Genomic DNA, 69,122 nt, shown 5'->3' with positions numbered 1-69,122 from the left:
AGAGCCATTTAAATGTCAACATAAGTGATTCCCTCCCAAATAGTGCTGTTTATACATTACTTCCCCTAATAGACCATAATGATTCATAAGGAGGCATTTCGCGCCTCCAAATTGTAGGCCTATTGAAATATAAATTAAGATGATAAATAATTTGACCTTACCTGAGAGTACTAAGTATTTACATGTGTCAAATACGAAATTACCCTGAATATCAGGGTCCCTAAAAAGGCTTCCTCTCCTGGCTGAATTCAATAAATGACACGGGTTTAGAAATTTCCTTTAGTGTGTGCTGGAAAGAGAGGGGCACACACAAAAGAATGGGCCCAGGGACCCGGCCATCCTCGCCCTCCAGACAGATTTCCCATTCGGGCGGGGAGGGAGGGGGGAGGCGGGACCCCCCCCTCCCTGGGAGTGAACGGCGGGGGCCCGTCGCCCCCGCACGCTCCGCGCGTTCTGGCTCCCCCCCTCCTCCCGCAGCGCCGCTGGAGTTTCTAAACAAGGAGTTTGAACAGGAACTTTGCCAGGCCGGGCTCGCAGCCCTCCCGGGTCCCCGCCGCGGGATTCGCCCAGTCTCCGGCGCCGCGCCGCCTCCCCGCCCCCCACGCCCTCGGGGAGCCGCTGACCCGCCGGTCTCCAGCCCCGCAGAACCGCTCCGCCGGGTTCATAACCCGAGAAGGCGCGGAGGCTCCCGGGCTCAGCGCCCCCGCCCGACCCTGCCCGGGTCCCGGAGGGTGGCCGCTGGGCGCCCTCGGCGGGGCCCGAGCCGAAGCTGCCCGCCGGGCCTGTTTGTCGGCCGCCTCCCGCGCTCGGGGCCCGGGGCTCGGCGAGCTCTCCGCCTTCCGGGCGGGGGCCGAGACGCGGGGGTCGCCGAGGCGGCAGGGGGGTGCAGGCCGCGGCGGGCCGAGTCGGCCGCTCGCACTGGGTTTTTGTTTTGTTTTGAAGCCGGGCGTGGGGGAGGGGCGGCACCTTGTCAATGAGAAATTTCCTGTTCGCAAGACTCCGCTTGCAGAGTTTCTGTCCTGCCCTTGAACTGACAAGTGGATCTCGGCAGCGCCAGCCCCCGAGAGTCCATCCAGCCGCGCCGGGCGTGCGCGGGGGGTGGAGGCGGGGGCACCCGCGCCGTGGCGCCGAGGCCCCGGGAGCCCGGCTGAGCGGGGCCGACGCCTGCCCTCCCGGTTCTCGGGCGCACCCGTGAGTGCCGAGCCGAGCGGTGACTAATCTGCGGCTCCGGGCCCCTTGGCGCGCAGCCCGGGCTCGCCTCCCGCCCCCTCGCCCCCCCCCCTCCCCGCCGCCGCCGCCGCCGCCGCCCTCCCGGCCCCGCCGCGCCGAGCTCCGCCAGGAGAATCGCGCGGGCCAGCGCCGCCGCCGCCGTCACTGCGTTCCCGAGAGTGTGGGAAGCGGGTCGAGGCAGGCGGCTCCGAGCCGTCTCTCCAGTCGGCCTTCTTCGACCTAAGCCCGAGTGCGCGTGTGTTTCCTTCCCCGTAAGCACTTTGATCAGCGTTTCCTCAGCGCCGCCAAGGAGCCAGGGCGAATCGGAGCTTTTAACCCCCTGCGTGCCGTCCCACGTTGGGCTCCGTGGGGAGGGCGCCGCAGGGAGGCTGGTCTACACGGGGGCGAGCAGTTTGGTTTGGCAAGCCCGAGTATGGAGGAGCCCAACCGGATCTGAAGAGCTTGCCCAAGCGCGGCAGGCTCTCCTGGGGAGACCAGGCCGCGAGGCCCCGGGCGCCTCGTTAATGTTCAAGCCCGCCCTGGGGCCGCACAGTAACCCGACCTGCCTGGCGAGGCAAGGTGCGGGCTTCAGAGGCCCGGCAGGCGGAGGCTTCTGGAGGGGATCGACAGGCCGCCGGGGGGACCCGTCTTCACGCACCCTGTCCGCTGGCGCGGACGGGTCCCAACCCGGGGTGGGGGCCTTGCGCTCGCCCCGCACACTCGGTTCTGGCCGCTGCTCCCTGTCTCCGCTGGCCAGGCCTCACCGGGGAGTTAATGATTGATTTACTGGCTCCGCGAGGCCGGCGCCCTCCCAGCTATTTGTCCAGGCTGAGGAGTTGCTGGCGAGCAGCGCAAAGGCCGGAGAGCGGGGGTCGCCTGGGAGGGGAAGCCGCGCTGCCGACGGGACCGAGCGGCCACTTGATTAGCCCCAACCGAGCGGCTCTAGCCGTGTCCCGGGCGAGCCCGCTGGAGGCCCGGGCCGGGCGAAGGGAGCATTGGGAAGCGCCACACGTAAACGGGTTGGCAGCTGGTGATTAGGCCGCCCGGTTTTATGAGTCATAATGGGCCGCCCGCCTGGCCCTCAACCTGCTCGCTGTGGACTCGGAGCGCTGGGGTCCAGGCGGTGGACTGTTCTGGGCCGCGCAGAGGGGGATGATGCTCTGGGGGGCCTCGGCCGCCGAAGGCGTTGCGCAGGATTTCCTCTCATTTCTCGCAGAAGGCAACACAAACACCCTAAATCAAACCGCTCCGACAACCGAGGGCTCCACACAGACACATCAATAAGGATTTCGCCTCCCGCGTTCGAACGCACTGAAACACTTGTCCTATTTTTATGCAAATGACACCACACAAATAGATCTCGCAGGCCCGGGAGTGGGGCGAGAGGAGGAGGGGCGCCGCCGCCCCAGCCTGGGGGCTGTGAAGGGGGAGGGAGTCCCAAGCCCGCACCCTGGGGCCCGCGCCGGCTCCGGCGCAGCGGGGCTGGTACTGGCCAGGCGGCCCGCCCCGCGCGCGATGGCTCCCTGCCAGCGCCGCCAAGTCGGCCGCGTCCCCAGGCTGCCTGCAGAGGCGGATTAGGGAAGGAGCGAAGCGAGCCTGTGACTAATCGCGGGGCCTCGGACCGGAGCACCAAGGCCATGTGCGACTGACAGGATCGACACTAGCAGAGGACACGGCGACGCCTCGCTTAATTGCAGGCTTAAAAAATTGCCGCCTGAGCAGCTCCGGTGCGGAGAGCCAAGGCGTGCGCGTTGGTCTGGGGAGCGCGCCAGGGGGGGACCTGCGCTCTCGCCCAGGGGAGGGACGTCTGGCGTTTCCTGGATTCAGGGACCTGGCCCTCCCGTCCCCGACTCTGCAGGGTCGCCCCACCCTTCATTCGGGCGGTGTAGCCGAGCCAGCCAGTAGATTAGGATCCAGCTCCCAGGCCTAGGTTTCTGACCCTTTCTCCCGTGGAGCCCACGTCGTCTCCCCCCCTCCCCCCTTCTCGCCCTAGATCCTATAAAGGATGCTGTGCTGTTGGGGGTGAGAGATTCCAACAAACCCTTAATATAAAAGCCACACACACAAACCACTTTCTTCTCTTCCCTCCCCTTCCTTCTCCATCGGCTGATACAAAGCCCCGAATGACCAAAGGGAGGGAGAGGCTAGTCAGGGCTGCAAAGATCGAGGTTACCGAGTGCCCCCAAACTACTCGGGGCTCACAGGCACGCTCCCTGGGCTCTTCACCCCTGGCCACAGTCCCTCTGGCCCAGACCTCCTTCCTGGAGCGCTGAGGCCTCTCGGGGGAGAAGGGGGAAGCTTCGGCAGGCCGGCTGGCCTGTGTGTGTGAGGGGAGGGGGGGGGGAAGGCGGGGTGGCGGGGAACCCAGCGAGAGAAGTTTCCACCACGCTCTGGTCGGCTGCTGCCAAAATCCCCGGGTCCCTCCCCGCCCGCACCGCCTTCCGTTGCCACCACAAGTTTGGTTTAACGAGAGCTCGGGACAAAAGCAAACGTTTTCTATAGACCCGGAAAACAAAGGGGAAAGAGACGCGCGGGGCCGCCGAGAAGCGGCTGCTAGCGTAATGGTGCCGGGCCGACAGCAGAGCATTAGAACTGCAAAAGCCGCGCGGGCGGGAGGAAGTGCGAGGCGGGAGGCGGGAGCGCGGGGAGGGCGGGCGGGGGAGGGGCGCTGCGCCATGTTTCCGTGTCACCCGCCGAGTCGCCGGCGCTGGGCTCGGCCGCCGGCTCCCGCCTGCCTCCGTAACAGCAGAAAGCGTGCGATTAGCAGCCAGACAGGCGGGGACTCCGGGCCCGCGGGGCCGCCGCACACGCCGCCCGCGGCCCGGGCCTGCGCCCCCCCGCCCGCCGGGTAATCATCCTCCTCGCTGCAGCGCTGTGTGCACTCTCATTAGAGCAGGGAGGCTTTTCTCTGCGCACTCGCTCGGCCCCCGCTGGCAAAACAACGCCTTCCCCGGCCGGGCCCTGGGCCAGGAGCGCTGGGGAGGGCGGGACGGGGGATGGGGGGGGGGAGGTGAGGCAGGGCGAGCAGCGCAGGTCATCTCTGCCGCCCGATCTCCTCGGGGCACGGAGAAGATGCGGAGGGTCCATCGGCCCTCCCCACGCAGAGTGGCAAAGTCCGAACCCCAGAACAGCCCCTTCGTGGAGGGTGGGGGGTAGTTGCCGGTGCCGCCATGACCTACTCTCGTCCCCCGCCGGAGGCTAGAATCGAGGCCGAGGGGAGATGAGTGTGTCTGGTTTGGAGAGCGGGGGTGGTCACCGGGAAGGCTCCCAAAACAGGTTTTGCCCCATCTGTCTTGCGAACGACCTCTTAAGGCCAGAAGTCGGATCCGAGGGGTGGCGGCCCTTCGATCCCTAGGAGACCCGAGTCCCCAGGCTTCGAGCTTGATCGCACAGAAGGGGTGGGAGACGGGGGCGGCCGAGACGCGGCTGCGCCTGGCCCAGAGCTTCGGAGCCCCGTGTTCTCCTCCGCGATCCCTGCACACAACAGTAGGCAGCCTCTCCCGGCATCACGCGCCCAGCTGCAGGGCCCCGGGAGCAGGTGTTCCCGCCCGGCCGGAGTGGCGGCTCCGCGCCCCTCCCGTCCCAGCTGCGGGGCTGGGACTGGGGCCGGGCCGGGGAGGGTGGGTGGGTGGTAGTGGGGCTCTTATGGCGGTCACAGAAGGAGATCTCACTGGACCGCGAGAAGGGTCCTCCGGGCTTAACTGGGGATGTCCCAGGGCGAGGGCGGCCGCCTGGGGCCAGGAGGGATGGAGGGTGACGCGCGGCCAGCTCTCGTCTGGAACAACCCTGGGGGCCGGCAGAGGCCGCTCGGGGCGGCGCGAGGGCTTCCGGTCCCGGTGACTGCGGCGGCGTCGGCGGCGGCAGCGGCGGCGGGGCGGCTGGGAAGTTCCCGGGGCGGCCGCGAGGAGCACCCTCCCCTGGCTGCTGCCTCCGCGCCGCTTTCGGAGCGGCGCCCTAGGAGCCTCTCGGTGTCTGGCAGCGCCGCTCTCGGCTTGCGCGGGGACGGGGGCTGCGGGGTGGTCCCGGCCCAGCCCCCAGCGCGCAGGGGGAGGCGGGGGCTGGAGACCCCGCGGGAGCTGCGGCGCGCCTCCCTGCCCCCTCTCCTCGCCGCCGCCGCGGCCGCTGATATGGCGGGCACGTGAAGCGCAGCTCGGCGCCTCGGCGCCAGCCAGGGAGCGGCCTGCCCCGGCGGCTCAGCTTACCCGCGGGCCCAGGAACGCGGAACCGAGCTCGGCCGGGTCCCGCAGAGCCCGCGCCCCCGCCCCGTTCCCCGCTCGCAGCGGCCCCGCACCCCTCCCCGCCCGCGCCCGGCCTTGGGGCCGCGCCAGACGGCTCGCCCGAGGGGAACTCAGGCTGACTAATGGGACGCGTGTGGGCCTTACGTGAGGCCCGGCTGTCAGCGGATGCCCGCTCGCTCGGCGCCTACGCCGCGGCCAGGCTTTTCGGGGAAGGGCGAGAGGAGGGGTTTCCCCGCTCGGCGGTTTCGGCTCCCCGGGGGACAATCCGGCCGCGGCTGGCCCCGGGCTTTAGGTCGTGCAGCCTGGGCCGGAGGGGGCGGACTCGGTGTGCGCCCAGCGCCGAGGTGCGAACCCGGGATGGGGGCGGGGTGGGGGGGGGAGTGAGGTGGTGGGAACCTCGGAGCTCTAAGCCGGAGGTGGACACAGAGGCTCATCAACTCGGTCTGGGGCGCCCGCCTTGATGTTTGCGATCTGGAGCCAGCGGCCGGGCTGGGGGGAGTTTACCGGCCGCCCTGCGGGCCTGGAGTTCAATACCGAAACCTCCCTAAACAAATACAAAGTCTTCCGGAAACCCCTGCGTGATGTATTTGTGCGGGGGGAGGAGGAGGGTTTTACAAAACTCCCCGAGAGTCCGGTTCGGTCGAGAGTTCTCGGGTTTCTGGGGCGCATGATGCCTTTTCCTTCCTTTACAGGGGCCTGCAAAGCCCAGCAGAGTTTCTTATTATTTCGCATTAACAACCACTTCGTGTTGACATAGTTATATGACCCTCCCAAATATAACTACCTGTTTAGTTTCAACACGCGAGCGCGATGGTGAAACGCAAACACTGGACAGTAACTAAGAGAAGAAAACCCGGCTGCGAGCTTGAGGTTGGATGCAAGATAAATCCTCATAACGCATCCTTGGTTTTATTCAGCCTAATTACCTTAGTAATCCTGCCCCTCCCCGCACCCGCGCGCGCGCGCGCACACACACACACACACACACACACACACACACACACACGAGAAAGACTGAATCCCTGTAGTAGAGGTGCGACTTTTCCTGGGGAGCCCCAAGGATGGGTAAAGGGGTGGTTGCTGGTGTACAGGAGGTGGGTTTTAAATGTCACTTCCAAATGAAAATGCTTTCCTTCGGCCTTTTTCTTTTTTTTGATGCAGTTTTCGAAAGGAGCATTTTTGCGAGATAAGAAGTGACCGATCAAAATCGCTGAGGGGAGGTTGTAAGCGGCCGCTTTGCCCCAGCTTAGCGTTATCTTATCTTTCACACTTGCATGGCGGAAAAAAAAAATTGGCTTATCTTTATCCCCACCCCCTTCTCGCCTTAATTGCTAAAAAACACTGGTGTGTTAAACCGGGAGGAAGGAGGTCTCTGGATTGTCAGTGGAAAAGGAAGATTCAAAAATGGGGGCGCCTGGGGGGAAACAAGGGTGGCCGGATCTAGTCTTCTTCCCGGGCCTTTCTAGTACAACGTAGAGGGTCCAGTCCGGGATGGAAGGCTTCATGGCCAGATTAAAAAAAAAAAAAAAAAAAAAAAAAAAAAAAAAAAAAAAAAAAATCTGGAGATGGCCTTGGATCGTGCACCTTCCCTAGGCCTTGCTTTCTCCGTGCTGCGTTGACCAACCTCTCCTTCCCTTCGTGTCTCAAAGCTGCCGATGGGTCTCGGGTTGGGGCCTCTCACTCTGCCCTGGTTCCTCCTCCCCATACACATCCCCCTTTTGGGGAGGGGGATGCAAGGCTGGGACGCCTGGCCTGCTGGAAATCATTAAAATATATGCGAGTGTCTGCAAACACACACTTTTAAATCATGGCGTTTCCCCTCCACGCTGGTATATTTAAACTCCGGAGCGAGCTGGATCTCCTCCCTCTCTCTCAGTCGTTTGTCTGTGTCACCGACAGGCCGCTAATGGCCGGGCTTCCAGGCGCTGTGCATTATGCATTAGCCTCCTCCCTCCGCCGCACACAGAAGGTTCTGTCAGGCCTCGCAACACAAACCACCCTGCGCCCCCTCCCCCCCCCCCCCCCCCCCCGCACTCGCGGCCAGGGGCTGCGCGGCTGCAAACGCACTGGGGTCGCAGGGATGGGGAGGGGGGCCCTAGGAGTGAAGGCAGAGCAGAGTGGGCCAGAGGGGGAATGGGAGCGGGTGAAAAAGTGCCGTGGATTCGGCCCTATGGAATCCCCAGCCTCGCACTGCCCCCAAGCTTTGCTCCTGGCTGACCTTCCCGAGGCAACCACCTCCCGCCACTCACCTCTGCGCCCGACTTTGCGAGGGCCTCAGAGGTTTTTAGAGAGATCAGCTCCGCATTTCCATCTGCTGGGCCGTAGTCCCCTTCTTCCCTGAGAGAGAGGCTAGTGGAGCCTTCCAGATCCCTCCAGGCCCCGGGTGGTGCCTGCGAAGGGGCTCGGGCTCAGGGTGATGGGTTTCCGCAGGGGTCCCCCGGGGGGGGGAGGAGGGAGGCAGGATACAAAATGGCTGGGGTTGGAAAGCCAGCCTGCTGGTTCCGCAAGCAAGCCGTTGGTGGTTCTCCGTCCCCTTCCCCGGGGCTCCCACTCACTGTAGAATATGAGCCAAAGGCGCCTTGCTAAATAAGCAGCCAGGGTGGGACGTGGCGTCCGGGTTTATCGCCAGGAGCATCCGGCCTTCGCTGTGCTTCGAGGGCTCTTAAGGGGGGGGGGCAGGTGGAGCGCAAGACAGGGCCTCCCTGAAGCCACCCTTATTTATGTTCATCAGGCTGACACCCATCTACCCAGCGAGCCGCTCGGTGTGATCTCCAAGAGGCAGTGGGTACTATCACTTTCTGCCTGCCTCTTGGACCCTGCTCCCCCAAACGCCCAATAACCCCTCAAAGGCTGGGCTGAAAGAACAGCCCTCTTCAACCTAGCGACCTCTCAGTCTAGCAGTCTTCTCCCATGGAAAGCAGCTCCCTTTAGATGTTTCTTCATAACTGAAATCCCTGGAACGGAGGATGCCCTGTGCTTGGAGGGGGCAGGCTAGTGAATCTTTTCAGTGCCACTGGGTAGCCCAGAGTTCTTTGCACAAAGCAACCAGTTAGTATGGGTGTTTGTGTGTTATTTAAAACGTTTAACATTAATAGGCCAGCTCACACCCTGTAAGGTAAAAATACATCGCCCGTGACCACCCAAATCCCACCTATCCCCATAACCAGTGTCATAAATGTGAGGACAGCCTCTGAAGAGTGTCATCAGGGGTCTACAGAGCTTTATGATTTAGATCCTACACGTTTGTTACAAATGAGCCGCACCCACCATGCTGGAACCCCAGGGTCCACGAAATACCAGGTAAGGACCTCACCATGGGAGGAATGGCCTTTCCCCTAGGCCTGGGCGGTGGTTGAAGGTGTGGAAGAGGCTCTGACAGGTCTTGCACAGTCAGTCTGGGCGGAAAAGGGTGGCCGGGCTCCAGGCCTGTTCCCTGAGGCTCCAGCCTGCTTGCCTGATTGCAGAGCTTGGATAGAATGTGCAGGAGAAGAGTGCCTGAGAGCCTGAGGTCTAGGTGGGTGGGAGAGGGGTAGCCTTGCACCTCTCCTGTTTCTTTATTTCTCCACTGCCTGTGCTGCCTCCTCTCCTTTGCACTCACTCACTGGCTCTCTCCGCCGCCTCCTCTGCTTTCATTGAAATCCTCCCCTTGCTGAGTGCTGGGTATAGCGGCCTGACCCCCAGGTCAGCTCCCGGGGGACTCGTGGGAGGGCAGGGGAGGAGGGAGCCCAGAAAGGCCCTAGCTGCCCAAACGCTTCATAGGCTCCGAGGTGTCCCCAGCTCTCAGAGTCCCCTCCTGAATGGGGACTCAGGATGGGACTGCCCCTCATGAGCTTTCTTCTCCTCCTCCCTGGAACAATTCCAACTAACCGGGCCAATAGGTGTAAACTCCCTACCCCTCCCCTGCCTTAGAGCACCTCCGGAAAATCTCACATTTTAATTCCCAGTGAGTCACGAACCACCCTCCCCACACACACACTCATGCCTCTTAGGACTCCCTTAATAAGATATTTTTAAAATCCCACAGAGTTGGAAAATGTATCCCTCAGAGATGGAAACGAAACCCTTTAATCCCACCAGCCCGCACGGGGATACCATGGAGGCCCGGCTCCTTAAAACAGTGTGTGTGTGTGGGGGGGGGGGGGGTTGAACGCTGCAGATTACGTCAAAGGCAAATGTACTGGCCTGTTTGTCTCCAGCATCGAGGCCCCCTCACATTTACAGCACCGCACCTCCCCCCCCCCCCCCCCCCCGCAATTCATTTTAACTCTAGGACTTTTAAAGTTAGACAAACAGGCCCCTTTGTCAGCAGCCCCAGGAGGCCACAGGACTCAGAGGCAGCAGGCTCCGTGTCTCACTTAGTTCCTGGATTTTCCAAAAGTTCTGGACGGTTACATGCGACTCTTAACTCCGGGAAAAGCCTGTGCCTGGGGGGAGAGTTGGGGAGGCATGGGAAGGGGAGAGAAGGTGGCCGGGCACCGTGCCAGGGTCTCGGCGGCGGCCTAACCGAGCCGGAAGGGCCTGGCATGGCTCCACACTCGCCCAGGCCAGCTCTCCTGCGCGGCCCACAGTGGCACAGCGGCCTCCTCGCCTGAAACCACGTTCAGAGAGTTTCCCCACAAATACCCAACTTCAGCCTTCCCGGTTATTTTAGACTTGTTTTGAATAAAAGGAGTCGCTTCAAAAAGAAATGTTGCTACAACACACAACCAGAGGCCTTTTCTCCAGCTGTGTCTGTAACTCGCATGCGTTCAGTCTAATAACTTTTAATGTCTGGCCCTAAAATGTCTTTATAAAAAATAGCTTTACAGCATAATAGTCCAGGTGTCTTTCTGCTTGTTACCGGAGATTAAAAAAATGTGTGGGTTAGCTTTCAGAGACATCCACCTCCAGAAAGACTGGGAAGAAAAAGGCGTGCATTCCATTATGCAGGCGCGAGTCCTGGAAGTGGCGGCGGCCCAGCAGGGCTGGGCACTGTTCTCGGGGGCACTTGCCTGCCTGTCTTTTACATCAGTTGTTATAAGCAGCTCTGGAGCATGAAGATTTAATTCTGCCCGAAGTTTCGGGTTTCAAACGGTAGAGATGTTTCACTTCTGCTTTGAAAAGGGCTCTTTTTATAACTATGTACCGAGAACTAAAACAGCACAAATAACATCGCACCTAACACCAGTCCCGCAGTCAGTATTAAGTCTAATTTGTAAAAGGGATCTGCTAGCTAGAGCTGATTTTGGCCTTGACCTTGACTTCGTAATCAACTTGAGATGCTTTTGATTATTTTTGGCATGGAGACACTCCAGGATATTTTAAAACTTTCCGTGTGGATTTACAAGCTACCTCCATTTCGGATTGATGTTCTCATCGAGCCTGCACCATCTTGTCCTTAGGCAGAAAGAGACTTCCCCCACCCCCAGCATAAAAAGACTCTAGCGAAGGGCCCAGTAGGATCACCTTTTGCCGCGAGGTCCGGGCCCGCGGTCTGGGTGCGGCTAGGCCGGAACACCCCTCCCCCACTCCCACCCCTTCCCGCCAGCTTCACGAACTGGGGCTTCACGGCTCGCCCTAGAGGCTCTGCGCTCCGGGGAGGCCGGAACCTCTCCTCTCCGCCTCCCCCTCCCGCCCGCCGGCCCCCGCCCTCCCCCCCGCGGCCAGCGCCGCGCCGGGTGCGCTGGAGAAGCTCAATACGTGTCAATTGAATTGAACTGCTGCGGGCGCAGGCTGTACGCCGCCGCCGAGCACCGATCAGCACGACGTTACCGAGTGGAAATTTATGGGGCGAACGGTGTAAGCCAAAAGTTGCTCCCTGCCAAGGAAAATAAAACGCGGGAGATAATCTCCCGAGGCTGGGGTGAGGGGCCAGGACGGAGCCTCCAACCATCTGAGGTGCAGACTATGAAATGCCCGCGAACCGAGAGACATTCTGGAGGATCTCCGCTCCCCTACCGCCCCCACCCCCGCTTCCTTGTGCCCCACTGGCTGCCCACCCCCTCGCGTATCCAAACAATTCCCACACAATTGAAACGTCCGGGGAACTCGGGTGCGGAGTTCGGGCGGAACGGCCACTGGGGCCCGGCGTGGGGTTTTCAGGTAGCTCTGGACACCAGAATGGGCAAGGGCTCCTCCCGGAGGAAAGGGCGACCCAGGGCGAGGGTGGGCGCCGACGCGCACTCGCCAGGCTCTGCTGGGTCTCGGAAGGGACGCGCTAGCGGGAGAGCGCAGCGCTGGTGGCGAGAGGAGGCAGCGGCGGCTGCCGCCGGGGTTTGACAGCTTTGGCTGCGCGGAGTGCGAGGCGCTTTATGGTAATTGCGGTCCTCCACTGGCCTTCTGGGTAGCGAGGGGAGTCTCGGAGCGCGGCTGGGAGAGCCGCCCCCGCCGCCCCCCATCCCCTCGGCTCGGGATCAACGGGCCGCCCTCGCCGCCGCCGCCCGAGCCGGTCTCTGGCTCGCCCAGGACGCGCGCCCGGGCCGGGTGTGCGCGGCCAACTCGGTCCGAGCGGGGGAGGGGAGGGCAAGGGGCGAGGGGGGGAGCCACCCAAGTGGTCCGGGATTCGGACCCAGAGAGGCGAAACGCGCCGGGGCAGGAATCGATGACCGCTGGGGAAACTCGGGCAAACCTTTCCCGGGGAATCACCCCTCCACAACCCCACCGCCGAGGCGCCGCAGCGGAGGGTGAGCGGAGGCTGGGGGAGCTCAAACTTGCGAGAGCTGGAGGCGGCGGCGGCGGGCGGGCGGCTGTCGCCCGAGCGCTGCGCCTGCGGGGGGAGGGGAGGCGGCTGCTGGGAGGGAGGGAGGGAGGGAGGGCGGGCGGAGGGAGGGGGAGGAGGAAGAGGAGGGAACCAGGGAGGGGGACGCGTTGGGATCGCGGCGTGCGGCGGCAGACGGAGCCTGGGCTCCCAGCGGCAAGGTGAGGCAGAGCTACGCTCCTCGCTGAACGCGGGCCGAGCTCGGCGGCTGCGGGGGAGACGCGCCGGAGCCCAGACCGCGACCGAGAGCGGGAGCGAGGCGGGCGGCGGCGGCGGAGGGGGAGCCCGCGAGCCGCCGGGCGGGGAGCCCAAGCCGCGCTGTCGCCGCGCAGGGACGACTTGGCCAACACACTCGCACACACACACTCACACACACACACACACACACACTCACACACACACACACACACACACACTCACACACACACACCCAGCCCGAGCGGGCGCTCGCGGCGATCCGTCAACATGGCGCTGGGGCTCCTGCCCGAGCGCGGGCGGCAGCAGCGGCGGCGCGGGAGCTGCTGAGCCCGGCCGAGCCCGGCCCAGCCGCGGGAGCCCGGAGGATCGCGCGGGGCTGTCGCCACCTGCCCGGAGGCTTTGAGCCCGCCCCGCCCCGCCCCCACCCGGCCCAGAGCCCACCCCTCGGCGGGGCCGACCCCGAGGGCAGCCGGCTGGCAGCAGACGGCGAGGGAGACCAGCGAGCGCGGCGCCGCGAGCGGGCTGCGGGCAGCCGGGGACGGCAAACTTTGCTGCTCGCCGCGCTTCCCCGGCCCGGCTCCTTCTCCGCTCGCTAACGTCGCCACCCCACTCTCCTCCAACCCCGCACACCTCTCCCCATCCAGCCATCCGCCCCTCGCTCCTCCTCGCCGCCTCGACTCTGTTCGGGGGGAAAACTTCAAAGCGCCGAATCGCAGGCTCCCAGCTCACTCCCCGGCCGGGGATTTCAGGTCAGTGCTCGGAACACCTTTCCCCGGGGAGGCCGCGCGGGCGGCGGGCGGGCGGGCGCGCCGCGGGCTGCAGTCGGCCCCCTCCCTCGGGGCCCCCGCCCGCAGCGGGTTGCTCCTCCGACTCTCGCGTACCCCGCGGAGCTCGAAGCTTTCGCCTTGCGCTTCCCTTTGGCTGCTTGGCTCGCTTTCGTTTTTATCTCCTAGCTGTAAGTTATTAAAAATGCAGCCAGCCTAAGCGGCCCCGCGTGGGCATCGGGGAGGGAGGGGCGCGGCGGGGGGCCTGCCGCCTCCCGGGGGGCTGGGAGGAGAGCAGGGAGTTCGCCGAGTGGAAGTTTGCAGCCTGTGTGTGTCTGTGCGCGGGAGCGCGGTCGCCGCGGAGCGCCGCGAGTCGGGCGCGGGAGGGGGGGCAGCTGGGCTGGAAGCTGGGAAGCTCGGCTCGGCGTTAGCTCGCGAGCAGGAAGGGGAGGGCGGCGGGTTCCCGTCTGCTTTCTTTTTCGACTCGGGAAAGAACTGTAAAAACCCCCAGCCGCCGCCGCCTCGCCTCGCCTCTCCAGGGGACGGTCGTTCCTCCTAGTGGAACGACGGCGTGTGCGTGCGCGAGGGTGTGTGGCGGGCGCCCCGGGCCGAGCCGAGCTCGACCTGCTGCCGCCGCCGCGCAAGTCGGGAGGGGAGTCCCGGGTTTTTTCTTGGCTTGCCCCAAAGCGCGAATCACGTGGATTTAAAAAAAAAAAAAAAAAAAAGGAGAAGAAGAAACTACTAGGAAATCGAGCTGTGCTAGGGGTTCCGACTCGGCCCGTCGGCCCGCCCGCCCGCCAGGTCAGACGCTTTGTTTTTAAAATGTTCTTCTGAAATTATAATCTGCGGTTCCCTCCCACCCCCACGCCCTCCCCGACGTTGCCTAGTAGGTTTTAAGTTGTGAGCCCCCCGGGGCGGGGGTAGAATGTGCGTGGGCGGCGGCGGGAAGGGAGGGTGCGGGCGGTGAGGGGGGGGGTGAGACCTGGGCCCTCCACCCGGCTGCTGGGAGTCTGGTGGGGAAGCTGGTTGGGCGTGTGCGTGTCTGCGGCCGGAGGAAGTTGGTCCCACTCGGAGGGCGTGCGGCGCAGAGGCTGAGGGCGAAGAGGAACTTGCGCACCCGGGCGCGATCCTCGGCCGAGGTGGGGAGGGCGAGGCGGGCAAGGCGCCGCCGCGCCGCGGGGCCCGCGCTCGGAGCAGGCGGGCCGCTGCGCTGCAGAGCCTCTGCCAACTCGGGGGCTCGGGGCGGCGGCGACGTGCGCCTGCTGTTTACCAAGCAAGCCCTGGGGCGCCGTGAGCGGAGTAGGGCGGCTCAAGGCACGCGTGGTCCCGGCGGGCTTCCCGCCGCTCGCACTTTCGAGTGGGCACTTCCTCGGGTCCCTGAGACGGCGGAGTCTGGCCGCGTGTAGGCCGAGGCCAGGCGAGGCTTAATTTGCTGTTAATGAATCTTTTCCAGAAAGTCCGCGATCTCCAGCTAGAGGCTGTGAGTGCCTGCGCGCGAGGGCGCGCGCCGCCGGCGTCTGAAGGGTGGGGGTTGGGGGAATTGCAGAGCGAAGGAAGGGGGAGGGTTATGTGTATTTAAAAACAAACCTTAAAAAGAAACCAGCGCGCTTCAAATAGGTATTCTCACAGCCTCTCTGTGTCTAGACCAGACAGCTCATGGTTTTAGCTGGTTTTTTTTTCTTTTCTTTTCTTTTTTCTTTTTCTTTCTTTCTTTTTTTTTTTTTAAATTTTTTTGGAGAGAAGGGGAGGGGAGGGGTGGTGGTATTTGGTGCCAGGAGTAGCCTCTTGTCGAAAAATCCTTAAAATTGGCCTGGAAGTGAAAACAGGGAGGAAATGGCCCACCCCAGAAGGTAGTGGGTGGCGAACGCAGACAGAGTTGGGTATTTCTAGCCATCTGACACTTCCTGTGGCCCTGGAAACGGACACCGCGGGCCGAAATCAATCCTTACGAGGTGTTGGATTCGGTTTTGCTAGCGAAATTGCTTGTGTGGAAGGCATTTTAATTGTCGGCCTCGGAGACTTCTGTACGTGGGCACTTGGAGAATACGTTTGCTTCTCGACCCTTCCCACTCCACCCCCGACCTGTTATCTGGTCTGGGCTTTGCAGTGTTGGTTCTCGTGTTTATTTTGGGCATGATTTCACCGCGTGGAGGAAGGGGGGGAGGTGAGATGGCGGTGATTAATATGCCGTCCAGGTTTAATGGGAGGCTAGCCTTCAGTGTGCGGGTATCCGCCGCCACTCACCCAGAACCTGGGGTAGTTAGGGGAACGCGCGGGGTTCGGGCGCCAGGCGCTCGGCGGGCAGGTCGGGGCTGGGGCTCGCACGGCCCCAGCGCTGTCCTTTGAGGCGCTGTCACCAGTAGGTGACTGAGAGTTAATTAGGAAGTGTTCTCCGGATCAATGGGCCGCACAGCTCATTAGCGATTCTCCCCAACCCTTTGCAGGGCCGGCCGGGCCTCTGCCTCCCACACAGGCCAGGGCCCCCGCGGCCCGGGCTTCGGAGAGCGCCGCTGGGAAGTGGGGAGGGACTAGCAGCGAGGGGTGGCGGAGAGGCGAGTGTGTAACTTCGCCGGGCTGCGCTTTGCGTGCAGCGCCGCGAGGCCCGCGCAGCCCGCTCTTTCTTCCTGCTCTCGGTCGCCTCGACTGTGTCTTTAACTCGCTCCTGCTCGCGTCGCTGCCTGGCTGCTCCTCCCCGCCTCCCTCGCCTATCTCTTGTTCTCTAAGCACGACGCCTGTGCTCCCCGCCCAGTTTGGGATTAGACAAGATAAAAATAGGACTGCCCAGCGCGCAGAGCTGTGACTGCCCCGGCAGCCGGGCTGGCGGGAGCGCCGGGGGCCGGGGCCAGGGCCGGCGAGAACCCGCGGTGCGCTCGGGGCGGCCCGCGCGGGTAGGCTCCCACCCCCACCCCGCAGGCGCGGTCACGCTCCTCGGGTTCTGCCCGCCGGGAACCGTGCGAGCAGGGGGACCTGGGCAGGGTCTCCGCGCTCTCGCGGGTGTTGTTGGTGTGCCTGTGATAGATCGGTCTAGACAGGCATGCAGGCTCCCTCCCGGCTGAAGGACGGGAAAGGGGGGGGCGGGCCGCGGAGGCGGCGGCAGACTCCCGTGAGCAGCGAGTGAGCGAGCAAGCCTGCGGGCTCTGCGAGCTGGGTGGAGGGAAGGCTGTGAGGATTTCTCTTAACCCTTTAAAGGCAACGGAGTGTAATGGGGGTGTGGGGGCAAAGATCCTAGTAGAAATTCCTGGAGGCAGAGTAGCACCCCCCGGGGGGGAGAGGGGGCGGGGCGGGAGTCTGGGCCTAGGGTTTTCCTTTCTCTTCTGTGCACGCACGCTCACATCCTGGTGCATTGGACTCGATTCTTGGACGAACCAAACGTAGCTGCTGGATGATCTAATTTGACCCAGGACTTCTCAGTGGGAATGAGGTGTGAACACACATAGCGGGCACCCTCACTTAAGGAACTGAGTTTGGGAAATGCAGATATAGACCTCAGCGTTCCCAGAGAGAATTCATGCAGACATCTAGTAATGGCAAGGTCGGCCCTGAGCTGTAGTGGGGTGGGGCCTCTGACCAAGACTGCTGCAGACCTGAGACCTGAGGCTGAAATGTCAGGCCCCGTGTGTCCAGGTATGCGTTGGACACAGCATAGAGGTCCTTGGGTTGTCTGTATAAATGGACGCACCCTTAACCATGAACTTGTGGGTGGTTAGGATCAGATATGTGCAAGGAGACAGCCTCTAAACAGGAGTTGGATAGCGATGTGTACAAGATCGATCATTCATATACACATACATGGGGTCGATATTGAATCCATCTGAAGATGTAACATAACTTTGCAGACAGTGGTCTAGTTCTTTCTAGAGGTTGCAATTGGTGGGTGGGCTACCCTGTGTATAAATGAATCATTAGTTAGCGCACCTCTGCCTCCTTCCCCACCCTCCTCCTTGTAGGGTTTGTGGTCCAGGGGATCCTCTAGTTCTATTTAAACTGCAAGCCCATATTGGTGTAGCCTGGGAATGGGCCACATTACTGGCAAAGCAAGAATTGTACGTAGTGGGGAGGTGTAGGAGCTAGACAGGAATGCTCAGATTAAGATGTGCGCCTGGATGACAAGTGCTGAGACAAATCAAGACACTTGGGCTCCGATGCCCACATGGAACAAGAGATACAGAAGAGATAAAGAACTGGCCGCGAGGAATGTAAACATGGGTATGCAAATACAGACACCTATAGTGATATCCTAAGAGAAAATCCCAGACTCTGTTGAGCTGGAAACTGGGGCAGAATTTCTGTCAGTGCGTTCCAGAGACAAAAGCCCATTTAAAGGTGTGAAGAGGGTCACTTGGAAACACAAAAAGCATTCATATGCATACATCCGTGCTTAGATACACAGGCTGAATGACAAAAACTCCTCACTGCCTGACTGTGGACTTTCCTGCCGGGCAGGAGCTCCGTGGGCACACAAGTGTGGGCCGCACCACCGCCTTCCCGCACTCATTCACAGGGAAATCGCGAGTCGTTGGCTGGAAGGAAACTGAGGGCAAAGTGGCCTAGCTTAAGGGTGGATGGCCCTCACTTACTACTATCACTTTTGGTTATAGTTTCTTCGCTTCTGGAGCAGGGGAGAGGGCGTGTGTTGAGCAGGTAGGAGGATTTCTAAGAGGTTTTGTGTTCTTGACCTTGAGTGGATGGAAGGTGGAGGAAAAAAGAGGAGTAGCTTTCAGCTCTGGGTCAGGAGGAATGGGTGGTGGCACTGCTCTGAAGTCCTGTCTGCTAATGTGGCTCTCAGCCTGGTGGACTGATAAAGATAGAGCCGAAAGAAGTGTGAAGTTCGGCCTCCGGGAGGAATAAAGGGGAGGTAGGCTTTCATATTGGCATGCTTTAGGTTTTTTGTTTTTTTTTTTCCCCTCTCCTGGAGGAGACCTTGCGGGGACGGCCTGTGTAAGGGTGGATTAGCAGGCGCCTGTGTGACCCCAGACGCGCACGTAAACTAGGCTAGGGTTTGGTTTGCCCGCGGCGTCGATTTGCCGCGGTCCCTCTTTGTCTGAGCCCAGCCGGGAATTCCAGCTTTTATTGGGAAGACCGCACTCGGGTGGAGCCCGCGCCGGGTCGGGCGGGGCAGGGCTGGGCCGCGGGCTGGGCGGGAGGCTTGCAGGCCGCAGTGCCTCCCGAACTCCAGGACGGCCTTCTGGAGCGCCCGGCAGCCCTGACAATGCCACCTAGGCGGTTTCCTCGAGGGCGCGGGGCGCGGCGAGGCGGGGTGGGGGACCTCGAGGGTCCACTTCGGCCGCCGAGCCCCACCCCTTCCCCACTGGCCCCACCCCTCCCCCGCCCGCCCGGGGCCGAAAAGAACTCTGAAGGCCCTTTGTTAGGCCCCAGGGTCACACCCGTGCCCTGGGGGCCGCAGAGGGGCGGGAGAGTGGTGCTCTCGGCGAGAAAGGACCTTATCCTTGCTTGGAGGCCTCGGCCGCCCGCTCACACGGTTCGGGGAGGGGAGGCCGAGGCCGGCCACGGCCCGCCCCAGCTGCTTTGCCAGTGTGTACGGCCCGCGGGATTCCGTCTGTTTGCAAAAGCTGGTTGCGCTGCTGGGGCCTAGGTGGCGGCGGCGCCGTTGAGAGGCTGCCGGGGCAGGAGTAGATGGCCTCCTCGGGCAACCCCGATGGTAGCCAAGCCGCTTTCGTCTGGAGCACTTGGCCCGGGACTTCCCCCGACCACCAGCCCGGCCCGACGGCTTTTGCTGGTTGTCTACAACGTGTTCCTCCGGAAGGGGTATCTGACTTTGTGTTGGATGGGAATTAATGAACGATGCTTTTCCGCGATATTTCTGTAGAAGGCCCCCTTTCCCAGCACAAGCTCGTCTGTGCCGGTCTCCAGCCGAGGGTCTCGGAAATGGGGGTCCCTCACTTGGTTATTTTTTTAGAGCCATGTGTCCCCAAGCCAACCATTGCCCCTCCGCACCCACGGGCTCGGCTCCCTGTGATTAGACTAGCGGGGAAGTCCGCTAGAAGATCCTGACAGCATAAAATATAATTTGTGATCTAAAAGACAGTTTCCAGTATAATCTCATTATGCACCACAGACTCCCGGTGTTATTTTGTGGAAGGCGGACAATGATCAATTTACATTGACCCGGGGCTGGGCGAGCTTTTAGATGGTAATTGCCATATTGATTTGCATGCAAAAAGGAGACCTGCTAAAATTAAAGACCGGAAGCTAAATTAAACTAAATTTATTGTCTAGGTGCAAACCAGAGAAACTACTGGGGGGAGGGGGTGAGTCAGGTTGGGGTGCCGGGAGGGAGCAGGTGAAAGTCGCAAAGAGCTCCCAGAGGTCACAGATTTGGGAGCGATCTTTGCCCTTACGATTTCATAATGTGAGGAGGGGGACTTGTTTAGGGTGTGGGGACCCAGCGGGGAAAAGTTATAAACAGGCACCATTGCATTGAAGGCACTGGGGTCTTTTAATGCCAACAGTAAATGGCAAGGGGAGGAGAGGTTTATAGGGTTATGGGGGGGGTCTTCCTGCACCATTTCCGGCAAGCCCCCATTTCTATTGTTCTACCCTAGCGCTGGCTGTCGTGCCAGGGACACCCAAAACTCTTGCAACTGGAGAGTTTAAAAAAAAAAAAAACAACAAACCCACAGGCCTGCCCGCCCCACTCCCTCCCCTCCCCTCCCCTCCCCTCCCCCCTGCAGAAGTTCTTTCCGAGAGCGCGCGGGTGTGGGGCGCACTGCACGCGCAGCGGCCAGGCCCGGACCGTTGGAGGCTGCGGGAGTTCCTCCCCGGTCGCAGCAGTCGCAGTAGTCCCAGGCTCGGACCGGATGCCGATCGCTTCGGGAAGCCGCCCGCTCCAGGTGGTTCTAGGTGTGGGGGGAGGGCGTCGGCCCGGGCCACTGCCTCGTGGTGCCGGGGCGGGGGTCGCCTTCCCGGGGGTTGGACGGACCTGCACCGAGTTAGGGGCCGGGACAGGGCGGAGGCTGGAAACCCTGTCTTAATCGCCAACGCCGAAAAGTTTAAAAAAGAGAGAGAGAGAGAAAGAGAGAAAGCCACTGGCAGGGAGCCAGGGGCCGCCGGGCGGCGGGGGCGTGTTCGGCTGGCTAGCGGGGTGAGGACCCGGCGCCGCCATTGCCTCGATCCCTCCCGCTGCCGAGGCCCTTGCCCGCCCAGTCGCCCCTGGAGCCATTTCGCACATCCGGAGCCTCGGCCTCTTGGAGGAGAACCCGGTCCGGGGTCGGGAAGCCCGCAGGGGCAGCCGGCTGTCCGGTGCCCCTGTCCTTCCCGGTCGCCCCGAAGCGGAGCAGGAGATGCCCCTGGGCCTTAGAGGCTGTGGAGCCTGTGTCGTCGGGTGTGGGGAGTTGCCGGAGCATCTGAAAGCCTGGAGCAGATCTGGAAATTGGGGGAGGGGTGGGGTGGGGATGTTAGGCTCCCACCCCTGCTTCTGGGATGAGAAGTTGGGAAAATGAAAGGTCAACCAGTCCCCAGCTTGTCCGCGGGCTTGGGCTTTTTGTGGGGACCCGCCCCCCCCCCCCCCCCGGGCGGGGGTGGGGGGGGAAGTCCAGTAGGGCTCCGCCTCTTGCAAGCCACTTCCCTTTTAATTTCCTCCCCCATCCCACTTTGGTCCCTGAGGTTTTACCTTAAAACCCTGGGAAAGGTAGGTGTAGGCACTGTTTCCAAAGGGCTCTTGCTCTATCTAGATAATGTGATTTATTGCTTTATGTGGCAACTATGGTGGCGGGCCCAGTTCTAGTACCAGGAGTCAGCGCTTTTTTTGCAGAGATCTGGGAGGAGCGACCCCCCTACCCCCTGCCTATTCTGGGCTCCTCCAGTGTAGGGAGGTGTGGGGGGAGTCGGGAAATTGGGAAAGACTTCAACTGGGCCAAGAGATTCCTGGGTGTAGGAGAAACTGGGTTCCAGTCTCCTTGTGGCCTGAGTCGCAAAGGTGTTAAACGCTTTCCCCCTGTACTCGAGTACAAGGGCCAAGGAAGCTTTCCGAAGTTCTTGGGGATTTCAAATGGTACAATTAAACCAATAATTGGCTCCTCTCCGCAACTCCAGGACTGAGTTTGACCGTGGCCCATTTTTACTAGCTGTGTGACCTTGGGGGCAAGTTATTTATGGCCTCTGAGCCTCAGTAAGTTTCTTCATTTGTAAGACTGGGAATAATTATCCACCTTTAGGATCAAAGAAGACTGCCTGGCACATAGTAGGCCCCGAGGATTAGGGATTGCTTTGAATGACTGGTCTTGTTCCTATAGGCTGCTACTCTTTTCCCTGCTGCCCCTGCGCGCCCCAGAGACCTGCTCAAGCCAGTGTCCAGGGACCAAGGATGCAGGTTTAAATTCCCCTCCCAAGGATATTCCTCTGGCCTGCCCCCGTGGGTTCCTCTTTTGCTGCCGTTCTTTGCCCCTAAGGGGGATCATTATATGGTTAGGAATTGATTCCGGAACCCGGTATCTAGGTGCTCTTTGGCAAGCCTTCCCGTCCTTCTCTTTCACAGGAGAGAGAACAGCCAGCCAGTGGCTGGAGGGGAGAGACCTGGTTGGAAGAGGTGAGGGGGTGGCCTGCTGCAGAGGCCAGAGGTGCTGTGGTTTGTTTGATAGGGATTAAGTCCGGATGTTACGAGGTCTCAGTGTGGTTTTCAATAAAGTCTGCCAGGGATTGCTTCTTTTTTTCTTTTTTTTTTATATCGATATGTATTTTAAAAAATTACCAGCATGAGAAGAAAACCAGACCTGTATGGATCCAGGCCGGTAGTAAGCTACTGTGATCAGGTTTCCTACTCGACTCCCAGAGGGGAAGTCAGCGTTTGATTGAAGCTACACTTGGTTCTTGACTCTCAGGGGATGCTTGCTCTGAAACAGGAGCCCTCCCTTTCTCTCCTCCTCCCCCCCCTCCTCCCTCTTTTTCCCTTCTTCCCCTAAAAGCCTTTGTGCTGAAAGAGCTTCAGTAGGCACGAATCCCTGGTCCCTCTCTAAAGAATGCCTTCCAGCCTTTGCTGACATTGTTTTGTGAACAGTGGGTTTTACCAGGCCAGCAGTTTCCCCCCGCATCTCAGCTCACTATTTTAGAGGTAGAGTGTGACCAGGGTGCGCGTCACAGCCGTGATTTCCACACTGGGTAGCCAGGGCCATGCCTGTAATCTGAAGACGCCTTAACCTTTGCCCTGGATGCCCCCCAGAAGGGGTGAAGGTGGGGAGAGCAGGGACAGGGGGTTGCTGTTGAGAGTGTTTGTTTTCTCCCGCAGCAGGGGCAGAGGGGCGAGTCAGAGTGTAGGGATGGTCCAGCTTTGGGTCTGATTTAAAACTTGGTCTAATTGGAGAAGCTCTTAGGCACTTAACAGTTCTGTACAAATGCAAACTTGAAATAGCTCTAGGCCTACGTCATTTAGGACAGAATAAATGAAGTACAGAAATGTCCAAACTATGTAAATCCTGGAGTTGTCTGCCCTCCCATAAACACATGACAAGTGCCAAGGCATTTCCAGTCAAAACACCCGTGGAACCAGCAGCCTCCATCCTTTGTATTTATTATTTTATTAACAGCATTTTACACAGCATTTAACAAGCACGGCCTGCCTGCTTTGCACCAAGGCTGAGAGCAGACCAAAGGGTGGAAAGCGGATGGATGGGGGGGGGGGGGGGGAGTGGTCTCTAAGAGAGACGTCCAGCTGGAGAAATCTCTTCAGATGGGTAAGGGAAAGTGGCTTTGGGGGGTTGTTTCCACTGGCCTGAAAGAGAAGACAACGAAAGTAATGCTGTGCAGGGGAAACCCCCCCCCCTCCCCTCCTCAGGAGGAAAGTTGCGCAGATGTGGCTATGTCTGGTCTCTGCTTGGATTCCAGAAGGTGAAACAGTATCATTTCATGATACTCTGCCCATCAGTTACTGGTGATTTTCAAAGAATAAGTATTTGTCTGGTATCGTTAGTCTATATCCTGGTGGAAAGTTTATAACGAAAAGTAATGCCTTTCTTAAGTCATAAAATGAGCCTTGTATGATTATTTAATTAAAATCTATTTAAGGACCGATTAGGCGTGTAATTTGCGCTAATAATGACGATTATGGAAATGTTCGACTTAACCAAAAATCATAAAGGAGACATTTTGATCAGTGGGGCGGCCAGTAAGTATTCAGGGAGTTGGACAATTTTCGAAGCACGGGAGGCAGTGGGGCCGCGCGGGCCGCGGGAAGTGCAGAGGCCCGGAGAGCTCGCAGGCCTCCCTGCCCCGACCCCAAGCCCAGCCCGGGGCAGGCCAGCCCACGCTTTGCTGAGCACAGAAACCGACCCTGGGAGCCTGAACAACCTTTATTCCCAGCTGAGGAAGTGGGGGAGGGGCGCCTCCCCAAGCCACCGGGAGGGAGGAGAAAACTCTGGGAGAGGGCTGATAAACCACACAGAAATCCCTGCGAAATGGCTGTGCTCTTTTGCTTTCACAATCAGCGGCGACAAACGCACGCTGCCTTGGCCAGCCTTGGCTGGAGCCTGGCGGGGTGGGGGAAGAGGGGGGTCCCCTTGTTCCGGAGAAACCTGCCAGCTGCTGGGCTTGGTGCGAAGGCAGCGGAGGCAGACACAATGCTGCTGTTGTTGGTTTGATCTCTAACTGTGGATTGTTAGTCTGGCTTTAACTATGTGGTAAGGGGGGAATGTGAAGGCTGTTTACAGCGAGTGCAAATAATGTGACAGCTGTTGGTGCACGAGCAGCGCTGCGCCTCCTCGGCACTTACACAAAGCGTGCACTATGCAGGCCAGCGGAGAGCCGCAGAGGTGGCCGCCGCTCTCCGGCCGGAGCGTCCTCGGGTGCGAGCAAGACTCAGCAGCACCGTGCGCTGCCCCCCCTCCCCCCCACGGGTCCCCGACACACACCTTTGGGGCTCCCGGAATTGGGATGGAGGTGCGGGATGTGTGTGTGTTGTGATTTAGGGAGCTTGTCACGCAGAGAAGGCCCACAGGGTCCTGAGTGTCACCCAGTCGGGAGGGGTTTGGCCAGGATCTGTGGACCTGGGTCCTCCTCAGGTGCTTTTGCAGGCAGGGTTTTCAAGATTTGGGAAAGGAACTTTGAAACCTTAAGCAAGCTTGTTGGAAACAATGTATTCACAACTGAAGGCTTTCTGGAAGTTGCAGAGGCTCTGATGGTCCTTGTTCCTGCTCTGAAATGGCTCCGGTACTCAGACAAGTTGGAGAGACAGGCATGTAGGTTCAGGACCCAAAAGGGGGGGGTGTATTGGGGGGCAGGGGTACGGTTTGGATTTTGATCGCCCACACCCCTTAGCCTTCCCATTTTCTTTTTGTTTTTTAATTTTTTTAATGTTTATTTTTGAGAGAGAGAGAAACAGAGTGCGGGTGGGATAGGGGGAGAGAGAGAGAGGGAGACCCAGAATCTGAAACAGGCTCCAGGCTCCAAGCCGTCAGCACAGAGCTGGGCGCGGGGCTCGAACCCACGGACCCGTGAGATCATGACCTCAGCCGAAGTCGGTCCCTTAACCTACTGAGCTACCCAGACATCCTAGCCTTCCCATTTTCAAGAGCACGTTCGCCTTCAGCTGCAGGACGCAACCGTGCAGGTCCTGAGGTGTGCCCACAGCGCCGCCCACTCTGTGACTTAATCAACTAGATGTCTACCAGCCACAGGCCTTCTCTGAGTTCCTGGTCGCTGGCCAGACACTGCGGGGAGGCGGGGAGGCGCCGGGGTGGACGGGAGAGCAGTTGGTGGCGGCAGTCATCGCCTTGGCCACTCCTGGAGATGCATGGCTGGCCCAAGCAGGCGGGTTCAGGATGGCCAGAAAGGTGGGCCTGCCTCTGGGCAGTCCTGGGGCAAACTGGGTGTCAGAATCGCTCCCCTCCCCATCCCAAGGTTGGAGCCTTCACAGCCCTGGCCTCTAGGGTTTGGAGGATCATCCAGAGCTGATTTAATTCCATATCTTGTCCTTCGCTGTGACTTTGGTCCCTGAGAGTACAGCCTCCAGGATATCTGCAAATTGAGTTCATTGCCCCCAGCCCCCCAGGGCTACCCTCTCCGAGTTTCAACGTGGACTTCTCTATCCAGTTGGGTTCCCCAGTGGGGAGCTGGGAGATGCTTCTGGAGTGATACATGAACTTCGGTGCCAGTTCTATAAATTGGTCTCTTTTTATGACGTGTGCCATTTTCTGTAGGAATGTTGCTTGCAAAACGAGTTTCGCCTTGGAGGAAAGGCGGAAAGATAAACAAGCCTGTAACGCCAAAACACTGGCAGTCTTTCCCTCCTTCCAGCTCTCTTAAAGCAGCCGGGCTGTATTTCCAGGATTAGACTCGTGCTTGTGAAGAGGGACTCTGGTTGGCTTTTTTTTTTTTTCCCCAAGCAAATGCAAATTAGAGAAAAATAATTTTCTTTCAACGATATGCAATGTATTAGTCACTTGTTATCGTGCTCGGAGGCAGGCCTCATTTGCGCGTCTGCCAGCTCGCTCACATCTGCTCGGTGCTGTTCGGGGCATTTTAACCTTGGCGGTGTCGTGTCTAGTCCCACGGATCAAGGAGGAGTAATTAAGCTCTGAACAGCTACAAAAATTCATGGGCCCCCATCCCACCGTAGTTGTTCCACAGCTTTGTTTGGGGTGTTCCGAGTTCCAGGATCGAGTAGCAGGCATGGGGTTTCTTTTGTTCCTTGTAAAGAAAGTGGGCACCCCTCTCCTCCTCTGACCCTCGTCCCCGGCCCTCCCAGAACTCCCAGGCAGCGCACAATCAGCAAGGAACCCGGGTGCAGATCACAGGACCCTATGTATTATGCATCTTTTATGCGTAAAAAGTTCCTTTGTGCTTCCTGTGTACTCGTGATAGCTGTTGTTAATAGCCTTATGGTATAGCTTTTTCCTTGGGGTGGGGTGGGGAGCATTAAGTGTGTTTCATTCCTACAAAACCCTGGTAGGGATCGCAGTGCAGTGACACCCCCTCTGGAGTTGTGACATGGCTCGTTTATTCTGGATTTGCCCCCAGGTTGTGCACACTCCCAAGGGGGTGTGGGGTTGGGGGGAGGGGGAAGTAAGGGTGATTAATCGCATCCAACCTAGCTTTCCTGTCCCGGGCGCAGTTCTGTCCAGGGACACCAGCTTCCAAATGGGCCCTCTCTTGCCCACGTGGTGGTGTGTGGCATCACCCTGAAAGAAAGTGAAAGGGACGAGGGGGCAGCGGTATCAGGGGAGAAGGGGAGTGTCCCACGTTGGTCCAACTGCAGAGCCCGCCCCCCCCCCCCGCCCCGCCCCAGGGCTGTGCCAGGTGGGGGTGGGGGGGTGCATGGTGGGGGACCCACCCCCGGTTTGGCAGCGCCTCTCCCCGTGGATCCTTTGCAGGGGCCTCCCCCTACCCGAACCCCTTCCCACTTCACAGTTGGCCACATTTGGCTTGCATGGGGTCGGGGGGGGGGCGGGGGGAGCATGTCCACGGAGGATAACACGCCAGTCTGCTCCGGAAGGAGCCCAGGACGACGGCCAGGAGAGGGTGTGCGGTGCGCGTTCCCCGGCCGGGCTCGGAGCATCTCCTGGGTTCTGCGTGCGCCCACCCAAAGTTCTTTTTTGTCAGAGGTTCAGCGGCGGGGGCCTCGGGAGGGGGAAAGCCCAGAGGAGCGCGCGGGGCCGCGGGGCCCGAGGGGTTAACCGGGGTCGGGGGGACTGGGGATTGCGGAGGTCGGGCCGCCTCCCGGAGAGAGCCGGAGTTCCTGGAAGGCGGGGCGGGGGCGCGTCGCGAGGGTGTGGGTGTGTGTGCCGTGGCGCGGCCCCGCGCGGGGACCTCGGCGGAGGAGCGGCGAGGAGGGGCGGGCGAGCCCGGAGCAGCACGGGTGTGTGTGGTGGGAGAGAAAATCCCTTTGTTGCCGACCGATCGCGCTCGGGGCTGAGGCAGGGGAGGGGGCGCCCTTCCCCCGCTCGCCCTAGCCGCCGCCGCCGAGGGCCAAGTTCACCCCCCGACAGACCCGAGTGGCTCTCTGCTCTGACCCAGGCGCCCCGGGAGGAGGCAGGGAAGGTTCTGGTTGCTCGAAAGGTCAGGGCCGCGCGAGTTTCCCATCCTCGTCGCTCCCTCACCCCTCCTGCTCCGCAGCTCAGTCTGTTACTAATGCAAAACTTGGGGCGTGGGTGGGGACGCCCCCGGAGGCAATGGCCGTGGCTTGAAGTGTGCCAAGAGACGGCGCCTGGGCAAGCTGGATCGCTCCTCCCCACCCCCCACCCCTCCAACACCCTCGGAGGGCGGGAGGACAGAGCCAGCCACCAACCTCAGCCACATCTCTGGAAGCCCTGTCCCGACGCGGGGCGGGGGGCGGAGGGGGGGGGAAGGGGGCTGTCTTGGGGTCCCCCTCTCCCCGCTGCTACCCGCCCCGGGAATGGGGCCCAGGAGGACCCGCCCCCAACAGTGCACATCCGGGAGAGCTTTTCCCTCACATCTTCTACCCCCACACAGCCCCCCTCCCCCCATCCTAAAATAGAAACTTCTTCACCCCTCCCTTCCTTGACACCGGGAGAGAAGTGCCGCTGGGCGTGACTCAGTCTGCTCTTGGAGCGGCCCCAGGAAGGGCTCCCGCGGGGTTCGCTTTGGGCTTTGATGAAATCCACACAACTCTGCTGAAGGTCACCCCTCCGTGGCCTGGCCCCCTCTGTGTCCTTGCCTCAGCCTTCCCACTGCCACAGAGAAACTCCACAGCCATTCTGGGCTTGTTCCACAGTGTGCCTCGTGGAGTCAGATGCTGTTTAATGGGGTTAAACGCCGCCTATACTCGCTATTGCCAGGCAAGACTCAAGTCCACAGTGCAGTTTAATCCTCTGGAAAACACGGTGCCAGATATTTACAGATGAGGGGACCAAGGTTGAAGAGGTTCGGCCACCTGCCCAGGGACACCCTGTGGATGAGGGTGGGAGCTGGGAGGCTGTGGTCACCGCGTTCTTGCATGTTTTGCCCAGAGAACCAGCTATGATGTGAGGGAGGCCCTTTGCCCCCAACAGGTCTCCAGCCCACGCTGCACACCGGCTGGTCTCCCTGCTGCCAGCTCAGCCTCCTGAGCCAGAAGCCCCCACAAACCTGCCCAGGCCTTCTTGGCCACTGGCCGGAAAACTGCCTGGTGGAGGAGAGGGGTGCCAGGTGAGAGAGACCCTAGGAAGGGGCACCATTCATGCTTGCGTGCCACGTGAGAGTTGGGGTGGTTTGCTGGCGATGCTTTCCATTTTGTCGGTGAACTTGACACGTGTGACGTGCAGACTTGAACCGATCAGCGCTTCAAGGGTGGAGGCAGTAAAAGTGGCCTGGTGCCAGGAGGAGCCCGGTGGAGAAAAAAGAGGGGTGCCAGGAGCGATCTGGTGCTGCCTTCCCTCCCCTGGCTCCTCCCAGCCTCTCAGGGTCACCGTTCCTTCTCTTTTCAACCTGCTGTTTGCTGTCTGCCAGGGTAAATCGCCTTTAAAGAAAGACCAGCAGCTCTCACGGCACGAATGGGTCAAATGGCGGAGGCGGTGGGTGCCTCTCGGGGGCCTGTGCGCCCCTCCTGTCTGGTCTGAGGCTTGGCAGTGTCCCTTGTCAGGGCCGCCAGCTCTTAATCTTGGTCCCTGTGACCTCTTTCTTCCAGTGGGGCCCTTTCCCCAGTGTCCAAGCCAAGCCTCGTACTCGTACCATCACCCTTGGCTTCCAGAGCATATAACCACCCTGGTCTGTCCTGGGGTGGGGGAGGGGGAGGCACAAGGTCTCTTGTGCCTCCAGTCACTTCCAGTCCAAGAGCTGGAGGCTACTTCGCAGGGTGTGTGTGTGTGTGTGTGTGTGTGTGCGCGCCCACGCGTTTTGCAAGCCAGGTCTCTCCCCGGAATTGGGTGTGCCGGTGGGCACCCACTCCAATCCAATTCCTGGGTCTTTTCTTTAGAAACCAGACACTGCTCGGTCTCCCCGTCGGACCTTTTCTCTCGGCCCACCTTCCCCCTCCACCCCTGTCCTGCGTCCTCGGCCCCCTTCTCTCCACTCCTGGGAAAAAGGGTTAAACCCCACAGCCAAGGTGTAACTTAGCAGCTCACAGGGAAACAGGTTGGTGCCTGTAAAGTGCTCTTGTGGACTGACTTCCCGCATCCTGGCGCTTCTGGCCTGCACGCAGAAGAAGGGGGGTGGGGAGCACACGGGGAAATAGAGCCTCTCTCGCGGCAGCAAAGTGCCTGCTCCTGTTTGTCATCTAAAGCACATTATTTGTCCTCTCCACCGTGGCCCAAGGGTCAGCGAAGTCAGTTTTGAAGCACTTTCTCTCAGAGTTAAAAAAAAAAAAAAAAAAAGACCCCAACTATTTCAACAGCCCCTTCTAGAAGTGGAGCATGGGATGAGCATCGCTGCATCTCCGCCTCTCAGTCTCTTTGTGTTTCTTCCCCCAACGTCCCCTTGGTTCTACATCCCCAGAGAGGTGGGGGAGGGGGAGGTCCCCAGCCTTCAGTCGCCGCAGGGTGGGCGCAACGTGGCCTCTGCCTACAATGTTCCTGCTGGGGATTTGGGCTGTCACCTTGGAGAAGGGCCTCCTGCCAGGCAGGGCCCTTGTTCCCTGGCCCTTCCCACTTGGCTCGGTGTTTGGCCAGGAACCCGAAGAGTTAAAAGTCTTTAGCTTGTTGCAATGAAATTATGGCTGGCAGTGGCGCCGCTGTTTGTTCAACAGACCTCCACTTTTAAACAGTTCACAAAAAGTTCATGGGGCAGCTAAAGATTGTGTGTGTGTGTGTGTGTGTGTGTGTGTGTGTGTGTGTAGTCAGCAGGATCCAACAATGTACCTCCCCCTGCCTTGTATCTTCAATGTTCAGCCTCATCCCTCTGCCCCCCACCCCCAGCACTCCATCTGACCCTGTGCACGCGAAGCCACTTCGTTCTGACGCCCGGTGTCATTTAAGTGTGCAGCGTTAATGTTGAAAGCCCCACAGGACGAGCCCTGGAGAGGGGCGAACAGCTCTGAAAGCACCCAATGGCCCCAGGTGTCTCTAAATCTCATTCACCTTTCCGATCAGCGCAGGCCTCCCCTTCTCAAGAAAACCCCTTTCAGGGGAAAGGGGTCACTGGCCCTGGGGCGGGGGGGGGGGGGGGAGAGACAAAGTAGGATGATCTGAGACGGCCGGGCCACCCAGAATGTCTTCCTTTTGTTAGAAGGGGCGGCAGGGGTTAGGGAGGGGACAGTCCCTTGAATGTGCCTTGTGGTCATCCCTGCACTAGGGGCGGACGACCCCCAACATGATCTGTATGTCTGTAAGAAGGGAGACAAGCCCACAAACCCCGACAGAACCTTCTTTAGGACCCCAGTTTGTCTTTTTGGGGCACCGCAGCTAGCCCATTGGAAACGCCTCTGTCTCGAGAAAGAGACACTTCCTAGGCAAGTCGTGCGCTCGGAATCCCACCAGGCCTGCTACAACTGCAGATTTCTGCCTCCTCCTCCCCTCCTCCTCCTCCTCTTCCTCCTCCTCCTCCTCTTCCTCCTCCTCCTCCAGCCTCATTGTTGAGCTCCAACTCTGAGCCCTGGTGTCTGTGTGTGTGACTCTTGATTAACAGACGGTGTTCCATGTATAGGGGGCCGACGGGGATACTGGTGGACAAAAGGCCTAGTTAGGACAAAGAAATGCTGAGGGCTAGCCTAGCCCTGGCTCTTGGAGTCTGGTCTCCAGGTGCCTCCCCCACCTCTACCCTCAGTTACTCTCCGAAAGAGTCCCTGGACCCGGTGCCTCCAGCCCAGCCGACCTGGCAGTCTGCTCCTTGTGCTCAAGTGTAAAAGCGAGCATTTGCATATTTTTCCCTGCTAACAAAGGAAATGTGTCGAGTTAGGGAACATTTGGGCTTTCGGAAACTGTGTGGGTGGGTGTGTGAGGGAGGAGAAAGAAAAGTTCCCCCGACGATCTGCACACCAGTGTTTCCACACTCAGATTTGGGTCCCACGTAAGGATGCCATGGCCCGGCCCGGACAAGGGGGATGACGATGTGTTTGTGAGTGGGGTTGGGGCGGGGGGGAGATTGCCGAGGGCCATCGGTCCCAGGCATTAAAGGCTCCCCTACTTATTAACCCAGCATTTAACAGCAGGATATGGGCTGAAGCGCAGTCAAAAGAAACGGCTCAACCTCCAAAGAGCAATTAAAATCCTGCACGAGGATAAATCACGCGCCGTGATAATCCTGTTAATAAAATGCAGCTTGTCCTGACCCTTCACTCATGCAGCAAACTAGAATGTGATGTGGGTGGGGGTGGTGGGCAGAGAAGGTAAGGCAGGGCGGGGAGAGGTGCTCTCCCCTCCGCTGCCTGGGCAGCCTCCCCCTCCCCGTGGGTGGAAAATGGGTGCCTTTTGCCCGCTCCCAGCGTGCCAGTGGCTCGCAGCCCGGCAGCCTGGGCTGCTAAGACTTCTGCACTCGCTAATGATTTCTTGTCCCCAGTGAGCAGGCGTCATTGAATTACTCAACCGCCTCCCTCTGCAGCTCCCAGGCCAAACCACCCAGGCAAAACCACCCGGGTTCGGCGCTTAATCTAATCTAGGGCCGGGTGGGATGGTTCACCAGCCCACCGACTCTTTTTAACCCTCCATCCAGATACTGCACTGCCAAGTGTGTTCCCGAAGGCTGGGAAAGGAGAAGGGAGGCCAGCGGGCAGGCCGAGGCGGCCAGGGGTGGTGGTGATGTGTGCGGCACCTGGACCCCTCCCCGCCCGCCAGGGAGTTGCGTGCCGTCAGCCCCGGGACCCTCTGGGTCAGGTGTGCCCCATCCGTCCTGGACGTCCGTAGGACATCGAGTACGACGTGCCCTCCCGAGTCTGCGCTCTGCATGAATTGCTTGGAAAGGCAGCCTCTCCGGTTCCCTCTTTGGCTCTTCTTTAGTCAACCTCCTGGAATTTTTTTTTTTTTTTTTTTTTTTTAAACAGACTAGACGCTTGAAGAAAAGCTGCCATCCAAGAAGACGACATGCTTTCAGCAACCCCCCTGTATGGGAACGTTCACAGCTGGATGAACAGCGAGAGGGTCCGCATGTGTGGGATCAACGAAGACAGGTGAGTGGGCCTGTCTGGCTGGGGCCCCGGGAGAGAGGGTGGGTGCCTCCCCCTCCCCCCTCCCCCCAAGCTCCTGAGCAGGGCCCATGCGGAAGCCCCCCTCACCTTCTCAAAGCCAGAGTGGGCGCAAAAGGGGTGGGGGGAGAAAGATCTCCCGCCTAGCCGGCGGCCCTTGATTTACAGTTTTAACAGGCAACCCGGCTCAGCGAAGCATTGCCGCCCTTTAAAAGATTAGCCCCTAAAGCGGCCTTTCAGTGCACTTTCGTCCTTAATTTATTATTTCATATTTATGAAGGAGAATTAATCCCAGTCTATATGCTGCTTTAACTCTAAATGTCAGGAGTGTGGGCCCAGGTGGATCGGCATTCGATGTGCTTTTAAAACAAATAGTTTGCTCAGTAATAAATGGGGAGATAGCCACCCCTCACTTCATTTAAGCCCAGGGTCTCTCGGTGTCCTCTGCTGGGTGTTCAGTGAGGCCCTCGGCTCCTGGTCTCAATCCCCCCGACAGCTTTCTTACGCTTCCTAATCCGTAATTTTGGAGCGTGGGGTAGGGGCGGCTAAGCAGTAGATGATTGAAGCTGCTGTTCGGGGTATCCGCTGCTGCTTGTCAGCGATTTCATCCTGGGGAGTTGCAAGTTGGCACTGAGCGCTTTCTTTATCGATGCCGTCTGATAACAAGTCCCAGGGCAGCCGCAGCAGCCTGGCACAGGTGTGCGGCTTTCTCGGGAGCCTAGAGCAGCTGGCATTTGTATGATATTCGTGTGTCTCTCCCCCCCCCCCCCCCCCCGTCATTTTGATAAAGGCAGTCAAATATGGCTTCATTATCACCATGGAAACCGGTGTTGTAGAACAGGGTCCCTAAACTTTGTTTGGGGAAAACTTTTCGAAAGCCTGCCTTCGTGAGGAACGCAGAAGTGATGAATACGGCCAGCCGGGAGACTCCGGCCTTGTTGTGTCTTTCCACTTTGGCGTTTGGCCATTGGACTCCCTAACGTCTGCCCTCAGGTAGAACCTGGAAGGGTCGGCTCCCACAGCAGAGCTCAGAATGGCCTACTTGGCCTACTTGGCCTCTTGGGAGAAGACGTCGCGCAGGATCTTAATTTCTGCGTCCTCCACCTTGGGGACGTGTTTGTGACTTCACGTCCCCGTTGCGCCCTGCCTTTCCTTTGTTTTCTCCCAGCCCAGTTGAATCACCATTTGGGGACAACTTTCAGTGCGGGCCGTTGGTGAGGAATGGTTTTGTGAGGGCGGTTTGAAAAATGGAGCTTACTAGAAGCCGGTCTCTCCTGGGGCCCTCTACGTACGGAAAGATGCGTTAAGCAAGGAACGCTTTCACGAAGTTGGTGTGTCCTTTTAAATAGGAAAATTCCTGTAAATGATGGTGACGCTTCAAAGGCCAGACTGGAACTAAGGGAAGAGAATCCCTTGAACCACAACGTGGTAAGAGATTAATGGCTTCTGTTGACGGGCTATCTGAATATCAGTGATCTGTAATCAATCGTGCATTAATTTGCATGCCATTAAAGGGCCTTTTGGGGGGGGGGGGCGGGGCGGGGCTGTTTCAGGGCAGGGCTGAGTAGAACGTGCCCTCCTCAGGCCCTCACCCAAGCTCTTCTCCGCTCACCTTCTTGGCCCTTGCACTCCTTTTGCCACGCTGGCCACTTATGTCCGAGCCGTGTAGTGACTGGTGGGATGCGTGCCTCCCTTTCTTCGATAAGCTGCGTGCCACATCAGTGCTCCCTGGAGCTGGATAAATTTCCAGCCTCCAAGGAGACCCTTAGGGTTTGCTTTTCCAGTAAAATATGAAACACAGAACCGTCTTCAGACAGCAGGGAGAGGAAGTCAAAAGACACAACCACAGTTTGACCCATGGCCTCTTTATTGATTTAGAAATGAGACCGCCAAAGTCCTCCTTCCCTGCTGTCCCACTGAAGATTGTTTTCTTGTTATGTTAAATCATAATGCTTCCCTGCGTCCAGCCAAAAAAAAAAAAAAACAAAACAAAACCCTAACCCGGTAAGCACCGCCCCCGCCCCCAACCTAACAGGCCTGGGAGGCTCAGGTCTGTACCCCATGGGGGGCGGCGCTAAGAGGACTGGAGCTGGTGTCCTCTCTGTAGCAGCAGAGAATTTTTGCTGAGAAGGTGAATTTTCCAGAGTTAATAGATGACTGAATTTAATGTATGGGCCCCAAGTCTAAAGGGATCAACCTTTTACAGGCTTTCAGGATACTAGTTGAACCGAGGTGAGAAGGCGGGCGGGCGGGCGGGCGGCAAAGGCCTTTGGAGAAGTGGGCAGGGGGTCGCAGACCCCGTGGGACCTGTCTTTTTAACCCTTTCTGCTCAGACGGCAAGGCTGATGATGGCACATTGAGCTAGATGGCGGTTTCTCTTCGGGATGGGCCCTGCCGCTTTGAATGCTCGTCTCGAGTCACACCCGTGTTGTTCTTCCGTAAAGGTGGATGCCACTACTGGTCATAGGATCGATGGCCTGGCAGCACTGAGCATGGACCGCACTGGCCTGATCCGGGAAGGGCTTCGCGTCCCCGGCAACATCGTCTACTCTAGCTTGTGCGGACTGGGCTCCGAGAAAGGTCGGGAGGCTGCCGCGAGCACGCTGGGTGGTCTCGGGTTCTCTTCTGAGAGAAATCCAGAAATGCAGTTCAAACCGAACACCCCCGAGACCGTGGAGGCTTCCGCCGTCTCGGGAAAGCCCCCAAACGGCTTCAGTGCTATATATAAGACACCACCCGGAATACAAAAAAGTGCTGTGCCCACAGCCGAGACACTGGGCTTGGACAGGCCTGCCAGCGACAAACAGAGCCCTCTCAACATCAATGGTGCTAGTTACCTGCGGCTGCCCTGGGTCAATCCCTACATGGAGGGGGCCACTCCAGCCATCTACCCGTTCCTTGACTCGCCAAATAAGTATTCACTGAACATGTACAAGGCCTTGCTACCTCAGCAGTCCTACAGCTTGGCCCAGCCGCTGTATTCTCCGGTCTGCACCAACGGGGAGCGCTTTCTCTACCTGCCGCCGCCTCACTACGTCAGTCCCCACATCCCGTCATCCCTGGCTTCGCCCATGAGGCTCTCGACGCCTTCGGCCTCCCCGGCCATCCCACCTCTGGTCCACTGCGCAGACAAAAGCCTGCCCTGGAAGATGGGCGTCAGTCCCGGGAACCCCGTCGATTCCCACGCCTACCCCCACATCCAGAACAGTAAACAGCCTAGGGTGCCCTCCGCCAAGGCGGTCACCAGTGGCCTGCCCGGGGACACAGCCCTCCTGTTGCCCCCCTCGCCCCGGCCTTCACCCCGCGTCCACCTGCCCCCCCAGCCCACTGCAGACTCCTACTCCGAATTTCACAAGCACTACGCCAGGATCTCCACGTCACCGTCCGTCACCCTGTCAAAGCCATACATGACGGTCAGCAGCGAGTTCCCCTCGGCCAGGCTCTCCAACGGCAAGTATCCTAAGACTCCGGAAGGGGCCGACAGTGCCCAGCCGGTTCCCGGGCACCCCCGGAAAACAGCAGGTCAAGACAGAAAAGACGGGGGCTCACCGCCTCTGTTGGAGAAGCAGACGGTTACCAAAGACGTCACCGATAAGCCCCTCGACTTGTCTGCTAAAGTGGTAGATGTCGATGCTTCCAAAGCTGACCACATGAAAAAGATGGCTCCCACGGTCCTCGTGCACAGCAGAGCTGGAAGCGGCTTAGTGCTGTCCGGAAGCGAGATTCCGAAAGAAACATTATCTCCTCCCGGAAGCGGCTGTGCTATCTATAGATCTGAAATCATTAGCACGGCTCCCTCGTCCTGGGTGGTGCCCGGGCCGAGCCCTAACGAAGAGAACAATGGCAAAAACGTGCCGCCGAAAAACAAGGCCTTGGACTGGGCCATACCACAGCAGCGGAGTTCATCGTGTCCCCGCATGGGCGGCACCGACGCCGTGGTCGCCAACGTCGCAGGGTCGGTATCGAGCGCGGGCCGCCCAGCCTCCGCGTCGCCAGCGCCAAATGCCACCGCAGACGGCTGCAAGACCGGCAGGAGCTCCATGGACACCACGCCGTCCGTCATTCAGCACGTGGGCCAGCCCCCGAGCACGCCGGCCAAGCACGGCGGCAGCACCGGCAGCAAGGGTGCCAAAGCCAGCAACCCGGAGCCGAGCTTCAAAGCGAACGAGAATGGCCTCCCGCCGAGCTCGATATTTCTGTCTCCAAGTGAGGCTTTCAGGTCCCCACCGATCCCCTACCCCAGGAGTTACCTCCCTTACCCAGCGCCCGAGGGCATTGCTATCAGTCCCCTCTCCTTACACGGCAAGGGACCCGTCTACCCCCACCCGGTTTTGTTGCCCAACGGCAGTCTCTTTCCTGGGCACCTGGCCCCAAAGCCCGGACTGCCCTACGGGCTGCCCACAGGCCGGCCGGAGTTTGTCACCTACCAGGACGCACTGGGGTTGGGCATGGTGCATCCCATGTTGATACCTCACACGCCCATCGAGATCACGAAAGACGAGAAGCCAGAGAGGAGGTCCCGCTCCCACGAGAGAGCCCGCTATGAGGACCCGACGCTCCGGAACCGGTTTTCCGAGATGCTGGAAGCCAGCGGCACGAAGTTACACCCGGACGTCCCCGCCGCCGCCGACAAGAACCTAAAGCCGAGCCCCGGCTGGAGTCAAGGGAAGACGGTCGTCAAGAGCGACAAGCTTGTCTACGTAGACCTTCTCCGCGAAGAGCCAGAGGCCAAAACTGACGCCAACGGGTCCAAACCGGGCTTCGCGGCGGAGAGCGTGGGCCAGAGCGCCGAGCCCGCCAAGCCCCCGGCCGACCCGGCCCTGCAGCCACACCGCGACTTCATCGCCCTGAGAGAGGAGTTGGGGCGCATCAGTGATTTCCACGAAGCTTACGCGTTCAAACAGGCCCCGGGCCAGTCAGTCTTCAGCTTGAGCAAGGAGAACGTTCCAGCGGGGACCAACAAGGAGAACCTGGGGATGCCGGTGGCGACTCCCTTCCTGGAGCCGACTCTGGGGAGCGATGGCCCTGCTGTGACTTTCGGTAAAACCCAAGAGGATCCCAAACCATTTTGCGTGGGCAGTGCCCCACCGAGTGTGGACGTCACCCCCACCTATACCAAAGATGGAGCCGATGAGGCGGAATCGAACGATGGCAAAGTTCTGAAACCGAAGCCGTCTAAGCTGGCAAAGAGAATCGCCAACTCCGCCGGTTACGTGGGTGACCGATTCAAGTGTGTCACTACCGAACTGTATGCAGATTCCAGCCAGCTCAGCCGGGAGCAGCGGGCCCTGCAGGTGAGCGCCCCCCCACCCGAATCTCAGGAACTCTACCAGTTGTCAGTTCTTTTTTTTTTTTTAATGTGGAAAGAGGATTGGGGGAGCGTGGTAGGGCAGGACGCCAGGCAGATTTGGTTAATGGAGCTTATGGTAAATGTAAATGTATGAAATGTGTCCAGTAAGGGGACGTGAGCGGTAGCTCTTAGGAGGTTTCGCGTGTCTGGATACTTGAAGTTATTCTGTAGATGATATTAAGGGAACGCCACTCGGCTGCTGCTAACAGAAATGTTAATTGTTGCAAAGGATATCGAAAGACTGCATGATGTTTGCCTATCAGTTGCTTTGATTTCTCTGCCATTACTGTACGTTAACAAATAGTACCTGTAGCCGCTGAGAATGCCTTATGTGAGACTTGGTGGAGGTGTAGAACAGCCGCATGTCTGTGGGATTCGTGCGATTTCTCTCACAAAAAAAAAAAAAAAAAGCTCGCTTAAAGGGATAGAGTATGTGTTTAACTTGCTAGCGAATGATAGATGTTGTATAGGCATTTCCTTAAGATATTTTACTTTTCATTAAAAGATAAATACAGCCAAATTGTTTTTGCAATGTTAAGAAAAAAATTGGTTTATGCTTATAAAAATGGATGAAGTTATCTAAATGATCCATTGAGTGCCCATTTTAATTACATAGATGGAAGGATTACAAGAGGACAGTATTTTATGTCTCCCCGCTGCTTACTGTGAGGTCAGTTCTTCAAATTTTTATTACTAGAATCTTACATAAACCTTTTGAGTTAAATTTCATTTCCAAATATACAAAGGGAAGTTTGTGGGCCATGGTCGTCTTTATTCATTGTGCATTTTGTTTTCTTTTCTGTTGTGTTTTTTTTGTTTTCTTTGCGTTGTGTTTTTGTTTTGTTTTATTTACCTTCGAAAGAGAATGTCTCTATGCAGTGGTGTATGTATGGATGTACATGCACGGCACATATATATCTATACACATATGGCTTTACGAGTAAAGAATGTGCGATTACTTACGTATAGATACTCATAAATTTTTATCTATTATATTTTAAAATATCTCCGCTGTATCATAAATTGTGGTTGGCTTTGGGCAAACTTTTCTTTGAACATACTTTCCTTTAAGGTAAGGCACACGAAATAGCTTTTATGGTAAGGTGTTGTGTTTTTTTTTTTTTTCCATCTCCGTTCTCTTTCTAGCGTGCAATGATGCGCTTCTCAGAGCTGGAGATGAAAGAGAGAGAAGGTGGCCACCCAACAGCCAAAGACTCCGAGGTGTGCAAATTCAGCCCCGCTGACTGGGAGAGGTTGAAAGGAAATCCGGACAAAAAGCCAAAGTCGGTCGCCCTGGAAGAGGCCATTGCCGACCAGAATGACAATGAGAGATGTAAGTAAACCCGGGCAGCCTACGTGTGGTGCCGCGTCAGTGGGAACAGCGGGCCACCGCTCCCAGGGCTGACAGAGGGGACAGGAAGCAATTCACTGCTAGGGCCCGATGTCCAGCGCGTTGCTCAGAGAAATGGGCCGCCCTTCCCGTCCGAGGGAGCCAAGGGCCAATTGTCCTTTTGACCGTGGTGGCATCCAGGAATGAGGCACCTACCGACGATTATTTCCTGGGACACCTCTCCTTTTCCAGAGAAACACCGGTCCTGTAGTCAATAACAGCCTGGGACGATATAAGCGGCAGAATGACAGCGGGAGATGTAAATGTGGCACGTATGTTATGTTCTGTTTTGTAGCAGGTACAGATAGGGTTTCTTTTCTCTTCCTGTTCTTTCTTTCTTTCTGGTAGCAGTGGAATGATCCTTCCAGCCAGAGGCACCCCCCCCCCCCACACACACACCCAGTGACAGTCTCTTATTCCCCCTCCAAAAGCAGTGGTTTTGGTAAAATGAGATGGGGCGGGGGGGGGGGAGCGAAGGCAACATAGAGATGAGATGACTGTTTCCTGCGGCAGGTTCGTCTGCCGTCTTTAGATGTCGACGGCACGATCCGAGGGCGTGGTGTAAATGAGTGCGTTCTTCCCACCACACCGAGGTCGTGTTCTGTTTTGGAGGCAAAATGGAGAGAGAGCTAGTGCTTTTGTGAATGAGGGCTGCTGGCTGAACGTCAAGTAGACGATGGGTGCAGAACCCTCGTGACGCGGGACAGTCCGGGCTGGCGGGTGCATCGTGTGAGCTCTGTGCTGTTGGACGTCACGGGCGGGGCGTTCCCGCACACACGCGGTTCATGGGCGTCTGGTGGAGTTGGGGAGGCTTTGCGGTCCAGGAGAGCTTGCTTCTCGCCGCCTGGGGCACAGCCCCCTCCTCCGTCCACCCGCCAGTCCGCCTTGGGGTCAGACAGTGGCCTGTGGCCAGGTTTCTGGATAGGCCCACCCACCAGGACCGCCCACCCACCAGGACCGGTTTGTTTCACATGAGTCTCAAAGAAGGGAGTTTCGGTGGCTAGTCAGTGGTGGGTCCTCTGATGTACCTGGAGTGAAGATTTCCTTACTCCCCCCGCTCATGGCGTTGATAGGCAGACCTGGAGAGTCTGGGCCGCCCCTGAGTAAAGCAGCAGAGAACGCCTTCCCCTTTGCGCGCGCTCGCCCTGGGCATCTGGGTAACTTGCCTTTTTTTCTGACGTGCCTCATAAGGCCAGCTCTTGGGGAAATCTCTCAGGGAGACCTTGTAGAAGTGGACAAGGCCAAGTTAATGGGTAGGTGCTTCTCTGAGGAGAGGGAACTACCCGCGCCCGACACTCCCTCTTTGCTCTGGGTGCACTCAGAGGTAGGCCGGAGGAGGGGAGTGGGAAGTTAGCCAGCCCGGAGTCTTCTTGACCTTTGTCTGGTTTTTCAGTCAGATGGCCAGACCCGGCTTCACATCGCAGCGGCCTCACCCCGGCCGTCTTCCCAGGGAAGTTTATGTCCCTCCTCGTCTTTCCTGCGGAACCTAGAGACGAGCATCAGACTAGGCCAGTGGGGAGCAGAGCCCAGACGCCTCCGAAAGGCCTCCCTTCTGCCCTCCCCTGAGTCCGTCCAGGCTCCGACCAGTGGGTACTGTTCCTGGAGCACCCAGGACATGGCCCAGCAAGGCGTAAATCGTCCCCGAGGGCAGGAAAGGGATAGAGGAGTGGGGGGGGGGGAGGGGGGCTCACTTGTAAAGACTGCGGCGACCAAGGAGGTGGGTCCCCGTCCCCAATCTTCTGGGGGACCTGTGGTTTGTGTTGGTCAAGAGGAATAACTTGGAAGAGCCGTTGGTTGTCTTTGCTGCCATCTCCTCATCCAGGGGACGGCAGGTGTCTTCATGTCCCGTGTGGGCTCAGGCCCTGCTTCACAGTTGGTTCTCTCCTCGCGGGTGTCCGTGTGGCCGAAGGTGGAGCTGTGAGCACGTGAGATGTGGGGCAGGGATCTGGGGTAGGCAGGGGTGATGAAGAAGGTACGGGATGCCTCCCAGATGCCGTCCCTCTTCCAAAGCAGCCCCCCACTCCTGCGGACCCCAGGAGCTTCTAACCTGGTGGGTGCTTCCTGTGTGGCCTCTGCCGCCCAGGCGTTCGGTATGCACTTGTTGGGAGGGGCTGGCCTGAGAAGAGTGAATTAAGTTGAAAACACCGAGGCCGGGATTTTCATTTATGCTTTATGATAGTAGGCGTGGCTGAATTAAGTTTTTATTTGAGAAGGTCAACAGAGGACCTAGGCGGGTTCTCAAGCTCGGAACTTTGCTGAGGGTTCCCATCAGTGGCATTTCGAAGCGGGGGGGGGGGGGGGGGGGGCGGGGAGGACAAGGAGACCTTGGTCCCTTCCCTCGTGAACTGGGAGTGGCCGTCTCCCTTGCCAGCCACTTGGCTGGGGCAGACCCAGGACCTGCTCAGTGGCCGTGCCTGAGCAGGAACTGGAGGAAGCCTCAGTCAAAGGGCTTCACGAAACTTCTCTTTGGCCGAGCCGCCTGCATGTTTAAGAACTACGCTCAGTTTGAAACCGCGATTCCCCATGCTTCTTTGTGGAGGGCGTAAGTTTCCACAAGGTTAGCCTTTGCTTGAGGTGTCACAGTTATCTGCAGAGCAGGGAATTTCCATCATGGGGAACCCTCCCACCTTGTTTAGGGCTGACTGGTCATGGCTCAACGGTGGCGAGGGTGCTTTGTTGCCACGGTGACTTGTAAATGTTGCCATGGCGATGCTTCTTTGAGGTGGTGCTATGGCACAACCATGATAAATTATGGGATGTATGGTCCGTGAGTCACGTGACCACACTGCAGGGACCAAGTGTTAAACCGCGAACAACAGAGCCACATTCGCATCCGCTTGGATCAAATGACCAAGAGCACATAGCTTCCCACATTTAGAAGGGACCGGGTGGTGGACTGGGTAGTCAGGACCCCTGTGTATCTGGCTCTCCATCTCCTTTGCTTTCAAGGGTAATCCCGGCAGCTGTGGCTAGAATAGTCTCATCGAGGAGCTCCCGGCAGATCAGGTGTGTGACATGGCACATGTCCCCCATAGCTGGTGGCCACGTGTATCTAGGGCAGTCATGGCGGGCGCTCTTTAGGATTATTAATTACTGGCCTGGGTAAGGTCATGGCGCATGAGGTCTTGGGCACGGTAGGGGGGCAGTTTCCCTCGGCTGAATTGGGATCTTTGCCCTGAGAGGCTCGGGAGTTGTGGGAAGGATGGATGGATCTAGTTTGGGGAAAGATCCTTTCGGCAAATGGGGACGAAAGCAGCTCAGCTACGTTGCGTGGGTGGGTGATTTCAGTGAACCACGGCTCCCCATCCTGGCGGGTGAAGGGGAAGGCTGTTGTGCGCCTGTAGGGCTGCTGTCGTTCGGCGAGGAAGGGGAGACGAGGTCTCCGGTCGGTCACGGCCTGCTGACACGGTGAAAGGCCAGGTAGGGGAGAATAGAACCGAGCTGCAGTGTGGGAAGTTGGCAGCGAGGGCCAACGCGCCCGGAAATCCCTCTCCCCGAGCAAGACGCGCCTCTTTCGCCGGATAGGGCCCGTAACAGATACAGGTGATTTCGAGACCTGCAGTTAAGATGTCAAATGTAGAAGCGGCATCTGAAGCACTCGGGGGCGAAGAGAGGCTTAAACCGATCGGGGCACATCGCAGGTCGCCGGCTAAGCTTTTCTGCCTGATTGTGACCCTAGAAGGCAGCCGTCATCTCCCGATTACCCCTGCTTTCAGCCCACTTCGTTTGAACCATCTTTCCTACCTAAGGGTGGGGGAGGCGGATACACTGAATTGACTTTAAAATTGCACACGGTGGTTCTTGAGCTAGCCCTTATATCTGTACACTGATCCCCCGCGCCTCCCACGGGGCTTTCGGGGAAGGCTGGTTGGACCAGGAACGTCAAATGGTGTTAACCAGGAGGGCTCACATGTTAACATCTCACGCATACAGGGCTAACACTCAAGCCTAGCCTGACAGTCTTGGCATCCCGTCCGTTAAAGTGATTTCTCCGGCCTTTCCGTTAGCTGGGCTCGTGCTGTTCATGGAGCCCCCCCCCGGGAGGCAGCTCACCGGCGGGAGGAGAGCTCGCAGCAATATTCCCACTTTACAACCGAAGGGGGGACCGCGTTGTAAAGGAGCGCTGTCACCGCCAGAGCGGTTAAGAGGGTCACAGCGCGGCAGGCGTGCGAGTCACAGCCTGTCCCCTTTGCTCGCCTGGGCCGAACCCAGTCCGCCGGTCATCCCGGCTGCATCGCCCGGAAGCATGGGTCAGAGGCTTACGCAGGCTTCCTGCTGCTGCCACTGAGCTTTGTGTTGGGACACTGCCGTGACAGAAGACCCACGTGGGCAGGTCCTTCTACCATTGACAGCTCCGGCTAGCCGAGGCCAGGGTGAAATTCCCCCCCCCCCCACACCCCCCACAACGGAGTGCCACTGAATGCTGCCGATGCCCCCAAGGAAAGTCTGATCAGGGGACCATCTGGGCTGGTCAGGAGCAGGAGTGATATTTGAAGTGGCCTAGGCGGGGGAAGGAGGAGGAATGGGGTCAGCATATGATGAGTGTGTTTATGACTTCCTGTGGAAATGGACTTGAGCAGTTCTGCTCAGTGTTACCATCGAAATACTGAACTCCCGCTCCTTGACGTCACGGTGATGGTTACAAAACTATTCAGGTATTAGAAGAAATGGGACCAAAGCCGTCGATGAGCCATTTCTTAGGCTGGAACAAAAGCAGCGCGTGACGTTGGGCCGAGCCGATTTAAGGGAAGGCCCCCAAGGCTGTGCTAGGTTGGCACCAAAGGGGGCGGGTCCTTGCGTTTGGAATGTCCCTAGATGTTTGCGTGTGAAGGAAGGCATGGAAGGAGTGCCAGGTTGGGTCCCCGTGGGTGTGCATGGTGTCACCCAGGTGTTGGAGTAAAACACTACCCTTTTTTCACTCTGCAGATGTCAGAAAGACCGAGGGAAGTGTGGTAATCAGGTTGAGTTCTTTGAAATTGCCTTTGACCCTTCTGGGGCACGTGGGTGGCTCAATCAGTTACGCGTCTGACTTCGGTTCAGGTCATGATCCCACAGTTCGAGTGTTTGAGCCCCGCATCAGCCTCCTCGCTGACTGTGCAGAGGCTGCTTGGGATTCTCTCTTCCCCTCTCTCTGCACCTCCCCCCCCCCCAAAAGAAAGAAACCTAAAAAAAAGAAAAAAAGAAATTGCCTTTGACTCTTGTGTGCACACCAGGAAGCCTCTCCTTGGCTTCCCCAGGCTCGTCTTCCCCGCTTGGTCCCCCAGCTTCCCTGCCTGCCAACACACTCCTTCCCCAGCCCTCTCTCTTCCCCGTCTCCCCTGTCGACCCAAGGGAACATTGCTGCTGTCCCTTCTGCAGATGACGCGGCGGCGCTATTCGTTCTGTTTATTACATAGCTTTCCTTTGATTTCAAAATAATGCCTTCAGCAAATGACTCCGGAGAGATTTCTTGGGTCAGCCCTGGCTTGGTTGGATCTTGCTGCAGGGTCACCTGCCCCCCGCGGGACAGGGCCCTGGAAGGGACCTAAGCATCATTGAAGTTGTGAGGATGCCTCGTCTCCCGACTCTCTTTGTGCCCCAACTATAAAAAGGTAGAAAGAGAAAGCCGAGTGTGGTGTGTGCCTCCCTTTTGAGACGTTGTATTTCTGCGGGTTTTGTGCCGCCAACGCGTGAGGCCCCCGGTCTTCCAAAGAACGGTCTGTTGGTGGCAGACGACCGTGGGCATGGAGGTCCTGCCTTCCCGTGGTGACCTTCGGGCCTTCATTCCTCGTATTCCTGTCTCCCGTCCGCCAGGCGAATACAGTGCTGGAAACAAACACGATCCCTTTGAAGCGCCAGAGGACAAAGATCTTCCCGTGGAGAAATACTTCGTGGACAGGCAGCCTGCGAGCGAGCCCCCCGCCGACCAGGCGGCCGGGGACATGCCACACAGCCCCACCCTCCGGCTGGACAGAAAGCGCAAAGTCTCAGGTGACAGCAACCACACCGAGACCGCAGCGGAAGACCTGCCGGAGGACCCTCTGCTGAAAGCCAAGCGAAGACGGGTCTCCAAAGGTGAGCTCGGTCGGCTTCGACTGCCTGCGCACGCGGCCAGAGGTGGACGGACATGACGTGTGCCGCGCACCCCGGCCGCAGGGCGCCCAGGGGAAGTCCTAATGCGGAGCAGTGGAGACCCCCCCACCCCCACCCCCCGTTCCCGCCCCGAAGCCCTGGGGAAGCCACTCACCCTTGCCCCAAAGCCAGATGCAGGAGCTCCAGCCCCAAGACGGCCAAAGATGAACAGGCCCCCTCCCAAGACTTGGTGACAGCCCTCGAGCAGAGGCTGTGACCACTCCCCTCCCCTCCCCCACCCCCCATTAGTGATGCTTAAGACAGTTTGTTCCCCCCCCTCCCCAGGGGGCTTGTTGATTAATTTGTAGTTATTTCTCCATTAGATGACTGGCCTGAGAGGGAAATGACAAACAGTTCCTCTAACTACTTAGAAGACCCACATTATAGTGAGCTGACCAACCTGAAGGTGTGCATTGAATTAACAGGGCTCCATCCTAAAAAGCAACGCCACTTGCTGCACCTTAGAGAACGGTGGGAGCAGCAGGTGTCGGCAGCAGAGAGCAAACCTGGCCGGCAGGGCAGGAAGGAAGTGACCCAGGCAGTTCAGCCTGAGGTCACTGCCCAGGGCAATAACAGCCCCGAAGAGAAACCTGGCAGGAAAAGGGCAGAGGCCAAAGGCAACAGAAGCTGGTCGGAGGAGTCCCTCAAATCCAGTGACAACGAACAAGGTACGCGGAGGCCACCCCGTGACCGCCCGCCCCGCTCGCGGAGGGTGGATCACCTGCCTGGGGAAGGGCGCCATAGAAAATGGACTGACTAGGATGTAGGATGTGGCGGGCGGGGAGTTCTCTCGGGAGGTCCTTCCAGCCTCCCCACTTCCCTGGGGGAGTGTATAGCGACGAGCTCGGGAGGGTGGCTGCTGTACCCGGCCCATGGCTGGGCAGAAAGGGCAAGTCTGGGTGACCCCGCGGGCCCGCCAGCACCCCGGTCGCAGCCTCAGACTGTGGCCGATCGCTAGGTGCTGAGCACCCAGGCCCCTACGGGTTGGGGGTGGCAGATCCGGGAAGGGCTGGCTTGTGCCCTCTTGTCCCGGCCCTCCGGAGAAACTTGCCGCTTGGCGTTTCGTGGGTTAACCTATTTGCCGTTTGAATGTGGGATAATTAAAATATTAATGCTTTGGAAACATAATTGGTATATCTTTAAAAACTGAAGCCGCTCCAGTGATCAGTGCTAACAATGGGCTTTTCTTTCCGCACCGGCTACAACCGTGTAACGCCTGCTTCTTCTCCCCCTCCCTCCTTCCCGCCCGCCACCCCCTCCGGATTTAGGCTTGCCTGTGTTCTCCGGCTCTCCGCCCATGAAGAGCCTTTCATCCACCAATGCAAGCGGCAAAAAGCAGCCTCCGCCAAGCTGCGCGCCAGCCTCGAGGCCGCCTGCCAAACAGCAGAAAATTAAAGAAAGCCAGAAGACAGATGTGCTGTGCACAGACGAAGAAGAAGATTGCCAGGCTGCCTCCCTGCTGCAGAAATACACCGACAACAGCGAGAAACCATCCGGGAAGAGACTGTGCAAAACCAAGCATTTGATCCCTCCGGAGCCCAGGCAGGGCTTGTCGCTGACCGGAGACTACTATGTGGAGAACACTGACGGCAAGGTACCTCTTGCCCCCTGCTTCTCGGCTTCTGGGGACAAAGCTTTCCTTTTCCCAGGTTCCCCTCCCAAAACGTCACTCCCCCATCCTAGGGGCCACGTCTCCTGGGTGGTGGCCAAGTTTGAAACTAGTTAAGAATGAAACCCTTCCCCCCAGCCTCCCTCCACTCCACAGCCCCCCTCCCCCAAACAAACGGAGAGGGGAAAGTGCCTCCCCACTCGGGTTTGTAACTTGCGGGGAGGAGGGGAAGAGACGCGGGTGCTGGAAGGCCGGCTTAACCACGAGCGCTGCCTGGTTTTGTGATAGGTGACCGTCCGGAGGTTCAGAAAGCGGCCCGAGCCCAGTTCCGACTACGATTTGTCACCAGCCAAGCAGGACCAGAAGCCCTTCGACCGTTTGCAACAACTGCTGCCGGCTTCCCAGTCCTCCCAGCTGCCGCGCTCAAGCTCCCCTCCCGAGACCACCCAGTCGCGCCCGATGCCGCCAGAAGCACGGAGACTTATTGTCAATAAGAACGCAGGCGAGACCCTCCTGCAGCGGGCAGCCCGGCTTGGCTACGAGGTGAGTGTCCTTGGGGGTGCCCGGATTCCAAGAGCCTGGGCTGTCGCTCCTCGAGGCTGGGGTGGGGGTGGGGGAGGTGCCCTGGCTGAGCCGGGCAGGGTCTCGAAGGGTCTCGGAGCCCAGCGCCCCTCCCCTCCCCCATCAGGGGCTGGGCTGGGTATTCCAGCAGGATGTTTGCATTAGCCCCACTCGCGTTCCGACTCTTTGCTGGCTTGTTCAATCGCCATGTGAAAAGAAAGGCCTCTCTGATGTTCAGTTCGTGTTCAGGCAGGTAGGCTGCTTCGGCATCCTCCGGTCTCGCTCACTTATCTCTGATATAAAATCTGACATAACCCAGGGCTTGGCGACTGGGGGAATTTTAATGAGCCCTTTTGGATTCTGATTAGCAAGGGGGAGAGAAGTTATTAGCTCTATTTTGGGTTGCTTGCGCTGTTTCTCGGGCAAAGCGGTGCCCCTGTGGGGAGCGGGGCGGGAAATGTCTGGGCAGGGGTAGGGGGTTGGTGGGGGAGGGGGGCGGACCCGAAGAGTGAAGAGTCTTTTATGTGAGAGGGCGAGGGAGCCTGAGGGCCGCTGAGGAGGAGGAGGAGGAGGAAGAGGAGGAGCAGGAGCAGGAGCGGGACTCAGGCCTAAGACTCACTGCCCCCTCCCCCACCCTGCTCCTCTCCAAGACTGGCTTACGTCGGAGCTGCCCTCTGAGATAGATGACCCCCTCTGCCCTGTGCGGCTCCCCCACCACACTTGTCAGATGAAATTGTGATGTAATAGCCCACAGGGCAAAGGCATTTTTTATGCTGGCATCAGCCCTCTGGGAGTTGAATGGTGAAAATAAAACGGGGCTCAGCAGGCGGAGTGTGGAGCTTGGAGGTGTGGCCGAGGGCTATGGTGGCAGGGCTCTGCCGGGGGCTCCCGGGATTTGCCGAAGTCCTGGCCCCCACACCCTGACCAGCTCTGTGCTTCCATCCGTTGTGGCGGGGGGGGGGGGGGGGGGCCTTGTCGGTGTGACTGCCTTGACCCCAAGCCAGCCCGTCCCCTGTCCCATTTGCTCGTTGGTGAAATGTGCTGTCGTTTGTACGGTCGTGTCTTTTCTGGAGGTGTCCAGATTACCTGGAGGAAGCTCTCTGGGATGATTTTTAGTTCGGGAAGGTGAAACCCACCCAGAGGAAGCCTCACCTGAGGGCTGGAGGGGGAGCAGGAGGGCAGCGGGCTCCACCCCTCGGTGGAGGGCGGGGCTCCCAGCCTCACCTTTGATCTTGACATTTCCACCAGTCTCCCTTTCAGACCAGGGACGGACCCTGGTTGGTCCTCTGAGGAAGTCTGCATTTTGGTTTTCGTGGAACCAGTGGGTTTGAGCCCTGGACCAAGGAGCACTTACTTGATCCAGACGTTTGTAAGCTACCTAAAGGGCCTTCGATGGCACGTGAAGCCGTAGAAGTGTTTATGTCAGGACAACCGGGGTTTTTTCTCGCCCCTTCACATGTGAAGTTCAATATGTAATTTGCACAGATCAGCGGTTCGGATGCTGAACATTTTAACTACCGACTTTTAACTTCCAACTTCCCAGGATTTCTTCAGGCAGGACTTAAAATGTTGCGATGATGGCCAGTTAGATGTGGTGGGCTAAAACTTTGAAAGGTGAAGGACAATTTGTTTAACCCCGTAAAGGTGTGTTTCACGAAGGCACTGACTTGGGAAGGCCTTCCTGAAGTTAGTCTTTCCCACTGTCATTTTCTGCTGAGCTGGACATGCTATGTGTAAGCAAAAGGCTGTCCAAGCTTTGCGCTGTGTTTATCTGGTTCTTAAGGTTCAGAAGCACCCTCTGTGTTAAATAGACCACGTGCATGGCCAGAGACGTTCAAACCTTTCCCTTCCGGTAAAAAGGTTTCTGTTTCTTAGGCTAAAATGCCAATGTGCAACCACATGCTTGTGCGTTTAGTGGTGATGGTTAAATTTTCTATGAATTGAATAAATCATGTTTTTAAAAAAGTTAATGAGGCATTTAATTAATTAACAATGTCGGGTTTATGGCCTTTATGGTTACATTTTGCGGTTAATGGCATACGGCTTATAGCCGCTTAACAGAGAATTGTCCAACAAAAACAGTTTGATTTTGTTTGGAAATGGGGGGGCTGCCCTTCAAACAGTCCCATTTCTAGTGTAGAAAATAAACCAAGAACCGTACCGGGGACACCAACTTGCCCAGCCTCTTCACCATTGTCTCTGTTGGTGACAGCGGTGGCCAGCCTAGAGGCCGCCGCTGTCCTAGCTAAGAGAGAGCGGTTAGCCTGCTCGACCGACCCCGTAACCGAGAGAGCCTGGCGTCGGGATGGGATGCTCATCACAGCACGATTGCACCCCCCTCGCAGGGGCCCTCTTGGGCCTTCTCAATCTTCCTAGCTGACCAGGTACCAAAAGACTGGAGCTATAGGTCTAGGGTTTCATGTGAATTGAACTTGGGCTCCAACCTCTCCGGACCTCTATTTCGAAACCCAAGTGTTGAACGAGAATAGCACCGCCTTCCCTTCCTGAGGTCTCCTAGATGACCGCGGGATAACAGATGACATACTCATTTGGGGAGAGGGAGAAGTCCTTTGTAAACAGCGATAGCCACACAGCTCAGTTGGGGCAGCCCATGTCAAAGAGTTTGACCTGGCCGTCGGGTTACTACTGCCTTCCCCACCACCCTCCAGGAAAAGAGGGTTGACTTACCCATCAGCTTTGTCCTTTCATTTCTAGGTACCCTCAGATCCGTCCAGTAGCGACAAAGGTTTCCAGGTGAAGGCCATAGTTGTCAGAGCAAATAAACCCTGGGTTGATAGGACACCAGGCAGGCCGCCGGGCCGAGGGTAAATTGATCTGTGCACAGCGGTGGTGCTCAGACCTGATCCCAGAGCCACGTGACGGGGCCTCTCCCTGGCTGGGGCACACAACTCATTAGCTTGCAGCCGTCCACTCGAGTCTGGCTAGTGAGGGCCTGGGAGCCCAGAGGATTGTGGGCTTCCTGGCAGGTTAGGGTTCTGAACGAAGACACTCATTTGTTGGGCACACCTTCTTTCTTCCTCCTCCTGTTTTGGAAGGGAGCTGCCTCAGTCGCCTGAAGCAGCAGGGCCCCGACGGCCAGGTTTACCAGCGTGCGATATTAGGTCCCCAGGGTGAGCATATGGAACCTTCCGGTCAGCTCCCAAGGAAGCGGTCGCTTTTGATTGATGGGTCCTAGAAAGGCCACGAAAGGTTTTCAGGCCCCACCTTACATCTGTGGGCGGCTGGAATGACCCCTGTTTGAGGTTTAACAGATGAGTTATTTAAAAGTTGTCACCGGGAGGCCTGCTCTGACCCCAGCCAGCTCCCTCTTACCAAGTAGACCACGTGTGGGCAGGCCCCGCCTACCCCCAGCTCTCGGAACCTGACGGCTCTCTGCTGGACATGACTTGTAGGAGAACAGTGTAGTGTGTTTTCTGGTGGCAAATGCTGTTCCGTGTGTTTGAAAACTTTCTTAATCAAGGTAATAAAACACTGAATAAATTACTGCTCTGCTTACCGGGAGCAGTTCATATTAATATTTTAATACACCAAAGAAGTCAGATTAATAACAGTGATTCTAATGCAAACCGTTGACGCAGAATACCTTCCTCGAAGGGGGAAGGGTAGACTTGTTTTATTTAGTTCTTGAGACGCGTAGGCGGCAGTGTGTGGTATGTCGGATGCTCATCTTTAACTTCGGTAAATCCGTAAATATCATATCGATTCCGCTCCGAGGGGGGTGGAGCGAGGTGACATATAGGGCGGGGGTTGTTTGAAGAATTTCGTGTCCCTTCTTGATGTTTTCTGTGGTGCAAAGAGTGTCTCTTTTACCCTACTTACCCTGCAAGCGGGAGCGTGGGAGGACCTGGCTAACCTAACCGGCCACCCCCTCCCTCTCTACGTGAAGGAATGTTCTCCGGCTGATTTAATCTCTGCGCGTCGGTCGTCCATGCTTTCATCCAGACTTGCGTTGTTCTCCACTACCACCTACTGAATGGGCCCGTTCAATCTTTGTCACACATGCCCTCGCCCCCTCACCGACACGTCCACCGTCTGCCCACCCCGCGGTGGCTCTCGGGCCCAGGGGGGGTGTGCCTTTGAAAGAAGGCACTGACGGGCTCTGGAGAGGTCACCCTCGGAAGGTTCGCCGTGCGATGATGGATGACGGCATCCCTCTCCCCCTCTCCCCGCAGGAAGTGGTCTTGTACTGCCTGGAGAACAAGATTTGTGACGTGAACCATCGAGACAACGCGGGTTACTGTGCCCTGCACGAAGCTTGTGCCAGGGGGTGGCTCAACATTGTGCGACACCTCCTTGAATATGGCGCGGACGTCAACTGCAGTGCCCAGGACGGAACCAGGTCAGTGGCGGTGGTTCTCAGGGCATGTGGAAAACCCCCAGAAGGAAAGATAGATAGAGACTGATATGTAAGCACCCGGACGGCAGAGTCCTAGAATGGAACGGAACAGACCTTTCTGGCAAATTTAGATAGAACGTTAACAGTTAGTAACGTTCCCCTGGACAGAAGTCCCTGAAAATGTCGGAGCCTTCACGAATAATCGCAGGTGTTGCCTTTGAAGACCCTGGACTTATTGTCAGCAGTTTTTCTTAACGTGTCTTTTATTTTTGACGGAGAGCACGAGCGGGGGAGGGGCAGATAGGGATACAGAGGATCCCAAGCAGGCTCCTCCCTGACAGCAGAGAGCCCGATGCGGGGCTCGAACTCACGAACCGTGAGATCATGACCTGAGCCGAAGTCGGATGCCCCATGTCAGCATGTATTAAAGCCCTGTATTTAAAATACACGTGAGTTGAAAGTCCCAGGAGTACAGACAGAGGGCCAGAGGCCACTGGCTCCGTAGGACCTGCTTTGTCCACTCACATCCCCAGGCCTGTCCCCTACCCTGCCCTTGACCTCGGTTTGTTGGTCAGAGGCCCAGGTCTGAGTCAGCCCAAGCATCTTCCTGGTTGTGTGCATGGGATGCCACCAGGAGGCGGGGCATAGGGCTTTCCTGACAGGCATAAAATTAGCAAAACTGAAAGGTATTTGGTGTTTCGTGATTTCCAAATAGCATTCCCTCAGGACGGGACTGCGGGCAACCGCCTGACCCCAGTGGACACCGGCCGGAAGAGTGTGTACCCTCCCAAGGTCTCACCCCAGGGACTCTGCTTCTGGGCCAGAGGTTTGATCATTGATCTCTAAGCTGCTGACATGCGCCTTTCAGGAAAGGCTCCACTTCGTACCTAGTTTCTTTTGGAAAAAAGGAGTAGGCTTGGGCCACCTGGGTGGCTCAGTCAGCTAAGCGCCTGACTTCGGCTCAGGTCACGATCTCGCGGTTTGTGAGTCCGAGCCCCGCGTCGGGCTCTGTGCTGACGGCTCAGAGCCTGCAGCCTGCCTCGGATTCTGTGTCTCCCTCTTTCTGCCCCTCCCCCACTCACACTCACTCTCTCTCTCTCTCTCTCAAAAACAAACATTTAAAAAAAGGAATAAGCTTTTCTTTTTTCTTTTTTTAATGGTATAACAATTGCTTGGTGTTTTGGCTTCCATAATGGTGCGATTCCCTGCCCCCCCCCCCCCCCATAAATTCTCATTTTCCAGTCTGTTACTGCTTAAGTTCATTGAAAATGATTTCCTTTGGGCTTGAGTTCCTCCTGGAGTCCTGGATTAAAAATAGACTTGCAGTTGAGAATTAGGCCCGAAATGTGTCCCTTCACCTGCCTTGTAAGGGGTTAAGTACAGAAATCACAACAGAGTGCTTCGTTGCTTGACCTCGGGCCACTCACGGTGCCTCAGTTCCCCTGTCCGGAATGGCAGAGGCAGGCGCACACCTTGGTGAAATGGCCCCCCCAGGAAGCTTGGCCCGCGCATATCCAGTCTTGCACGTTGTCAGAGGCAAGCACACGTGTAATCCCGCCGCGTGTCTCTCCTAGACCTCTCCACGATGCCGTCGAGAACGATCACTTGGAAATCGTCCGTTTGCTCCTCTCTTATGGTGCTGACCCCACTTTGGCTACGTACTCAGGTAGAACCATCATGAAAATGACCCACAGCGAGCTTATGGAAAAGTTTTTAACAGGTACGACAGAGTTCAAGACGTGGGCTTATTACTCAACCATTGAGATGGCTTCTTCGCGCGTTTCTGTCCAGGGAATACCACTCAGTCGTGGGGCCCTCCCTCGTTTACCTTAAGTTATACTTCCTGGGGAAAGCGAGTCTATCAGAGAAGGGATACGAAATTCAAAGACAAGATACACACTCTTAATTTGCTTGCAAGGGCTGAGAAAATGCGTAGCTGGCCCATCTAGGTTTTTTGGTGGGCTCCGGGGGCAGTGAGGGTGGCCCGTCTGTCCGGAAGGCAGGTGGACAGGTATGCAGGTCCTGGTCTGATGTGGCAGAGAACCGGGTGTTGGAAGCAGGGCACAAAGGGGGCGCTGTGGGATAGCCGGGAAGTCGCATGCCAGGCCTGACGGTAAAATGCCCCCGAAAGCGGCCAGCATTTGATTCTCCCCAGCGGGTTTTATCTTGGTTTTCTCCCTCCAGATTATTTAAATGACCTACAGGGTCGCAGTGACGAAGATTCCAATGGCTCCTGGGAGTTCTATGGCAGCGCTGTGTGCGGTGAGCCGTTGTTCCTTCTGGTTCGGTGGGAAGTGAAGGAGTTTTCTGTGCTGTGGGCGAGGGGCGGTGGGCAGTGGGCGCCATGAGCAGGGCCGACTTGGGAAAGAGTTTTTCACGGCGTCCTCTTTCGACAAGAGCCGATACCTCGCGGTGGCTTATTGATTTCTCTCTCTCTCTCTCGTTTGCCCTGCATTAGAGCCAGATGATGAAAGCGGATATGACGTTTTGGCAAACCCCCCGGGGCCGGAGGACCAGGATGACGACGACGAGGCCTACAGCGACGTGTTTGAATTTGAGTTTTCAGAAAGCCCCCTCTTACCGTGTTATAACATCCAAGTGTCCGTCGCTCAGGGGTGAGCATGGCCATCACGTGCTCGTGGACTAGTTAGGCTGCTCGGCGGCAGGAGTTAGAGACGCCTTTAAGCAGATGGCGGGTGGGTGGGTAGGTGAGTGGATTCCTCAAAGCCCACGAAGCCCACAGCAGGCCTTTCCCAGAAAAGGCGTGGAGGTTGGGAACACAGCACCCCTGGAGCCCAAGGGACGTTGAATTCAGTGATTGGAACTTCACAGAAGAGTCCGCAACTTGGATCCTTGGGTCACTAAACTCTTTGGAAAGGGGTCCTCCTTAGGAGTCGCCCTGTCCCGCCCCCGCCCCGCTCCAACAGGCCACCGTAGGGACCTTCCAAGGCCTTTGAGGTCTGTTGGCCTATACCCATATGCCCCCTTCTCGTGTGAACTGGAAAAAGCGTCCCAGGGCACCTCGGGTCTCGTGTGTCCTCGGGTTTGGTCAGATCCAGTCTTGCCCCCCCGCGGCCAGGCCACTGAGCTGCCACTGACCCATCCCTCGGGGGGTGCGTACACGTCGGGAAACTGTTCTGCTGAATGTTGACAGAGGTGCTTAATGAGTAACATCCTCCTCACGTATGCTGTTACAGTGACATTTTATTAGTAATAGAAATCACAAAGCGTGGCAGGGTGTACAGAAGGAATGTAACACCTTCCCTCTCAAAAGCGTCACTCCCCAAAGCACTGAGGGGTGGGGGGAGGGGGGAAGAAAGCCAGCCAGCCTTCTGGGTGTCTAACGCTCCGTTCATGGGGGTTGGAGGAGACGAGAGACCAAAGAGGCCTCTGCATCACCGTCAGGCTGGGAGACCGAAGGCTTCCCGCGGTGACGGCAGCGAGGCACTCCCTTGGAGAGTGGTGACCCGAGGTGTGGCCAGAGCTGAGCGAGCAGGTGTTTCACCTGGAAGGTTCTGGCAGCACTGAGATCCCCACCCCTCCCAAGAGAAGGCTCTTTCAGAGGTGCGGTCCCTGCTTCCGTTTAAATCGTCTCTAGACGGTCTCTTCCTGAATCCAGCCGAGTCCAGAGTTGTCGCCGCGTAAAAGTAGATGTCGCAGGGCTGGTGAGACCCGGGGCGGGGGCCGCGGTGTCCGAGCGGAAGTGACCGCTGGCCCGGCCCAGGGACTCGGCTCCTTGGGGGGTGGGGTGCGGGGAATAGCGGGGAACGCTTTTAAGTTGGCCGCAGCCTCGAACCACTCTCCCCTCTCACGCGCAGGCCTCGAAACTGGCTGTTGCTCTCGGACGTGCTCAAGAGACTGAAGATGTCCTCCCGCATATTCCGGTGCAACTTCCCAAATGTGGAAATCGTCACCATCGCAGAGGCAGAGTTTTACCGGCAAGTTTCGGCAAGTCTCCTGTTCTCTTGCTCCAAAGACCTGGAAGCCTTTAACCCCGAAAGCAAGGAGCTCTTAGACCTGGTGGAGTTCACCAGCGAGCTTCAGACTCTGCTGGGCTCGTCCATGGAGTGGCTCCACCCCGGCGACATGGGCTCGGACGACTACTGGTGAGCTCGCCGGGCCCTCCATGTACAGTGTGGTATAGTGTTAATCTTTGTGCATATGTGTCATAATACGACTATTTCTGTAAAGAAAGGACACTATTACATACGAAAATATCTCTTCTTTATATAAGAGAAACGGCTCCAGTCAGAAGGACTTAGAAAACACGGATTTCGTTGCTGTCGTCGTTCTTTTCTTTTTAAACGTCTCCGTCAGTTTTTATGAAGTTGTCCTAACGTTTCTTTACCGTTTCGATGCACACACGCTTTGGGATACGTTCGTTTTTACTGGGACTGTTTGTTTTGTTCCATTTCTCTTTTAAGGAGAAAACAAACAATGAGGAAACGGAGTTCCACACTTTGACGCGACGTCACACAGAGCTCCCTCGTCGGAGGCCACGACTCTTGCGAGTGTGGTCCGAGCCACGCGGCCGGTTTCGGGGAGTGAGTTGGGTGAAGGCGCTTGGCAATTGTTGTACCTTTATGTTTTGTTTACAGAGTACCTGCTCGGGCCAGGTCAATGCTATTGGATGTAATCCGGTAGTGTGTAATATAAATTCAAACCATATCCACACACAACAACTAATTGTATGAAACTTTTATATCCTAATTTAAAAAGCTGTGAAATTAGTTTTCACGCATCAAACCGGATTGTTTATATGTTTAAACATTTTATGCTCTTATTTAAAGAAGACTGAGCTATTTTTTTCTGTACCCTGTAAAATATTGAGAACTAACATAATAATGTCGAGGTTGCTTGGAAATGTACATAAAACTAAAATTTTCTGAATTGTGTGTTTATGTTTGAAATCTGTGTTTTAACTTTGTAAGTAAATTCTCTGCCTTTGTATTTATATTTTACAAAAATTTTCTTAAAAGGCAATAAACCTGTTGCGGAAAGGAGAAAATTGGAGCATCTTGTGTCCTGTGTATTCCTGAAGCATCACTTTTGTCGCGGATGTTGAAGTGACCACGATGGTCCGTTCCTTACAGATGACTTCAGGGGAATACATGGTCTCTGTATAAACCGGGGCAAATTGGAGGATTTCAGGGCAGTTATACTCAGAATCCAGTTTGCAGTCCTAGGGGCGCCTGGGGGGCTCAGTCGGTTAAGCATCCGGCTCTTGATTTCAGCTCAGGTCATGGTCCCATGGCTCGTGAGATCGAGCCCCAAGTCTGTGCTGGGAGCGCAGAGCCTGCTTGGGATTCTCTCTCTCTCTCCCTCTCTCTCTCTGCCTCTCCCCTGCTTGTGTGCATACTCTCTGTCTCAAAAATAAACTTCCAAAAAAAAAAAGAATACAATTTGGAGTCCTATTCTAACATCTCAATTCGTGGACATATATTTTGATGTCTCTCGGATCCTTCTCTTCCCCATTTTCTTGGATGCCCTCGTATGGTCGTACATTGTCTTTGGTCTTGATGGAACATGGTTTATCTTTAAGGAGTGGTCCTTCCAGAAACCGAGCTGTCCCTTCTCCCTCCGGGCCTCCTGTTATCCATTATCCCAGTTTCTGTCCTACATCCTTTTATGGCCTTCCCTCATTGCAGAGGCTAGAAGGCTGAAAGCTACCAGACTCTCTTGCAGCTAGGATCTGAACGCCCCTTCGGTTTGGAAGGCAGAGTGAGGTAGAGACCTCTTCCTGCTCTAGTAGCGGCTGATAAAAAGAGGTCATCCAGACACATTGGCCAGTTGGAGTGACTAGGCCAAGCAGACTTCCAACATGGGGTCTTTAGAAGCATCAGTGGTTGCCGAAGCCCGTTTTCTGAGGCCTGGATGACAACCCCGGCAGATTGTTCTGGAACCCAGTGGTTCCCCCCCCCCCCCCCCCCCAAAGACTATAAGCACGCGATTCCTTGTATCAAATCCATTTGTGCTCAGAATGCCCTGAGTACTTTCCAGGCCTGCCTCGGACTCTGAGAACACGAAGGCAGAACAGATGGAAGGCGGCCCCGGGGACCGGGAAGAGGTCATGCAGCTGATGTACTTGATGAACGGGGGGAGTCGCCAAGGCTTAGCAGCAGGAGGGAAAATCAAGGGGTGGCCCGGGAAGGGGGAAATCCAGCGCCGCCGTTGGCTAACCGGGAGGTGGAATGAGAGAGCCCCTTTGTTGGGGAAGACCTGGGATACCGGATGACGTTTGGGAAGTATTCTGAAGACAGAAGGCAGCCGAGGACTGTTTTTGATCCGTTCTTCTCTTAGAAAGAAGCCCACTTTCAGGACGCCTGGGTGACTCAGTCGGTTAAGCGTCTGACTCTTGATTTTGGCCCAGGTCATGATCCCAGGGTCGTGGGATCAGAGCCCTGCATCAGGCTCCCCGCTGAGTGTGGAGCCTGCTTGGGATTCTCATTCTCTCTCTGCCCCTCTCCCGCTCGAACCTGTACGCGACCTCTCTCTCAAAAATGAAGAAATGAACATTAAAAACAAAAGGAAGAAGAAACTCACCTTTGTTGTTGTGAAGAGGACAATCCAAGCGTTTCAGAGAAACCGGCTCCTGTCACCCCTCCCAAGCCAGGTTTTCCTCCCATCCCCCATTCTGGTATGAAAACGACTGTTAATAGTTTGCCAAATTTTTGTCTTTTAGGAAGTCACTTCAAACAGCAGGTGAGAGTGGCAAGAAGCAAACAGCAAGACCTGTCAAACAGGCCCCGTGGAAGTAATTTAAGCAAAAGAGTAGTGAGCCTCAACGACTAAAGGCTGCAAGGGGCTCCCGGAACCCCAAATTAAAGCAATAATAATAATAACTCCAGGGCGTTCAGCTCTTTGTACTTGTGTTTGGGCTGGAGGCAAAGGGAGGGCCTGAGGCCAGCTGAGGTTCCATCCTGGATGAAGGTCATTTCTACGAATTAAGCCCAGAAAACAGGTGGGAGCCACAGCTTTAAGGGGGTGGATGGGGAAGTAATGAGCTTGGGTTAGGAGACTTTCAAGGTGGTGGTTCATGCACTTGAAAGGAGGGTATTAGTATAAAGAACATTTATTGGGGCGCCCGGGTGGCCCAGTTGTTTGAGTGTCTTACTCTTGGTTTCGGCTCAGGTCATGATCCCAGGGTCATGGGATCGAGCCCCACGTCGGGCTCCGTGCTAAGTGTGGAGCTTGCTTGGGATTCTCTCTCTCTCTATCCCTCCGCCCCTCTCCCCAAATCACACATTTGGTCTCTCTCTCTCTCTCTCTCTAAAATAAATTGAAAAAAGAAAATGTATTGGGGCACCTGGGTGGCTCAGCTGATTAAGCGTCCGACTTTGGCTCAGGTCATGATCTTGCAGTTTGTGAGTTTGAGCCCCACATCCGGCTCTCTGTTGTCAGTGTAGAGCCCACTTTGTATCCTGTCTCCCTCTCTGTCCTTCCCCAGTTCATGCACGCGTGTTTTCTCTCTCTCTCTCTCTAAAAGATAAACATTAAAAAAAATAATAATAAATACCTAAATCTTTGAAAAGTCATTAAAAAATTTATTGAGGGGTGCCGGGGTGGCTCAGTTGGTTAAGCGTCCGACTCTTGGTGTCACTCTTGTTTTCTGCTCTCGTCGTGATCTCTCGATTCGTGAGATCGAGCCCCACGTCAGACCCTGCACTGACAGTGCGGAGCCTGCTTGGGATTCTCTCTCCCTCTATCTCTGCCCCTCTCATGCGCTCTCTTTCTCCCAGAGAAATAAACATTAAAAACATAAAGAACAGGGGCGCCTGGGTGGCTCAGTCGGTTGGGCGCCCGACTTCGGCTCAGGTCATGATCTCGCGGTCCGTGAGTCCGAGCCCCGCGTCGGGCTCTGTGCTGACAGCTCAGAGCCTGGAGCCTGTTTCGGATTCTGTGTCTCCCTCTCTCTCTGACCCTCCCCCGTTCATGCTCTGTCTCTCTCTGTCTCAAAAATAAATAAACGTTAAAAAAAAATTTACAAAAAAAACCCCAAAAACATAAAGAACATTTATCGAGCCACCACCGTGTGTTTGGAAACGCGGAGGAAGAAGGGCTGAAGAATGGACCCGGAGTAGAGACGAGGTAGTGTGTGTGTCAAAGCTCCCCGAGGGAATCGAGAGGGACCATAGGAATAGACCACGTAGCACCGGGCGTGCAGGACCATAGTGCAAATACGATGTAAGATACGGAGATCGCAATCGCTGTAGTGGGATCGCAGGTAGAAATTCACGCATTGCTCATCACGGGTGGAGATCAGAAGTGTGGTTCCTTCCACCTGTGAAGGTGTCCCTAAAGACGTCCTAGCCTCCCTCTCCTGGCCAAAAAATGTGGTTGTGGTAGCTGTAGCCAGAGTGACCACCCCGGACCCCCGGACCGTGAAGTGTGGAAGTCAAGCACTCAATGTGTTTGTTGGGTGGGTCCTGGGTCCCTGAGGGCCTGGTGTGACAGAGCCACCACCCCAGCCCTGTCCCGCCCTTCCTGGCTTTTATGTCTCGGAAAAAGAAGCGAGTACGTTGAGGCCACTGTTATTTTGAGGTTTTCTACCGCTCCAGCCAAATCCGATCTTCATACGCTTACCACCTGTGTGAACTCGGGCCTCACAGGTGTTAACAGTAAAGGACCAGAAGCATCCAAGCCTCTGCCTCCTACGCTCTGGGTGAATTAACAGTGGTGCATCCGTGCAAGGAACTGAGGACCAGCTCTCTGAACTGCTTTAGAATGTTCTTCAGAGTATATCATTAAATGAAAAAAACAAGGTGAAGAAAAGTATGCGTGGCTTCCTACTGTATAAGCTGGGGAAGGGAAGTTAAGCATATACGTCTATCTGCTTTATTTTTAACAATGAAACACCTCCGGGGCGCCTGGGTGGCTCAGTCGGTTAAGCATCCAACTCTTGGTTTCGGCTCAGGTCATGATCTCAAGGGGGCTTGAACTCACAAAACCTCGCACTGTTTCTGTCTCTCTCAAAATAAATAACCTTAAAAAAATAAAATGGGGCGCCTGGGTGGCTCAGTCGATGGCCATCCGGCTTCGGCTCAGGTCATGATCTCATGGTTCGTGAGTTCAAGCCCTGCATCGGGCTCTGTGCTGTTGGCGTGGAGCCCACTTGGGATCCTCTGTCTCCCTCTCTCTCTGCTCCTCCCCTCCCCTCAGAAAGAAAGAGATATTAAAATTTTTTTTCATAAAAAACATAAAATGCATTTAAAAAATGTAAAAAATACATGTAAGTCAAATAAAAATGAAAAACCTCTGAGAAAATGGTTACATCTGGGGAAAATAGGGCCGGCTGCAAGGGAAAGAGCATGGAAGCTGTCCATCTCTGATTTAACTTCTTGTATCGATTTGACTTTAGAGTTTACACAGTTTTAAACGGAAAGCAATGCCTATGAATCAAAAAGCAAAACGAAACAAACCCAACTTGTATCCTGTTGGTGGCACAACCACTCAGAAAAGAACTATCGTAAGTGTCTGTAAAACACAGTCGATTGATTATATAATCCTTGGTGGATTAATCCTGACGACAGAAAAGGGCAAAAAACATTTCAAGTTGTTTTCCATAAGCCCATCCTTGGTGCGAGTGTCCGCATTGTTATTCCGAGCCGGTCCTGTGTGCGTTGTGAGATAAAGCAAAAAGCGTCTGTTGAGAACTGAGATTTTCTGCAGGGGAGAAAGGGGACGCAAAGGTAAGATGGGCGCGGTTGAATACAAATCATGTAGTCCTGCCCTTGAATTAGAAGTACTGCTGTGACGTCATGATGAACTCGATCTTAAAAAAATAGCTCTGTCCTCTGAAAAGTCCTAGAAACGATGACCTACAGAAATGAGCACCACCAGATCCCAGACTGTGGTTTCTAACTACCTTATCCGGCTAGGAGGAATTGAGCTTCCTCTGAGAGAAATTGCTGATTGCGGCGTGCAGAGGGAGAGAGTTGGAGGGGGGTGTGGACGTACACAATAAGCTGGTGGGGCTATGTCAAAAAGACCAGCCACCAACTTGGAGAAGCCCCCACACGATAAATGTGGGCTGCTTTGAGCTTCCGCGAGGGTAGCGTCAATGAATATAAAAATCACGGATACGTTCAAATCGGGAGTTCATAACAGCAGGCAGAAACCAACTCACTGAACCCTCCGGGAGGAGCGTTGGGGAAAACCTCATCTGAAAACGGGCAAAGGGAAAGAATCCAGCCGTCCCCTTGCCTTTCCTATATGAAAGGAAATGTTTTGCTCTACGACAGCATTCCAGCATCTGAAGACATTACAGAATGTTACCAGTGTATAACCCTTAATAAAATAGTGGATCTAGGCGATGATCATTTATGAATGTCAACATTACCAAAAAGAAAGGAAAAGAAGAACAACGAGGCATGGTGCGCCTCCTGATGGGAAAACCCTTTCTCCCCTATGACGTTGTCTTGCCAAGAATTTGAACCCGAAAACTGATCGAGGCTCTAGAGCCGTGCTGCCCAATAGAAATATAACGTGAGCCACATACGTAATTCAGAATTTTCTAGTAGCTACATTTTATTTATGTATTTATTTTTTAATGTTTATTTTTGAGAGAGACAGAACACGAGCATGAACGGGAGAGGGACAGAGAGAAAGGGAGATACAGAATCCAAAGCAGGCTCTAGGCTCTATCAGCACAGAGGCCAACATGGGGCTCGAACCCACGAACCGTGAGATCATGACCTGAGCCGAGGTCTGACGCTCAACCAACTGAGCCGCCCAGGCTCCCCTAATAGCTACATTTTAAAAAGTGAAGAGAGGGACGCCTGGGTGGCACGTCTGATTTCAGCTCAGGTCATGATCTCATGGTTCATGAGTTTGAGCCCCACATTGGGCTCTGAGCTGACAGTGCAGAGCCTGAGATTCTCTCTCTCCCCCTCTCTGCCCCTCCTGCTCTCTCTTTCTCTCTCAAAATAAATAAATAAACTTCAAATAAATAAATAAGTAAATAGTGAAGAGAAACAGGCGAGGTAAATATTTATATTTCAACTCAGTATACCGAGCGTATTGCCATTTCAACATGTGATCAATACAGAAATTATTAATGAGATATTTCACTTTTTTTTTGTACTGCGACTTGGAAAAATAAATCCAATGTATATTTTACACACACAGCACTTTTCCGTTTGGACTGGCCACAAAAGCAAGTGCTCAACGGCCGCAGGTGGCTAGGGTATACCATACTGGACAATGAAGGTCTAGATCTAGTCACAATTTACAGGAATTATAGGAGACAGAGCATGTTAGGACACCGTGGGCGTGTATTCGGCAAAAGCCAGGCCGAGACTCTGCCAGGAACATGGCTTAGTTTCTTCAAATAAGTTGTGAGGGGAAAAGTAGGTGACGGGGCAACGTGTTGACTGAAAGACCGAAGATGAACGCTATGCGTTGAAGAATATGGATCTCGGAGTCTCAATTGAACAGAAAAGCTAAAAACCAAAATGTGTGTGAAAACTAGGGGCGCCTGGCTGGCTCGGTCGGTAGGGCGTGCAACTCTGGATCTCCGGGTGGTGAGTTCAAGCTCCATGTTGGGCGTGGAATTTACCTAAAAATAGATGGATAGATAGATAAATAAAAAGTCTGAAAAAATGTATTTGTGAAAAACAGGGAAATAGGTACACTGAACATTTTTTGATAGCGTCCTTAGCTTTTAGTAATATATGCTAAAATATTTATGAGTGAAATAACAAAATATCTGGGATTTGCATCAAAATCATCCAGTAGGAAGGGAGAGGAAGACGTATAGATAAGTCTGCTCAGCAGCTGGTAATTGTTGAAACTGGAGATGGGTACATGGTGCGGTGATTTCTATTATACTCTCTTCTCATTTTGGTTATATTTAAGTTCTTCTATCATAAAAAACTTTTTATGGGGCACCTGGATGGCTCAGTCAGTAGATCATGTGACTCTTAACTTTTTAAAGTTTATTCATTTTTGAGGGGGGGTGGGGCGCAGAGGGAGAGAGGGAGACACAGAATCTGAAGCAGGCTCCAGGCTCTGAGCTGTGAGCCCAGAGCCCGACACGGGGTTCGAACTCACAAACTGTGAGATCATGACCTGAGCCGAAGTCTGACGCTTAACCTACTGAGCCACCCAGGCGCCCCTAGAGCATGTGACTCTTGATCTGAGGGTTGTGAGCTCAAGCCTCACGCTGGGCGTGGAGATGACTTTAAAATAAAAATTAAAAACATTTTTAAAATTTTTGTTAGTGTTTATTTATATTTGAGAGAGAGAGAGAGAGAGAGAGAGACAGTGTGCTAGCAGGGGAGGGTAGAAAGAGAGCAGACAGAATCTGAAGAAGAAGGCTCCGGGCTCTGAGCTGTCAGCACAGAGCCTGATGTGGGGCTCAAACTCACAAACCGTGAGATCATGACCTGAGCTGAAGTTGGATGCCTAACCGACTGAGGCACCAGGCTCCTCTGTTTAAAAAAAGTTGTATACTTGGGGTGCCTGGCTGGCTCAATCAGTAAAACATGTGACTCTTGATCTCAGGGTTGTAAGTTTGAGCCGCATGTTGGGTGTAGAGGTTACGTTTAAAAAAACAAATAAATAAATAACATTTAAAAAATTAAATTAAATTAAAAAGTTGTATACTTCAAAAAAAAAAAAAAAAAAAAAAGGATCCTGAAATGAGCCTGACCCTTCACACACAGTTTGCAAATTTCTGCAAACTAGATTTGTGTTTGTCTTATCTCTACCATCTGGCAATGACCTGTTCACTGGGAAAACACAGAGAAACCATGGCAAGTGCTAGCTCTCAATGGCACAGGCTGGAGGGGTGAGGGACGGGGCAAGTCTTCCCTGTGTCTGGCCAATTAGATAGTTTTAAGTGGTTTAAATATCCCAAGTCCAAAAACCAAAAATAAAAATAAATGAATAAGGACAAATGCTGAATTTGAATATAAGCAGGAACAAATGGAACTTCGTATCACATCGATATGACCGCAGGGAAAAGAAATTAACCTAAGTTTTGAACATAGTGCTCAGAGTGTACATCCTTAGTGGAATACATTCTTTTTTATTTTAAAGTTTGTTCACTTATTTTGAGAGAAAGAGAGTTCCAGTGTGTGTGCCCACGTGAGCGGGGGCGGGGGCGGGGGGGTAGGGGCAGAGAGAGCATCCCAAGCAGGCTCCATGATAACGACACGGGGCTCAAACTCAAGAACCGTGAGGTCATGCGTGGCCTGAGCCAGAATCAAGAGTCGAGTGCTTAATTGACTGAGCCCCCCAGGCACGACCTTAGTGGAATACATTCTAAGGCCAAAGATAACTACAAAGATATCTTGAACTTTACTTAGCAGATCTCTTGTAGTGGGATCTGTATTGTAATCTTGAAAATATTTCATGTGCATCATTGGAAACAGCAAACAAATGTATTTGGGGATGTTGGAAACCACTGTGTGAGAAGAGAAATGTGAATGTAGAATGCAGGGAAGAGAAAGTACCTTGTGATGTTGGATTTGCATAGTCAACTCAAGACTTAAACAAAACAAACGCTGTGTGGATTTTCCAGTTCTGCCGCTAAAAAGACCTGAAAAGCACTGACACTCCCGTAACTATGAGCACATCTAGCACTAAGTTCTTGGCTTCTAACTACCATTCTCCCCGATCAAGAACCAGAGGCTGCTCGAAGAAATGGCTGATCCCGAGCCTGCAGCCGGGAACATACAAGGTGAGCCTTGCCAGTGGAGGCACAGACCCGTACATGTGATGAGTCAGGACACAGCATCATCTTGCTAATATTCTCGTCAAACATGTGTAAGCTGAATCCAATCGGGAGGAGACGGATAAGTATGGAATGTGGGACATTCTGCCAGACAGCTGGCCTTTGTTTTATTGATTGATTGATTGATTTTTAAGGCTCATACTGCCCCTCCCCCACTGCTCCTTTCTTTATTTTTATTTTTATATTTTTTTAATTTTTTTTTAAAGTTTATTTCTTTTTGAGACAGAGAGAGACAGAGCATGAACGGGGGAGGGGCAGAGAGAGAGGGAGACACAGAATCAGAAGCAAGCTCCAGGCTCCGAGCCATCAGCCCAGAGCTCGACGCGGGGCTCGAACCCACGGACCGTGAGATCGTGACCTGAGCTGAAGTCGGACGCTTAACCGACTGAGCCACCCAGGCGCCCCTCTTTATTTTTATTTTTTAATCAATGTCATGAGACACAAAAGCAGGAGGGAATGTTTTAGATTAGAGAAGATGAAGAGACAAGGCAATCGAATGCAGTTCATGATGAACCTTGATAGAATTCTAGATCACAGAAAAAAAAAATAGCTATAAAACAGTTTGGGGACTACTGGAGAAATTTTTAAAAATCGGTGGAGGGGCGCCTGGGTGGCTCAGTCGGTTGAGCGGCCGACTTCGGCTCAGGTCATGATCTTGCGGTTCGTGAGTTCAAGCCCCGCATCAGGTTCTGTGCTGATGGCTCAGAGCCTGGAGCCCGCTTCCGATTCTGTGCCTCCCTCTCTCTCTCTGCCCCTTCCCAGCTCACACTCTGTCTCTCTTCATCTCCCTCTCAAAAATAAATAAACATTAAAAGAAATCGATCGTAATGAGGTATAATTCACGTAAAGTAAAAGACACCCATTGTAAGTATACAGTTCCGTGGGTTTGATTTTTTTTTAAGATTTTACTTTTTAAATATTTTTATTATTTTTATAAAGCTCTTTTTTTTTTAAGTTTATTTATTATGAGAGAGAGAGAGACAGAACACAAGCGGAGCAGGTGCAGAGAGAGAGGGACAGAGAGAATCCCAAGCAGGCTCCGTCCCTATGTGGGGCTCAAATTTATGAACCGCGAGGCCAGGATGTGAGCCCAAGAGCCAGACGCTTAACCAACCGAGCCACCCAGGTACCCCTAGGATTTTATTTTTAAGTAATCTCTGCACCCAACGTGTGGTTTGAACTCACAACCCCGAGATCAAGAGTCTCACGCTCCACGGCCTGAGCCAGTTGGGCGCCCTGCAATTCTACGAATTTTGACAATTTTACACCACCAGTCAAGCATCTAACACGTCCATCACCCCAAAAAGGTTCCTGGTGCCACTTTGCTTTCAAGGCCCCCCTCACCCCAGGCAGCCACTCATGTGGGTTCTATCACTGTAGAGTCAAATGGGAAATTGACATAAAGACTATAAATTAGAGGGTATTATTGAATAAAAGCAAATTTTCTTAGTGATAGTGGCGTTGCGATTACGTAGGAACGCGTTCTTATTCTGAGGAGATGTATGCTATGGTATTTAGGGGTGAGTTATCATATTGTTTGTAAGTTACTTTCTTTTTTTTTAATTTGTTTTTAGTGTTTATTTATTTTTGAGAGAGAGAGAGAGAGCATGAGCGGGGGAGGGGCAGAGAGAGAGGAGACACAGAATCCGAAACAGGCTCCAGGCTCTGAGCTGTCAGCACAGAGCCCGACGCGGGGCTCGAACTCACGGACCGTGAGATCATGACCTGAGCCGAAGTCGGGCGCTCAACCGACTGAGCCTCCCAGGCGCCCCCAGATAGCTGCTTTCTTCCCGTGTCCTCATATATGGGGGCAAAGTAGCTAGGCAGCTCTGTGATCTCTTTGAATCGGGGCACTAACCCAGCTCATCGGGGCCCGGCCTTCACGACCTAGTGCTCTCCCAAAGGCTACGCCTCCTAAGACCATCACATCAGGGTTAGGGTTTCAACGTATGAATGGGGGCGGGGCGGGGGGAGTTCATAACACCTTCCTTCCCAGAGGCCCCTGGTTTGGACAAACGGATTTCTGACGATGGATTGGTCAGCCGAGTCCCCACCTGGGCAGATAGGTGCTGCACACAGGCAGCCGGAAGCAAGCTGCTGGCCAGAGCCGCTGTGCCGGCCACGAGCAGAGTTCATGGAAGGTCCAAGCCGTCTCCTGCTGGATCCGGCACCACATTCAGGCCAAGGCCACACTTCCTGTGGGCTCCTCCCAGCCAGCGACTGAGCAGCGGAGGCAGGCTCAGTCTGGCCAGATGTGGGGCTCCTCCCACGGGCACCCGGGCTTAGGACCCTACCCCCGCGGCGGAAGGGGAACCGCACTTCGTCCGGGCCCTACCCAGCCCTCCTTCCTTCCCCTCGCCTTCCGCAAGGGTCCCACCTGACCTTTTCCGTGAAAGAGGACGGGTGCCAGGGTTAGCAGGGGCCAGAAACGCTTTCGGAAGCTGGTGTTTTGCCTCGCCTCGCTTATATGAAAGGGAGGAAGAGAAGGAAAAAGAAGAATGGAAAGGCCCGCTCCGGATGAGTGGAGGCATAAATTGGCTTACAGTCAACCAGCGAGATCCTAGACCCCAGCTACACCAAGGCCAAGGCGGACGCACGTCACAGAAGTCACGCTGACCAAAACAGAAGGTAATCTACCGAAGGACGTGTATAGCGTGACACATGTATAGAAAACATTACAAATAGGCAAAACCCCATGTTTATAGTCTTAGTGGGTTTCTGACTAGTTAGTCAAGATGTGAAAACAAGAAGAGTGACACATACCTAATTCAGAATGGTTGTCAAGAAAGAAGGGAGGGGAGGGAGGAAGGAAAGAAAGAAGGGAGGACAGAAGGAAGGAAGGGAGGGAGGGAGGGAGAAAGGAAGGAAGGGAGGGAGGAAGGAAGGAAAGGAGGGAGGGAGGGAGGAAAGAAAGAAGGAAAGAAGGAAAGAAGGAAGGAAGGAAGGAAGGAAGGAAGGGAGGAAAGAAAGAAAGGAAGGAAGGGAGGAAGGAAAGAAGGAAGGAAAGGAGGAAGGAAGGGAGGGAGGGAGGGGGGAAGAAAGAAAGGAGAAAGGAAGGAAGGGAGGGAGGAAGGAAGGAAGGGAGGGAGGGAGGAAAGAAAGAAGGGAGGAAGGAAGGGAGGGAGGGAGGAAAGAAAGAAGGGAGGAAGGAAGGGAGGGAGGGAGGGAGGAAAGAAAGAAGGGAGGAAGGAAGGGAGGGAGGGAGGAAAGAAAGAAGGGAGGAAGGAAGGGAGGGAGGGAGGGAGGGGGGAAAGAAAGAAGGGAGAAAGGAAGGAAAAGAGGGAGGAAGGAAGGGAGGGAGGGAGAAAGGAAGGGAGGGAGGGAGGAAAGAAAGAAGGAAAGGAGGAAGGAACGGAGGGAGGGAGGGGGGAAAGAAAGAAGGGAGGAAGGAAGGAAGGGAGGGAGGAAGGAAGGAAGGGAGGGAGGGAGGAAAGAAAGAAGGAAAGGAGGAAGGAAGGGAGGGAGGGAGGGGGGAAAGAAAGAAGGGAGAAAGGAAGGAAAAGAGGGAGGAAGGAAGGGAGGGAGGGAGAAAGGAAGGAAGGGAGGGAGGGAGGAAAGAAAGAAGGAAAGGAGGAAGGAACGGAGGGAGGGAGGGGGGAAAGAAAGAAGGGAGAAAGGAAGGAAGGGAGGGAGGAAGGAAGGGAGGGAGGGAGAAAGGAAGGAAGGAAGGGAGGAAGGAAAGAAGGAAGGAAAGGAGGAAGGAAGGGAGGGAGGGAGGAAAGAAAGAAGGGAAGGGAGGAAGGAAAGAAGGAAGGAAAGGAGGAAGGAAGGGAGAAAGGAAGGAAGGGAGGGAGGAAGGAAAGAAGGAAGGAAAGGAGGAAGGAAGGGAGGGAGGGAGGGGGGAAAGAAAGAAGGGAGAAAGGA

At 56.1% G+C, this 69,122-nt stretch overlaps 1 protein-coding gene across 8 annotated transcripts; it reads left to right on the top strand.

The window, feature by feature from the left end:
• The first annotated feature begins 12,321 nt into the window (after positions 1-12,321).
• On the top strand, positions 12,322-56,683 carry BCOR (BCL6 corepressor). 8 transcript variants are annotated; one of them, XM_042974120.1, is made up of 16 exons: positions 12,322-12,344; positions 13,026-13,130; positions 32,002-32,127; positions 33,492-33,570; positions 34,587-37,436; positions 38,109-38,162; positions 38,639-38,825; positions 44,676-44,936; positions 45,317-45,661; positions 46,262-46,587; positions 46,891-47,145; positions 51,357-51,523; positions 53,095-53,240; positions 53,705-53,782; positions 53,979-54,135; positions 55,339-56,683. In XM_042974120.1, exons 3-16 carry the CDS (start codon positions 32,042-32,044, stop codon positions 55,628-55,630), a joined length of 5,283 nt encoding a protein of 1,760 aa, XP_042830054.1. In that variant the 5' UTR covers positions 12,322-12,344; positions 13,026-13,130; positions 32,002-32,041; the 3' UTR covers positions 55,631-56,683. The 8 variants fall into 8 exon arrangements, with proteins under 8 accessions (XP_042830054.1, XP_042830053.1, XP_042830059.1 ...); XM_042974119.1 differs by lacking the exon at positions 12,322-12,344 and having other exon boundaries at positions 12,829-13,130; XM_042974125.1 differs by lacking the exon at positions 12,322-12,344 and having other exon boundaries at positions 12,829-13,130; positions 45,419-45,661; positions 55,339-56,682.
• The last annotated feature ends 12,439 nt before the right edge of the window (positions 56,684-69,122 follow it).

Source organism: Panthera tigris, chromosome X (assembly GCF_018350195.1).
Source record: "Panthera tigris isolate Pti1 chromosome X, P.tigris_Pti1_mat1.1, whole genome shotgun sequence".
NCBI lineage: Eukaryota > Metazoa > Chordata > Mammalia > Carnivora > Felidae > Panthera > Panthera tigris.
Note: the sequence above shows the minus strand (reverse complement) of the source record. Positions and strands in the feature narration are given on the sequence as shown.

Coding starts and splice junctions, on each gene's coding strand:
- BCOR (XM_042974120.1), top strand. CDS start 32,042: ATGCTTTCAGCAACCCCCCTGTATGGGAACGTTCACAGCTGGATGAAC. Junction 46,588..46,890: donor TGGAGAACACTGACGGCAAG/GTACCTCTTGCC, acceptor GTTTTGTGATAG/GTGACCGTCCGGAGGTTCAG. Junction 47,146..51,356: donor CAGCCCGGCTTGGCTACGAG/GTGAGTGTCCTT, acceptor CTCTCCCCGCAG/GAAGTGGTCTTGTACTGCCT.